At 35.4% G+C, this 72,089-nt stretch overlaps 3 protein-coding genes across 18 annotated transcripts; 1 reads left to right on the plus strand and 2 right to left on the minus strand.

Annotated features, from left to right (window-relative positions):
* Positions 1-17,717: 17,717 nt before the first annotated feature.
* On the minus strand, positions 17,718-21,533 carry LOC132630512 (uncharacterized). Its single transcript, XM_060346084.1, has 5 exons — positions 21,377-21,533; positions 21,026-21,237; positions 19,844-20,014; positions 18,965-19,200; positions 17,718-18,158 (listed from the first exon to the last, which is right to left on the minus strand). The coding sequence occupies exons 1-5, from the start codon at positions 21,444-21,446 to the stop codon at positions 17,912-17,914; spliced, it is 936 nt and encodes a 311-aa protein (XP_060202067.1). The 5' UTR covers positions 21,447-21,533; the 3' UTR covers positions 17,718-17,911.
* A 24,267-nt stretch (positions 21,534-45,800) lies between these two features.
* LOC132630517 (uncharacterized) lies at positions 45,801-54,802 on the plus strand. 16 transcript variants are annotated; one of them, XM_060346114.1, is made up of 11 exons: positions 46,011-46,234; positions 46,721-46,779; positions 49,415-49,489; positions 49,904-50,013; positions 50,226-50,294; positions 50,861-50,976; positions 51,449-51,503; positions 51,617-51,737; positions 52,434-52,481; positions 52,573-52,667; positions 54,417-54,802. In XM_060346114.1, exons 3-11 carry the CDS (start codon positions 49,468-49,470, stop codon positions 54,510-54,512), a joined length of 732 nt encoding a protein of 243 aa, XP_060202097.1. In that variant the 5' UTR covers positions 46,011-46,234; positions 46,721-46,779; positions 49,415-49,467; the 3' UTR covers positions 54,513-54,802. The 16 variants fall into 16 exon arrangements, with proteins under 16 accessions (XP_060202146.1, XP_060202097.1, XP_060202100.1 ...); XM_060346136.1 differs by having other exon boundaries at positions 46,013-46,234; positions 49,415-49,517; XM_060346163.1 differs by lacking the exons at positions 46,011-46,234; positions 46,721-46,779 and adding an exon at positions 45,801-45,960 and having other exon boundaries at positions 49,415-49,517.
* A 7,970-nt stretch (positions 54,803-62,772) lies between these two features.
* Positions 62,773-66,573, minus strand: LOC132630598 (uncharacterized). The gene is made up of 6 exons (XM_060346173.1): positions 66,155-66,573; positions 65,737-65,957; positions 64,561-64,780; positions 63,829-63,914; positions 63,453-63,544; positions 62,773-63,361 (listed from the first exon to the last, which is right to left on the minus strand). The coding sequence occupies exons 1-6, from the start codon at positions 66,242-66,244 to the stop codon at positions 63,123-63,125; spliced, it is 948 nt and encodes a 315-aa protein (XP_060202156.1). The 5' UTR covers positions 66,245-66,573; the 3' UTR covers positions 62,773-63,122.
* Between the last annotated feature and the right edge of the window lie 5,516 nt (positions 66,574-72,089).

The following is a 72,089-nucleotide window of genomic DNA, read 5'->3' on the forward strand; positions in this document are numbered from 1 at the left end:
TATGCCTAGGGAAAACAACTTTGGAGTGTGAGGAACGAAGCATTATTAAGTATATTGTTTAAATAAATGATGAATTATGATTTTATAAGTCGTAACCGGAAAGGACAACCTTGGAACTAAAGGACATGACCATTATCAAGTATTATTAGTGATAAATATCATGTATGGAGAGTTTCGAAAGATTTCGGGATCAAGAAAATCGAAAAAAATAAGTTTGACGAAAATTTGAAAAAAGTTGGCAGGATTTTGGGCAGATTTTTAGTCAACTTTGGAGGGGTGTATCTCCTAGTATATTAGGAGTTTTAAGGTATTTAAAAATCCTAAAATGAAGCTCGTCGAATCTAGTTTCCAACGCAAATCGCTGGTCGATACGATGTCGGAGTAGAGAATTATGGACGTTACAAGTTAGGCTGATAGAGCAGAAACGCACTGCTATAGTAACCGACTGTAGAATTCTTTAAAAGGGGTTTTGCCCCTTATTTTTCATCAAGAAAACCCTCTAAGCCTCCCCAAAAATCTGGAAACTTCCACCAATTTCCACACATCAAATTTTTAAGCCCAAATAAGCTATAATCCCCGAATTCTGGCCCGGACAGCATATAGTTGCGATTACAAAATCGTATGGCGACGAGTTTTGGCTCAAGTTCAAGGAGGAAAGTGAATATATAGCAATAATATTGGGAGTAAGGTATGAATCTCCTATTATTAATTTTAATTTCGGTTTACTTACGGAGATAAAGTTATTAAATAATCGTATAGCGAGTTGGCTAAATGTGGAAATTGAAAACCATCGTTTGGGATGTTTATGGAACATGACAGTGTTGGAAATGATATTGTTGATGTTGGTATTGTTGTTGTTGTTGTTGGTTGCTGGATTGTGTTTTCGGGCTAGGCATATAAACAGGGAAGATGCTGCCCGAATTTCGGCAGATTCTAAAAGGATTTTAATTAAGGGCTTGAGACAAGCATGTGACGATAAGCCTAACAATAGTGCGAATTCTCTTGAATGTAGATTTACGAGCTTAGGAGTACAAGCGCTAAGTAGTTAAGGTTAAGGCGACTGAAAAGGTATGTTAAGGCTAGCCCCTTTCTTCTAAAGGCATGATTCATTTCTTATGAATCCAATAGGTTTTTTCCGAATGTCCGATGATCCCTTTCTGTGAATCCATAAATGTTTTCCAAGAATATTCTTATTCTCAAAAGCTAGAGATTCATGATTCATATAGTTCTTATGATGCTAAATATAAACATGTTTTATGATGACGGTGATCCTATTTCTAGAAACTCCTATGTTCTAATTCCCTACATATGTTTCATAACCTCCTTACTTCCAAAAGTTAGAGTTCATGATTCAAAGGAATGACTTCTTCCTTGATAATCCATAAATGTTTTTCAAAATGTCCCTATTTTCCGAGTCAAAGATTTATGATTCCATAAGCTTTTATGACAACAACAACGGACATGTTTTTACAATGTTAATGACGATGCTAAAGATGAAAATGTTTCTATGATGATTACGACGATGATGATGATTTCATGTTTAAAAGTCCCAAGCTTATGATTTCAATGTGAATATGAGAATGTTGAGTTATTTTCGTGATTTTCTTGATTTTTACTCATTGTTGTTGATCTCGCCTTATAATAATTGTTCCTTCAAGGTAAGATAGAGCGATGATGATTATTCCATAATATAATCGGAGGTTACCGACCTTACGTCACTCCGATGTATTTATAGCTTTTACTTGGCTCTCATGCATACTTTATATATATGTATGTATTTTCTTACACCGCGCCGCGCTATAGTCAGTCGGGCATGCCCACTGCATACCACTGCAGTGGGCATGTTATGATATTTCCCCGGACGCGGGCTAATGATGATAACACCGAGCCTTAATGGCCGGGCATGATACTATATATATGACACCGAGCCTTAATGGCCGGGCATGATACTATATATATGACACCGAGCCTTAATGGCCGGGCATGGTACTATTTATATGTATAAGAATATTTTTTTTAAAAAAAGGCTAAGCATGCATGACACTGCCTTATGAGGCATCCAGATGTACAGATTATCTCTCTTATTCAATGTTACCTTTCATATCTATATTATGTTGTTATTCATGCCTTACATACTTAGTACATTATTCGTACTGACGTCCCTTCTTGTGGACGTTGCGCTCATGCCCGCAGGTAGGCAGGGAGACAGATCAGACCCGTAGGTGTTCTATCAGCGAATTCTCAGGAGCACTCCACTTACTTCGGAGCTGCAGTCTATTTGGTATTGTCCTTATGATCATTTGTATTCTATGTAGAGGCTCGTAGACGTGTGTGTACAGTTAGATGATTTATTGCTCCACCGGTTCATATTGTTGTATAATATATTAGTGGCCTTGTCGGCCTTATTTTGAGCTCTTGATACTTTACTGTTAGCCTTGCCGGCTTTATGATATACGTTATGCTGTGGCGACCTTGTCAGTCCGCATATATACATATGTGTTGAATGAGCGGATATTCCTATTTTGAGTCTTTTCTGCGTGCAGGTGTTTTTGAGTTATGGTTTATAATGTTCAAAGTAACGGATAAGTCAGGTGGTTCCCGGCCTACGGGTCAGAGCCCGTCATACTGTTAGTAGGGGTGTGATAGAGAGGTTAGAAGAAAAATTGAACTTTGCTATTGTAGTACGACGAGCCATGGGTGTTATAGCTAGAGAGGGGCTTGATCAAAGAGAAAATCTATTTTATGCCAGATGTAAGATAGTGGACAAGGTGTGTTCATTGATAATTGATGGTGGGAGTTGTACCAATGCGGTGAGCCAATCTTGGTTGAGAATATGAAGTTCCCTATAAGAAAACACCCTAGTCCCTACAAGCTCCAATGGTTCCATGAATGTGGTGAGATGAAGGTAACCAAACAATCAGTTATCAAGTTTAGTATTGGTAAGTACCAAGATGAAATTTTATGTGATGTGATACCAATGCAAGCGTGTCATTTGTTGCCTTGGGAGACTATTCAGCAGTTTTCCCATTCACAAGCATATCAAAATGCTGAAATGTCCTATACTGTCGAGTAGCACTACTTCATCCATTCACAAGCAAACAACAAACTAATAATAAAACTCTAAAAGACATAGCTTTTTAATAATATCAAAAAGAATTGAATGAGTCATGACCATTCAGTTGAGACTTGGTCCAGACAAGCGCTGCCAGTTTATGTTTTGGATTTCATTTGCGTTTTCTTTAATCTTTGAAGAGAAGTTTGAACATAAGAATTGCTTGAATCAGTCAGACAGACAATCCATATATCCCTTCATACCACCGATATTGTTGAAAACCTTCTATGATAGCCTCTTGATCATCAAAAGGATTTTTTCTAACAAATTCTTGCACATCGGGAGCTTTTACCAATTTTCCCAAGTAACGTCTTATTTGACCTCCAGTATCTATCAAGAATTACTCATGAAATGTAATAAATTAGAATCAAACTGCTGAAGCATCAAGACGATAATTGAATTGACTATAATTTAATTTCTTAACTAAACAACTATCACTATTTGAATGTTTGTATTGTTGAGGAAATATTGCAGTATGTGCCTATATTAGACAAAATAACACAAACAATAAACAATATGTTTAAGAGTTATCAGCAAAGGACTGCGAACAACACAGATCAATGTAGCAAATATACAGAGAAACCTTAGAGTTCTTGTATTTAACTTTGTCAAACCAAGAAGAAAAGCAGGACAAACAGCACCAAAGCCATAGCAGACGAAAATAATACAGAGGAAGACTATGTCTGAGGCCATAAAGGGCTTCGCAATGATAAGGCTGCAGTATCTAAACTCTCAAACTGTTAGATACCCCTCACATTCCCTCTACCTCTCCCATTATTCACAAGCCTCACACTACTCATGTTTCCACCTAACAGCTCATCAAAAGCCACCTCAGCAGTCCCAATCTCTCAATTTCCTTTCCATACCTCCACATACAAGGCAACTCAAGATGCCGAACACAATATAATGAATATATCATTGAAGAATCACCAAAAGCATATGTGAACGAATAACTCAAGCCCGTAAACTTACTGGATTGTGAAGTGCCTTATAAGGGGAATCATCGACCAACAAAGTGTTGGATTTGTTATATCTTGGGTATGTTCTCCAAACTCTTTCCAATTCCTTGAAAAAATATTTCGTCCCACATCGAGATCTCTTTGTACAAGCATTTAGATCCTACAAAATAGTTGAAAATATGAGGATCTTTAAATAGAGCTCATCACCAATATCCAATATCCAAATTACTGGTTATTTGATCATGATTTCTTTTGCAAAAAAAAAAAAAAAAAATTCAAATCCATATAAACTGAAGCATTTTAGCCATTCGGAGTTGACAAACTTAAAGAATAGAGACTTGAAGGGTACTTTTTTCTAGAAGACCAGATGGCCAATTCAAAATTTTCAAAGCAAAAGTCAAGAAATTCCTTGTAATGGGGTCTTCTGAAAACTGGTAAAAGGAAATAGTTAAGTTAGATACAGAAATTTTATCTCAAGTGCTTAAAATAAAAAATAAAAAAGAGTACAACATTACTTTTGTCTCCATTGGCCAACCGAAGGTCTTCACAAACACTTGACTGGTGGTCACGGTGACATACTTCAACCAGAATACCATTTAAATACAAAATAAGAAGTTTTTTACTTAGCCCGATCTCCAATACAGATCCATCTATAAGAAGCTTTTTACTTTCTCCAACTCATATACCAAGATGGACCGAGCTATGTGAACTTTATTCTGGAAAGATAACCACATTAATAGTTAGGAAACAATTCTCTCGGCAGAAGATAATAAGTTTACGTGAATCATAAGAAATTATTGAGAGAAGAATCCAGAGAAATATTTATTTGAAGCATATAAATGAGTTTTCATTACTAACCTGATCGAAAGGAATTTTTGCTCCCCTCGCAGAAAACTCAAAGACCTTGCACAGGAAAATTCTACAACTTACAGCATCACTCTGGATCGGGTAACCTTCAATCTTGATTATTGTGAATTGTTTAACATCAATGGTGTCCTCCAATAATTGAAGCTGAGAATATAATGTCAGTATGAATATTTCAATCAGTTAGTACTTGAATACATCACTGAATACATAGCACAACAGCCAACGGCTTATATTGTTCCAAGGAGTGCTCTATAGAATCAAAAATATAAATATTCTTCTTTTCCAGATCAGCACATACTCCAAAGAAGTGCCCCATAACTAGAACAGGCAGAAAGATCTTGTTGAAACAAAAACAACAACCGCGTTAGTTATACTCATGTTTAGCATAGTTATCTTAACCTTAGGCGTGTTCCTTACCTTTTTGTGTTTTGTCTCATGTTTACGTTTGTTTTGGAGATCTACTTGCTTTGACAAATGCTTCTCTAGAATTTGGAGCTAGAACCCAAAAAAAAATGGTAGTTATATTACATGGATGGAGTACATGTATAAGGAAATATATGAAGAATGAACATACAACATGGAAGATATGGTAGAAATAGCAATCTCCGAAACGCTGACTCAAAAGTTCAATAAAGTCTCCAACCGCCTGCAATATAGAAATATTTAAAATATGAACTCAACTAAAAATGATTTCATCTATTAAGCAAGAAAATTAACTTGTAAAGAGTACACAATTACCAGAGTACTTAGGAACATCTCTGGATTGAGAAACTTTAGCATAACATTGCTTTGATCGCCACTACGTAGTTGATCTTTTATTTTATCCACAACCTTGTCATCAGAATACATTCTGCTAATATCCTAAAAATGGTGCAACAAAGAGACAAAATGTCATTACCATGTGTACGAAACTAACTAAAGCTCAATTTGTAGTTTATCACCGTTTTTGTAGCATCAAAGTGTTTCTCCCACGACTCACGAACGATGTTAAATTCCTCCACCCCGGAAAAATAATTCAACAAGAATAAGCTAGAATGTATAAGTATTCAAAATTAAAATGGAATAAATTGCATTACCGGTTAGACTTCTTCATACTTTCTCACTTAGTTTCTACAGGCTTAGACCGACTCAAACTCTATTCAGCACCATCTAGCTTCATTTCAGAGATAATACAACAATTTGTGTCACAAGCTGGAGAGGGCCTTTCATTCACATCATGAGGAGTATGGCATCCTTACGTATCATCACCCTTATCATCCCGAAACTGCACAACAAAATTGTTTCATGTTGTATAGAGGAGTCAACAGTTATTAAATGAAAAATCATGCATCAAAGTAGCCACAAGCATATGAAAAGGAATTCTTACACCTGAAACCTTTTTGTATACTATTCACTTACATAAAAAGCAACAGTACATTACTTGTATAAAGAAAAAAAGTAGTTTACTAAAACATTATTGTTTACCCCGGATTTGGATAATTAATTGAATTTGTAAGTGGGTATAGGATATGTGCTTGGATCTCAATATATCGTAGGAAAATGAGGTATATGAACGTTATGTAGCAAAGCAGTTGATGAAGTGTATTAGTGTTGCTAAATGACATGCAATACTTGTTTGAAGAAGCACAATGGAAATGAAAATAATTGTTATGGACCGAGTCCGATATTTGAGAGAGATTGCATATATGTTTTTCTATTACAAGTGTTCTTGGAAAATGAAGAAGCCAACCCTTCCAAAGGAGGGGGATATACCCTATTTATAGTGTGACTTCCATGGGTTTCATCCAATATGAATTAATAAAATAATAATAATAAGGACAACTCTGCACGGATTTGGTGGGATTAGACTGACGGCGCCGTCTAACACACGCATGGTGGGTAGTTGACCATAACAGGACGCTACTGGCACGTGGCTCGCGTGTAACGGCCACACGGACCAACGGCTACTCGGACCAACAGCCGTACGGACCAACGGCTATACGGACCAACGGCCACGAATGCTCGGGTCACCGGGCTTGGTCGCTCCAATGACGAAGAAGGCAGATCAGTCGGTCCCCTCGCTCCACCGGTTTGCCTCGCATCCGGTTTTTACCGTATACAGATAGCCCCACACTTCCCGGATCTCCGATCTATCGGAGTAACGGGGAGTGGATAACTTCTGAAACCGGTGGCCCTGTCAGCTCGTCGTTACCTTCTTATTTCTTCGTTTTGAATGTTTGCCATTATTTTTGTCATGATCGTTGGTCCGTTTTAGGACAGGTCGACTCATAGTCGTTAATTCACCGTGCCCGTGGGACTTATCCGATGCTTCATAAGTTCAGATGTCTCCGAATTACGATAGGCATTTTCTTTAGGGTCGGTATTTTTTCAACCTTGGCAAAGTTTTTGATGTAGCAGTCCCCGTTTTGGGGGAATTTCCCGAGCTTTGGCTTAGGTCATTGTGACCTTGTCGCCTTTATCGAATTTCGGGCACAATCCTCGATATAGAGTATGTGAGTGGGGCAATGCCGGAATACGGCGGTTACCATCGGGGCGAAGTCCTTTTAACAGAAAGACACCCAAGATTTTGTTATACCAGCTTTTGATAACTTTGCGTTTGCAAAATGTTTGTACATATGAGAATTTTAATTCCTTCTGCCTTTGCTGTAGCAAATATACAACGGGACACGATTCGTTACGATCGTTTGGTCCTTACATCGAAGGTTATGGCCGGTGACCGGGCCTTAGTTTTGCCGTAGCAAATGCTAAATGGGAGACGATTCATTATGATCGTTTGGTCCTTTCATCGACACCGAATGCAGAAGGTCCGATTTTGGTTTTGCCGTAGCAAATATTGGGGGGACATGATTCATTTTGATCGTTTGGTCCTTACACCGAAACCTAATGCAGAAGGTCCGGTCTTGATTTGTTGAGCTCCTCCGTTTTCCATTAACCGGGGTAAACCTCGATATGGGTATAAGTCCCCCAGTGCTTATCCGAGCTGCAAGATCAGGCGAGCGCTATCAAGCCCCCACTCGTGGGCCGTGACCCCGAGTTCCCGGCCGTTTGTCCTTATTTTTGTTAAGTAACACGTTGTACTTGTTGCCTCATTAAAAACCTTGTCGAAAAACCCATTTTGGGATAAAACCGTACTAAGGAAAAGAGTGCAACACGCGTTTTCAGACCTAGATCCTAACTTTATCCGGTACTTGACTTCCTGCAAAAAGAAAAAGGTTAAACATGAGGTGTCCATACCTTAGCAGTAATATCCCTTCAAATGAGCCACGTTCCGGTTGTTGCACAATCGCTGCCCGTCCACGAATTCCAGCTGACACGATCCTTTGCCCGTTACCTCGGTTATCTTGTACGGTCTTTCCTAGTTCGGACCCAGTTTTCCTCCGTTGGGATTCTTGGTGCTCAAAGTATCTTTCCGAAGCACCAAGTCCCCAACTTAGAAATGTCAAAAATTGGCTCTCCGATTGTAGTACCTTTCCATTCTCTGCTTCTGGGTTGCAATACGGACCAACGCATTTTCGCGAAGTTCATCCGTGAGATCGAGTTTCACAGCTGTGGCCTCCTCGTTTGACTCCTCGGTGGTATACCTGAACCGGGGACTCGACCCGTTTATCACCCCCGCCCGGAGAAATGACTCGGGCCATCCCTTGATTTTTCCGACCTGAAGCTTGGTTTTCGAGAGTATGGCCGATACCTTTCCCTCGATGGTCCGGCCTCCGGTTCGTAATTCTTTCGTGATCTCTCCGAGCTTTCGTTCATTTTTACGGGACCCGAGGGAAGCTCGAGTTGGTCATCCTCTACACGAAATTTTGACTCGTATCGGTTATGGACATCCGCCCAGGTCACAGCCTCGTATTCCAGCAAGCTTTCCTTTAATTTGAACGAAGCCGTCGAGCTCTGAACATTGAGCCCCTTTGTGAAAGCTTGTGCGGCCCATTCCTCCGGAACCGGGGGGAGCTCCATTCGTTCCCTTTGGAACCGGTTGACAAATTTACGCAATAGCTCCTCGTCTCTTTGGGCTATACGGAAAATATCCGTCTTTCGAGCCTGCACCTTTTTGGCTCCGGCGTGTGCTTTTATGAAGGCATCGGCGAGCATTTCGAAAGAAGTGATTGAATGCTCGGGCAGATGATCGTACCAAGTCAATGCTCCTTTTGACAGAGTTTCCCCGAACTTTTTCAGCAACATGGATTCGATTTCATCATCTTCCATATCATTGCCTTTTATAGCACAGGCGTATGAGGTCACGTGTTCGTGAGGGTCCGTTGTGCCGTCATATTTTTGGATATCCGGCATTTTGAACCTCTTCGGGATCAATTTCGGAGCTGCACTCGGAGGAAAAGGCCTTTGGATGTACCTCTTTGAATCCGACCCTTTCAAAATAGGCGGAGCCCCCGGGATTTGATCCACCCGAGAGTTGTATGTCTCCACCCTTTTTTCGGTCGAGTCCACCCGCTTCGCCAACTTTTTGAGCATTCTCAGAACCTCGGTGGATGGACCAGCTCCGGAGCCATTGCTTTCAACCATCCGTGCCTCATCTCTTCTGGGAGGGCTATTGCGATTCCCTGTTCGGCAATCGCCGCTCTCTGTCCCTGCAACATTTCAAAAATTAAACGCAAGTCAATATTATCATTCGGGGTATCCGGTTCTTTCCGGACTTGTGTCCCGGACAAAGTAATGGAATTGTTAGTATTTAAAGGGTCAGTGGGGTTTGGCAATCCTCGTGGCCCGCTGCCTTCATTTTCGGCCACGATCTCGTTGTTGTTGACGTGACCAGATTGCCCACTGTTAGCCATTTGGTCCGTTTTTTCAGAGACGGACAGTAGATGTTTCTGATTTTGATGGGTAAGATAGAGATCAAGATCAAAGACCACTATTATCCTAGCCCCACGGTGGGCGCCAAACTGTTTACCCCGGATTTGGATAATTAATTGAATTTGTAAGTGGGTATAGGATATGTGCTTGGATCTCAATATATCGTAGGAAAATGAGGTATATGAACGTTATGTAGCAAAGCAGTTGATGAAGTGTATTAGTGTTGCTAAATGACATGCAATACTTGTTTGAAGAAGCACAATGGAAATGAAAATAATTGTTATGGACCGAGTCCGATATTTGAGAGAGATTGCATATATGTTTTTCTATTACAAGTGTTCTTGGAAAATGAAGAAGCCAACCCTTCCAAAGGAGGGGGATATACCCTATTTATAGTGTGACTTCCATGGGTTTCATCCAATATGAATTAATAAAATAATAATAATAAGGACAACTCTGCACAGATTTGGTGGGATTAGACTGACGGCGCCGTCTAACACACGCATGGTGGGTAGTTGACCATAACTGGCACGTGGCTCGCGTGTAACGGCCACACGGACCAACGGCTACTCGGACCAACAGCCGTACGGACCAACGGCTATACGGACCAACGGCCACGAATGCTCGGGTCACCGGGCTTGGTCGCTCCAATGACGAAGAAGGCAGATCAGTCGGTCCCCTCGCTCCACCGGTTTGCCTCGCATCCGATTTTTACCGTATACAATTATGCTGTCATTTAAAAATATATACTGATACATTATAGTATGTACAATAAAACAAAATACCTCTACAGTTGTCTTCGACGGTAGTTTACTTGTCGATTGTCCAATAGCATGAATTGTTGCAAGCTTATCATCTACATGTTTCTTGTGAGCTTAAAGCCTATCATCTACATGTGTCTTGTGATCCTTAAGCTTACTGTCTACCACCTCAAGCTTACAGTCTACCACCTTAATAACAAAAATCCAAAGTTAAAATACTACTGTATAATGTATAAAAGTTTAAAGCAATATGTAAATAACCATACCGCATAAATCTCCTTCTTTAACAGCTGTATTTGAGTAGTCCAGCCATTGCTAAATTGTGGATCAAGGTTTGCTTGTTTACTCATTTTCTCCCAGTTGCCCAGGATTCGACGGTAGTTTACTTGTCGATTGTCCAATAGCATGAACTGTTGCAAGCTTATCATCTACATGTTTCTTGTGAGCCTCAAGCCTATCATCTACATGTGTCTTGTGAGCCTCAAGCTTACTGTCTACCACTTTAATAACAAAAATCCAAAGTTAAAATACTACTATATAATGTATAAAAGTTTAAAGCAGTATGTAAATAACCATACCGCACAAATCTCCTTCTTTAACAGCTGTATTTGAGTAGTCCAGCCATTGCTTAATTGTGGATCAAGGTTTTGCCTGTTCTGCTCGTTTTCTCCCAGTAGCCCAGGACTATCGGACATAAGCAGTGCACTTTTATTTGTCAAATGTCCTTTTTTTTATTTTTTTTACCTTTCAAATGTCCACTATCTTGAACAGTTGTTGGAAGCTTAGCATACAAATGTCGGTTGACAGCCTCAAACTTACTGTCTACCACCTTCATAACAAAAATCCAAAGTTAAAATACTATAGAATCTAGAGAATTCAAAAGCAATATGTAGATCACCATACAGAATGAATCTCCTCCTTTGACTGTTGAGTCTGAGTAGTCCGATCACCATCATGTTTCGAATTCTCCTTCTCGACAGTGGAGTGAAATAGGTTCCTTAAGTGCAACTATAAAACAAAAAATTAAGTTAGTAAATAGTTAAAAATATAAAAAATTAACTAAACTATATAAGACATCTGCAAGACACTACTAAGAATACCTCTTGATGTGACTATTATTGAATAAGTTCAAAACTTTATAATAAATTCCTTAAGAACTTTCATCTTTTTTAGTTCTCCAATTTAGAATTGGACGATTATTGGTTCCAATGAAAGAAGCAATACAATCCTTCACAAGTGGACAACATTCATAAAATCATATCTGAAGCGCCAATGGGAAACCGTTTTGCACATAAAATGTTGGGAAAGTGGCAAGCTTGTCATTTAAGGAAGTTACAGTTTTTTTAAACACCTCTTTCCCCCAGGGGTAACTATTATAGTTACCGTGTTCCACCAAATTAAGGTACTTAAGATCCACTACACCCTCAGGACTAGAAAACAGGAACATTTTCACAAAGTAGAGGACTGCAATCTTCACGGCATCTTCGTCCGAACAGAAGTCCTTACGAAAAAGACAAGCTCTTATGTCGCTCGCGGTCACACTTTCAGACCCTTCAAAGTATTTAACAGCCAACTCATTCGATGAAGCAGCCGTCTCTCCAACCCCAGTACATTTTAAACCAGTAACAGCTTCAAACTCCTCGATACCAAAGCGCAATCGATACCCACCAACATTAAACCATAACACATCCACCTCTTCATGATATACCTCTCTAGTCAGTAACATGTGCAAAGCCCATTTCTGCACTTCAATATCAGGCATATCCAAGAAATAACCAAAACATGTCTCCCTAAATTTTTTAAGTTGCGTGAGTGACAATTTTTCCTTGATATCTCTAATGGCATTAACATTAGTTTTACAGGTGATGCCTCTTGGTTTGTAGATGTCTTTCGGTTGATGATAGAAATCCCAACACTGCACAAAAAAAGAATCTTCAAATGAATGTTCCACAGATTTGCTGTTAATTTGCAATACATAAACAAGTGAGCAAATCTGAAAACCTCTTCTCTATAAGTTATCACGAGTTAAGCATGCCTCTTTAATCACCAACCAGACAAAACATGAGTTAAGCATGTTTCCATGGAGTTACATTGATTTAAATTGGCAGGTAGAATTGCCATTTGATGATAAATATATAACAGTTGTTTCACATAAATAAGAAACTAGGCTACATGGATATGAGAATTTAATATCAACTGGAATCGCATCTTACAATATTTAGAACTTTCTTATGGTACTAAACAGGTTTTGGTAAAGTTCAGGTACAACGTCTTCATCAAAATTATTCAGAAACTACTAGAAACTTAGAGGAACAAATAGGAAGGAAAATTACCTATAACCCTCGTCTGTTTTTTTGTTTGAACACTTCCGTTCAATTTTCTTCTTCTTCTTCTTCTTCTTCTCCTTCCTACTATCAGATTTGCACTTAAATGCTCATGGTGTTCAACATCGCTACTCAATTGTGGCCCTTCTACATGCTTCTGGTGTTCAGGAACAACATCTTCGTCAAATTTTTTCATAAACTACTAAAAACTTAGAGGAACAAACATGAAGGAAAATTACATTGAACTCTTTTTCGCCGCTAGGCCCTTCAGTATCTACTGTTTTTTTTCTCTTTGGACACCGTCGACCAATTTCATCGCTTAAATCTTCCTGGTATTCAGGAACAACATCTTCGTCAATTTTTTTCATAAACTACTAAAAACATAGAGGAACAAACAGGAAGGAAAATTACATTGAACTCTTTTTTGCTGCTAGGCCCTTCAGTATCTACTGTTTTCTTTCTCTTTGGACACCGTCGATCAATTTCATCACTTAAATCCTCCTGATGTTCCGGAACAACATTTTCGTCAATTTTTTTCATAAACTACTAAAACCTTAGAGGAACAAATAGGAAGGAAAATATAATTTGTTATATTTTCATATTTGAAAAATCCGATTACGAACTGTTATTGATAGGCTCCTAATAGGAAACTCTAACCCCCTTTTTGGATGGTGGTTTCCCGTGGTTCATTAATGTATGATTTTTTATGAAACCATGTTTGTTTCCATTGTTCTTAAAATTATGTGGTATGGTGTTGTAAACCCGTGGTTCGTCCCATGGTTATATAACCATGAAAAGTCTCAATTTTTGTAACCACGGATTTGATGGTTTTTCCGTGGTTACGTATTTCATTTCTCCATTATACCTCACTCTCCACCTTTCACCCCACCCCACCCCCACCCTACCACTCACCCTCACCCCCGCCCCACCCTTCACCATCCACCCCACCCCTACGCTCACCCTACCACTCACCCCACCCCACCTCACCCCCGCCACTCACCCCCGCACTACCACCCACCTCACCCCCAACTACCCCACTCCTCTGCCACCCACCCCAACCACCACCCACTACCTCTAACCACCACCCAAGCCCACTCCACAACCACTCACCCCCACCCTACCACCCACTACCCCCACCCTCATCCCACAACCACCCACCTCACACTACCCACCCCTCCACCACCCAACCCCACCCCCACCCTACCACCCACGCACCCTGACCCTACCACCCACTACCTACTTATTTTTTTAAAGTTACCATTTTATTTTTTACCTGAGTTTTATTAATATATATAAACTAATTTCTAATTAAGAGATAAGAGTATTTTAGTAAACTTACAAGTTATTGTACAGTACCATACAGTCAAACCAAACAATACAAATGTTATTAAACCAAAACAAACGATACAGTCTATCCAAACATTGTGTTCATTAATACAGTACAATACAATACAACACTATACTGTACCATACCATACTGTACATTAATGAACCACAGGAAACAACCATCCAAACAGAGGATAAGAAAACCTAATAACTAAATTCGAAAATTAAATAATCAAAAGGGAAATTGGGGATGAAAAGGATATAGATAGAGTAAGACCCAATTGATGAAGGAATTATAGGCAAATCTAGGTATATGAAACTTAAACCCTCCTAATTGATTCCTATCAATGAACCATTACCATTTGAATTCAAATGAAGGAGACACGAGTTTGAATCCACAAAGATGCAACTCCAAGATGAAATTCAATGGAAAAAGTTCAACAATTCCAATAAAGGATTAACACAACTATAGCCACAATTGCACTTTTAGCCTTTTTGCGCTCCTTGCCACTTTGTGTAGGAGCCTCCTCAATTTCCTCAATCTTCTCCCATGCTATCATCCAAACGTCATATGCTCTCTCATGTGGGTCCATAAGAGGATCCAACGTCCTTCCTAGGGTCCTTGAGACATTTGGGCCATCTGTGCCAGTTACAATCATATCATCCTCACCTTGTTGAAAAGGATTCTTCCTCGAATCTGTACCTTGTAAAATCATGGGAAGACAAACAACGAAATGGGCCTCATAGCACGAGGGTTAGCACACAAGATAACAATCATATAGTTATGCCAAGGATACACAAACTTGTGGTACAACCAAGTGCCAATAAGAGTCACCAATAGAATTTCCTCATATGGGACACCAAGAAGTTGGCCCCTCCAAAGCTCATGAAACGAGGACAGAGTATCCTCAATCACAAATGTTTTCAATACCAAGTCTTGACAAGGGAAGACTACACCGGGATCAAAGACTAAAATATTCCCCAAGTCATTTAGCATGCAATCACTATCCATCATTAGTTCAAGTAGTGACACAAAGCAAGACTCATATGCAAAAATATGGTAAAGAAATGTATCACACAAAATGACTTCCTCATCCATGGTGTTATAATTCTTCACAAGGAGGTTTCTATCACAAGGAAAAGGGTCATCTTCCCATAGCGGGTATCCATAGACTTTGTGGTTTCCACAAGTGACTACATTTTCCACAACATAAGGCATATAGTCGTGCACATCATTATCAACAATTGTGTCACTATTAACCAAAACATTATCCTTAAAGAGATGAATTTTAACTAAAAGATTATAATCAAGACAAGCAATCTCACTCTCAAAAGGAATAGAATCACAAGTGCTAACACTAGGTGGACGCAATCGATCTTGCAAGAAGAGTTAATTCGGTCATCATAAGGATCAACTAGTGTGTAAGCACTCCCAACAAGGACATTTTCCTTACTCAATTGGCTATTGATCACACTATGTTCACCTTAAAAGATTCTCATTATTATTGTAAAAATATAATTATTTTTTCAAATTTTTATAAAATTTCAGTTTTTTCACATTTTGACAAGGAAAAAACACTTTTTTCCAAATTATTTTTAAAAATAATCCAGATTTTATTTGAAAAATAAAAGTTTCCTCAAAAAATGAAGTCATGAAAATCTAGATTTTTAAGACATTTAAAAAAAACCCGGTTTTTCATATTTAAAAAAAAAATCCATGTTTTTAGATTTTTTTTTTAAGAAAAAACGGGTTTTTAAAAAAAAATCAAATTTTTTGTTTTTTTTTTAAATATCCATTTTTCATTTTTTGAAAAAGAAAATTCAGTTTTTCATTTTTTTTTTAAATTGTCACGTAAGTGAAAAGAATTAAAAAAATTAGAAAATAAATAAATATACATGTGGTAAGGAGAGCGTATGTCACTCTCCCATAATAGAGTAGATCGGGTGGTAACTATTCTGTTTTAAAAAAGTTCAGGGGGATAATAGCACCCGGTAAGGTGTGTCGTAGCAACTGCGACCAAAGTTCAAGCGGGTAATAATGTCTTATCCCTATTAAAAAAATGCAGTTTACTAACTACTAACTCTCAAATTGCTAAGTGAACACTCTTTTTATCCGGAAGGAGTAATAGAAAAAAAAATTATTTTATTTTTGGTGAATGAGTGTCCAGTTTACTCGTGTATGTTGCAATGTCACATCATGTAATTGAATGGGATGGATGAGCCAATTTTAGTTCAATGGCATATTGAGCTTTTTCCCTTATTTAAATACTAATCGCTTATCTATCATACGTAGTTGCTGAAGTAAGTTGTTCCAGCGTAGGAATAGAGCTAAATTTTTGGTTGAAATATTTGTGGTCATCACTTAGATCTGATTTACTAACATACAAAAGTCACTTGACTAAGAATCTGGGACATAAACAATGGCGGTTTCAAACATCTCAGTATGTTTGAAATGTCTAGCAGGATTTGCCAAGCATTTCGTTAGATGTTTGATATCAACCTTATTATTATAAGAATAATAATTCCTAAAACCACTCGGGAATAATAAATCAACGGATTAATGTTTAATCATTCCATAGAGATTATAAAACAATGTTTAATTTCTTTTTATGTATGTGCATGCAATTTCCAAATGTGTTAGTACTTTTATATTTGTTTTTATCCTTTTTGTCTTATGGAATGATGTTATTTGTTGGACTGAATATTCCTTTCCTCTCACTTTCTTCTTTTTAAACTTTAAATTAAGGATAAAAGTATAACTTTCTATGTTATCTACTGTATATAATTTTTAACACAATAAACCAAACATTGTAAAAAAAACATCTGCATTAAAGAACTCAGTAATATTAATTTATTTATTACAATCTCATTATTAATAATTTTTATATAATCTTGTCTACAAACCAAACATGGTTCATGCTATATAACTCAATAATTCTTTTTTTTTTCCTAGCAAAAAAAGTTCTTTTTTCCAAAAAAAAAAAAAAAACAAATGTTAAGAAGAATGAATGTGAGTCTTGATTAGCCAAAATGGGTGCAAATGATTATAATCTGCAAAAAAATTGGCTATAAATTAGGCGGTGTTTTAGCAACTTGGCTGGTTATGGAAACCAAGAATATATATTTATTTATTTTGAAAAAGGAAACCAAGGATATTTTTTCTCCATTTCTCCAAATTTTTCTTCCTCTTTTCTCCATCACTTGTACTTGAATCAACAGTTTAATGAAGAACATGAATTTACCTTTATCTATTCCATAAAAAGGTACATAACATACCCTTTTTTATTTATGCTACAAAGGTGCAAACTTTATGTCTTTTTTGGGTTCAAAATTACCCAAAACTATTGATTCAAAAACACAAATTTCTCGCACATGTATAGAGAACTCACTTCTGTGACATGCACCAAAATCTCTTCTATGACATTTGCTTTATATCCCGTTTCCCCTGCAAATGAGTTTTGACATTTTCTTGTGCTAATGCAACTATGATCCTTCTTGCCTGTTAGATTACTTTGACTAAGCTCAGATTTAAAATGGTTCAATGAAGAATAACAGAAAATGTTGCTGTAAAGTCTCTGGAAACATGTTGAAGAACCGAGGCATGCAAAACCTATGCCTCGTTTATTGATCAACATACAAGTAGAGAGATGCCGAAAATGTGATCAGCGTTCAACTGTGATAAATTATCTGAGTTTACTTCAGAGATTTCAGAGAAATACAAAGTGGAAAGAATGTTGCTTCGATTCATTTTCATCATATGAGCTTGTTGAGGAAGGTGATGATCAACTGATTGACCTGTTCAGGAAACTGTTCTTGGACAAAATGGCTTCCTTCTGGTAAGAATGTGGTTTCTAGATTAGGTACATATTCTTTAACCATTCCACTTGAAATGAAGTGCTCTAATCCACCAAACTTAAGGGCGTAATCCTTCTCCCCCATTAGAAGCAGACAAGGAACTTTGATTTTGAGATCTTCAACTCCATATTCTTCTAGCCAAGCCCTGTCAAAAATCCCCAGCTTAATATTTTACCAGATCACAACTGCTAAAAGAAAAAATGTGCTAAATGAAATGAAGAAATGTCTATTGGACGAGCTACATCATATTTTCAGTCACAGAGTTGAATTCAAGATCTAGTGAGTATAAAGTAAGGGAACGAATTCAAGATTTAGAGCCAATGTGGGTGAAGTAACGGTTCGCGTACTAGTTATACGAGATTATAATGTATGAATTTATGCGTGATGAGTAATGAAGATATCGTTAGATATGAATCACATACTTTAAAAGGGAATATTTTGTGTTTGAATAGTTTCGGCATTATTAATACGCGTATTCTTACTTCATTTTCGTTCTCGAATAAAATAACACGTATATTACCGCACAACTCAAAGGAGGTGTCATTAATATCGCCAACCAAATGGTGCATTAGTTATGTGGCAACCATTTTCTCTTAGTGTGGCCAATCAAACACTATATTATCTTATGTAGAATTTTATGCTGGAATTAGTTGTCCCAACACCTTTAATCAAACCCTAAGCGTAATGTTATTATGCATATACACACTACAAAAGTTCTCTTGTAATGCATAGTTTCAGAGTGAAAAATAATGGGTTTGTAGGAGCATTAATTCCTTTCCTATGGGCTTTTGAGTGGAAAAATTGTTGAAATTTCATGAAAGAGTCTCGAAAACCAAGATCATACATGCTAGTTTCACACGACCAGATGGAGTGACACAAGATCTGCCTATTAAACCTACGGAACTCGCCATAAATCTGACCACCATTAGCATTTAATTTGAAGTGACTGACCTATAAGGCACCTGCAGTGCAGTTTGGAAGCCTGATTTTTCATAAAGAGATGCATAGTTTGCAAGATCTTCTTCAGTGAACCAGGCAGGCAATGGAGTAGAAGGATCAACCAAGTCCATTATTTCCTCATCATCCTTTGCTATTGGCAGTTCACTTCCAGAGAATAGAATATATATGTTCTTAACTACTGTTTTTGTATCAAATCGGCCAAAGTCCGCTTCAGCTCGCCCTGGTTCCTGCAAAAATTGAGTGCGTATTTGGTATAGAAAGTCATTTTTCATGCTATATTTGCATACTGAATATTAATAATAATGTGTAAGTCGAAGCTAGCAATATGAAGCTTAATGTGAAGGAAAATCACTTCCGTCCATAAGTGAGGCTAAGCTTTCTAGCTCATTTTAAAGCGTTGAAGAGAGAAGTAGGGCATTCTAAAGATAGTTATTGAGGAAGCATCTGATTTTCAACTATGAAAAAGTTTTCAAGCTAACTGAATGCCTGTATGTTGTTAGTTCTGTTCTATTATCTGTTGTTAGTGCTCTCGTTGTCGGGGTGGCTGAGTAGATGCTGTTATCTTTCTTCTTGTTTTTGCGTTCATAACCGGCGCTAGTGAATCTGCAGTTAAAGGAGTATCACCCGTTCTTGAAATAAGAGTGACTTCGTGGAGGGAATTAGCTTAGGCCTAAGCCTTTTCAGAATAGAATGCTTCTGTAACTTGACGTTTTCTCGTTTGATGAAAGATAGATGTTCGGAAAAGTATATTCTCAACTGTACACTAGAAAATGACTTACTCATGAAAACTATTTTCCAAAAAGTGAATTACGCCATATAAACACGCTCTTATATTCGAGTAATTTTTGTATATAAAAGACATGAAATTACCTGCCATCTCAACACATAGAAACCTCTGGGAATGAGATCTCGAGGAAATGTGACTGGACCAGTGGGAAGGAATGGAACTCCAAGTGTTGCAACTGCTGAAACTCTATCAGGGTGTAGTAGTGCAAAATGGTAAGCTACTCGACCTCCAAAATCCTTCCCCACAAGAATAACCTGCATAAAATAGCAAAATTGTGTCAGTAAATTTGATGGACTAATTAAGCAGAGACAGAAAAAAAAATCTAAGTAGGCGTTTGGCCATGAAAACCAAATATTTTTCACTTTATTTGGAATTTTAAAGTTGGAGTTGAAGATGAAGTTGTGTTCGGTTATAGTTTTTGCAAAAGATATTTGGTTGTTTGAATGTATTAAAGTGAAAAAAGTGAGAACAACATTTTTTGTGTTTTTCAAATTTCAAATACAACTTCAACCTGTATTTGGAATTTTCATAGCTAAACATTGATTTCCAAATAAAGTGAAATAATTTTAAAAAAAAAAGTGAAAAATTCTCATGGCCAAACTGGTCGCGACAATAGATTTGATGGTCCAATAGAATCTATCATTTTCATCACAAGTACCTAGCTAAGTATATATGCAAAAAATCATTAAAATGTCAACTTGTAGTAAAATTTAAACCAAAATCTCAGAAGTAAAATGAGCTTAATAGTAAGAATCTTATAGGGTGAACTCATTAACTCAATTCATGAATCCTTTTCTGCCTACTTTTTTACTAATAAGAGGTAACAAGTATCTAATGAAATAATCGAGGTGTCTCTAAGCTAACTCAAAGTCTCGACTGCCACGTTTACAAAAAAAAGAAAAAAAAAAGAAAAAGAAAAGTGAGATGTACTTGTGTGTTAGATAAATTTACAACTTGTACATACTTTGACACGACTTGGTGGTAATTAATGAATTTTTTTTACTTTTTAAAAAGAGAGAAGACAGCTGATGTAAGTAGTAGAATAAACTTTCTCCACAATTACGATGTGGTGGGATGGTAAGTACCTATTTATCCTTAATGAAATCTCATATTCAGAGTTCTAATAATGCAATTGCCTCTAACAAAGAGAGTTTTACCTCAAAGTGGGACTTTCCAATGTGAATTTAAATTAGTCAATCCCCAAACGAACACCGGATACTGTCTGAAAAACAAAAACAAAAAATTCTCTACAAAGGGTTCTGTACCTGGTGGATGCCTAATGAATCAAGCATGTCAAGCAGATCATCAACAAGGTCCTTGAATTTAGTTTTCTCAGGTTCTTTAGGCATATCAGACAAACCATAGCCTCTGTAATCCGGGGCTATGGCTCGAAATCCTGCCTCCGTCACTGCTATCATCTGATGCCTCCACGAGTACCATATCTCAGGAAATCCATGAAGAAACACTACAAAAGGACCTGTATACATGTAGTTAATTATAACTTTACTTCAGTACCAATTATTCAGAAAGAAAACAAAAAGATGATGAAGAAAATTATATTTACACAAAAAAAAAAAAAAAAAAACACAGATCAGACGTGGAGTATTAATTAGGACCTGTTCCAATCTCTGCAAAGTGAAGCTTGAGTCCTCGTACATTCACATAATTGTGCTGAATCTTCTCCATTTTTGTAAGGTGTGATGGGAGTGCAAACAAAGAGAATCAATAGTAAGTCAATGTGTTATATTTTTCAACTCATACATAAATGGACTTTTAAACAAGGGAAAATGGTGAAATATACCCCCTTTCTACTTTATTTTATTAGTCAAGTTTATGTTCCGGTAGTAAAAGTGAACAAATATACTCCTGCCGTCAACAAAATTTACACATGTACTCCTATTTGGATGAAAAACCCCAAGTCAAATTAAATTATCCGATTTTAAAAATATTACCCAATTCTTTTCCTGACCCGAGCCCACCCGATTTCATCTTCTTCTCCAAGAAGAATGCCCAAAAAAATTGAGCCAATCTCCTTCAATTCTCAATCAAATGAGCTTAAATTTGAGATACAACTTCCTTAAAATTTAGTGAACAAATCCCAATCACTAATTTCTTAATCAACAATGAAAAAAAATTATATCTGAGCCTTTTCCCTTTAAACAATGTAAGCCATGTGGTTCATTTAAATATTTACATATACTCTTTATGTTGTCATCTAATATCCCTTTTTTAAAATAATCATCTAATTCTTTTTTATACAATGTAATCGATGTGGTTTATTTAAATAAAACATCAAAATAATCTTAATGTTCACTTCCTTCTTTTTAAACTTTAAATTAAGGATAAAATTATGATTATTTATGTTATCTACTGTATATCCAATTTTTCTGCATTAAAGAACTCAGTAATATTAATTTATTTATTGCAATCTCATTATAAATAATTTTTATATAATCTTGTCTACAAACCAAACATGGTTCATGCTATATAACTTAATAATTCTTTTTTTTTTTTAAAAAACAAAAAAAAATCTTTTTTCCCAAAAAAAAACAAAAAAAAAGGAAGAAGAATGAATGCAACTCTTGATTAGCTAAAATGGGGGCGGTGTAGTGATAATAATCGGGTTACTTGAACAAAACAAGATTATAATGCGGAAGCGAAAATATGAAGATTAAAGACAAGAATATAAAGATAGGCGAAATTCAAGAATAAAATTCCCAAATTTCAAGATTAAGTGATAAGAACCCTAATTGGTCTTAGTATTCAAAATTAGCGGATTAAGACTAATTAAGATACTAATAGAGTCAATTCAAGAACTTATATCAAAAGGTGATCTAGACCCCTATTTCAAAGAAATTAGAGACAATAATTAGTATAAGACTAATTACCTTCTTTAATTTACGAATAAGAACCAAAGATATCAAATACGAATTAATCTTACCTCTTAAAAAAAATCGTTCTTATAAGGTTGCAAGATAAATCCAAAGTAGCCACACAAAGGTGTAAAATAGAGAAACTCTCAATAATAATAATATTTGTCTTATGAAAATAACAAAATCCAACCCTATATAAAGGGAAACCTATCCCAAATAGAATGGGATTCGAATTCTACTCTTATGGAAATAATAAATAATAAAACCTAACTAGGATTAAACTAGGACAATAAGTAAAACCTTTCCAAGAATTGCCTAACCAAAGTAAGGAAAGAAGTGCCAAATCCTGGCACCAAATCCCACGGCCAGAATGTGATGACCAAGGAATCACTTTTCAGCCCATTATTTGGGCGTGAGAAGCAGCCCACTTTGGGGCAGAATTTTAAGCTCATTGGGCCTCCTTTGGGGTTCCATGTGGGCCTAATTTTCCTCCTTTTGGGTTTGGACTTGGATCATGAAATATGTGTAGCACTTAGTACATTCTTTGTCATTATTCTTGGGCACTTCTTCTACGATAAACAACTTCTTGATTTTTCATTGAAGCTCGTCAACCTTTGATGGAGGTATGCCACCGTGAATGCTATCATTCCCCTCTTCTTGAAAGCAATTCGTCCTCGAATTTGAATCTCGCAAAATAAGAAGATACGTAGTAGTAAACAACATCTATTAATCGAAAGCAACAACGGTAGGAACAAAACAAGATAGTGACCATGTGTCCACTTAACCCAATTAAGCCTAGCATGTATAAATACACCCTTGTAAATCATGTAGACATCATCATCCCAATAGAAAATTTTCCTACATATATAAGCACAACAAGATTCAAGCCTTGATGCCATAAAGAATGATATGTGTCTCTCCAGTTTATTTCTATCAATAAAGTATTTCAGTGGGCATGATAAAGAAGACACAAAATTCCTAAAATATGTATCAAATTGAATGCTTTTATGATATAGCCAAGCATCCTCAATTACACCTCCCACAAAATTTTCCACATAAATGCTATTCACACAAGCACTAGAGTTTTCAAGAAAGTTAGAAGAACCCTTAAATTCCAAAACAAAATCACCATTAAATTCAAGCTCATCATAAGGATCATCACAAATAATATTTTCAAACTCATTAAATTCTAAGCAATTGTTCAAATTCTCAAACAAGAAATCATGTATAGGTTCACCAAAGAGTATTTGATTACTAGTATCATAACAATCATATATCTCTTCATCAGTGGTAGCAAACACCTTTTTAAGCACACAATTATCAATACTTGAAAAATTATGTCTCATCACACGGAAAGAATCATATTCCAACAAGTTATCACATGAAAACTCATTCACAAGCCTCCTCCCACAAACATCGTGCCTCTTTTCAACAAGTGGGAATCCACAATCAACAATGTCATGCTCAATTTTAAAATGGAACAAATTACTCTTATGCTTGAACCTAGAGGTTATAGCGAATGACTTATTATATAGAAAAATAGCATCATCCTCAAAATTAATAAAATCACCAACATAAGAATTAAGAGTGTAGTTCATTACCTCTAAAAATAGCTGAGGTGTTCTACGAACTCCAAGAATGTGAATAAACCAATTATGCATACCGTACTTGGTCCTATGTAGCAAAGGATTAATATTGTTGACACTCAATTTTGTCCCTCCTTATTCCAATTTATCTCCTTGGGCTTTTAAATTTATTAACGAGCTAAATACTTTGCTTTCACTACTATTTTTTATTATTATTAACATCGTTATTTTCATTACTTTATCACAAATTTTAAATGGTTCGTCATCGTTTCATTTTAGGATTTTGTACTCGTTAAATTAATTATACTTTATTAAATCCTTTACGTTCTATATACTAATTATTATTTATCTTCATAGTATATATTGTACTAGTCATTAAATTAGAAGCCCAATGGAATTTACATGGAGGAGGAAAGTCAGCCAATTAATGGCCCAAACAACAAACACAATATGCCAAATAAATGGCCCAGCCCACTTATTTAAATTTGGACCCGACCAGCCCATCACCCTTTAACAACCCAACCTTTCCCGACCCGACCAGCCCAACATTACTACCCGACCAGCCCAACGCCTACCCGACCCGATCCGGCCTAACCTTTCCTTCATCATCTAACCTAACTAAACAAAAGAACAGGAGCCACATAGCTTAGCCCTCTTTTCTCTCATCGTTCTCCTCCCTTTCTCCTCTCCCTTTCTAGCAAAACCCTAAGCCTCTTTCACCCTCACAGACTTGTCACTCCATTTTTGTGCAAGTTTCCCCACCTATCCATGCGAAGCCAAACAGAGCAAACCCAATTCGAACCAAATCTCACCATTTTGAGAAAACTCTGACCAAATCACGTGAAGGTCTACAAGTCCGTCCAAAAATCTTCCAACGGGCATTCTTAATTCAAGATTTGAACCCTTGATTCATTATCCCGCCCAAAACTAAAACCCTAGCCTTTACCCCTATAAATACGATCTTAAGTCCTCAGCTGGAAAAAAAAAAGGAGAAAAAAAAAAGAATCCCTACTCTCTGTTTTGTTAGTATCTGATTCGATTCATAAAAAAAACACTTTTTTTTATCTTTCCATTACTACTTTAAAGTTGGGAGTTGTTCGAATTCCGTTCTGTTCAGTTCGTTTCACTCTACGGTTACTTTAAGATCGAGCATAAATCCGAGACCTCGAAACCCCGTTCACTGCACCTACAAAAGGTCGGTAAACTTGAAGCTTCATTTTTTGGTATTGTTAGTATAATGAATCTGTCGTTTGAATAAAATCATGAATTAGAGTTCTTCTCGTGTAAATCACTTCTCGTTTCTCCTCGATTTAATTTTACTGTTATTAGCCTAAAAATATTACTCTTCGTCAATTTTATTTTTGTTGTTTTATGTGGTTGAAATTCCGACTGAAATATGAGTTATTTATTAGTTTGGTTGAAATCGCGATTGAAAATGTGATTGAGTGGCTGTTATGACATCTTTACTATGGCATGTTGGCTGGGCTGATTTTCGACTTTAGCTTTAAAACTTTTGATTCATTAATCTAAGTTAGCCTTAATCTAAGTTGTTTAGCTACGCGTCTCTGGTTTTGATTTAGAAATGCTCGATTAAGGTTGATAACTATCAAGAGTTTAGAGAATTATAAGTTGAATATCAATGTGGTCCTTTTTGTTTTGAGATCCTGTTTGAGGAAGAGGCAGAGTTTTCAGTTATAGAGTGAGTTTGTTAATTGATATTACGAGTGCGATTTCGAATTTAGAATAGACAGTAGTCTCCTTTCACGTACTTTGATCAAGTTTTGGTTTATTTGTTTGCCACATGTTTTCCAAAGTTAGTGCTATATCTATTTTAACTACATGAACTTGGCTTTGTGTTACTTCTTTAGTTTGGTTTGTTACTGGTTTTATTCTTTGTCCAGTTAAAGAATGAGCAAACGTGTTTTAGTTTTCCTTGAATCTGTAGTTACTAAATGTTGGTTTAAAATGAAGTTTGCCAACGATTTATGCTCAGTGTAACATCTTACAAATTCCCTGATGAACATTCTGCTCTGCCCTGCTTTGTGTTTGAAGCTTCTCTTTTGAACAAAATGATGATAATCTATCGTCCCTCAGTTGCTGCCTCTTTAGATATATTCACTGTTACCTTGAATTTTCACAATGTCCTGTATACATGAAATGACTTCCGCTGCATTTGTTGAAAGTCTCCTTCCTCTTCTTGTTTGTTCGGGAAGCTCTCATTACGTTAACTGAAGTAGTCCCCTGTTATTTGCAAATTATTAAACGGCTAACAGATCGTTATACTTGATAAATATGTCATGGAGTATTGAATCACCGTCTTCTGTCCCCCAAACTGTCCCATGAAAGACTTAGGAGTATAAGATCAAATCCGTAAGGCCTACTGTTAATTTTATGTATTTGATGTGTTTTGATAATAAACAAAAAAGATCAATGCTGTGACCATTTATGCCTACCTTTATATACGATATGGATCCTGTTAGCTTTGCATACTATCTAAATGTGATTAGTGAAAGCCACTGTTATGAGCTGATCTAGGTATGTACTAGTATGATGTGTATACTTGTCTTGTATGCCTTTCTTGTGGTACCGTTTATATGTGGTTTCCAGGTGTCAATTCCCTCTTAGCATAATTCATTTAGTTGTTTCTGCCCTTTACTGTTCGATGTTCTCTAAAGATTGTCCGATGATATACGGGGTTTACGCATTTTTGTACAGTCATAAGTATATAGGAAATAGGTATACTCAGTATGAGATAGATATACCATTTTTGTGTCACGTGAATTAACTGAAAATAAATCAGTAACTGTGTGTTCATTCATGTTATGCGTGAATTTAAAACCATGAACATCCTCGGGTAAATTTCCTCGTCACTAATCTTTATCTTTTCTTTGCATGTACACCGGAGTCGAAGAGTTTTACTTTAAGACTCGACGTCATCCCGCAAAGGCTTGGAATGCGCATTTACTCCATAATTCACACCTCCCGCTTTCGGTGTTGGGCTAAAAGCCCAACGCAATTTCTCTTCTTGTGTTAGCCAACCCGCGACAGCATATTGATTATGTTGGGCCGAAGCCCAACAGCAGCGGACAACAGCTATTCCGAAGTGGGCTGAGCCCATTTAAATTAAATTTATTCTTCTATTTTATTTATGCCCTTTAATTTATATTGTGCAACTAGTACTCTATTTGTTTTGTTTGCTTCTATTTGCTTGTGTGACATTGGTTGAACAAAAGGTTAATGATTGTTTCATTTTAGTCACACTAAGTTCATCTATAACTAATAATTCAGGAGATTAGGTTGTAATGGGCGTATAAGTAAAAGATGAAAAAAGGGGTCAATTAAACACTGCCAATGTTAAAGCAAAAGAAGATGAGATTAAAAAGAAAGAAAGAGAAATTGAGATTAAAGAAAGTTCAAGTTCAGTTAGGTCATAGTTGTTACACCTCGGAAATTTTCCGCGAGCCTACAATGAATAGACCAAGGAAGGGTATGAGTGTGCGATGTTTTACTAAGTAGGGAATGACTAATTATGAATTTTTGGAAATAAGGAAGTTGCGGAATTTTATTTCAGCCCAGTGGTCGTAAAGTGATTTACGGCCCGTAAAGTGATTTACGGACCGTAAAGTACCATCGTCCTTCAATATTTCAAAAATTTCGACTTTCTGTTAAATGTTGAAATGGTAAAATACGACCCAGAATACGGACCGTAAATCGAAATACAGCCCGTAAACTGAGTCGTAAACTGCCATGATCTCCAGCCAACCTTCCTGTTTTTGATATGCTTAAATACGACCACGTTATACGGCCCGTAAACTAGTATACGGTCCGTAAACTGTGGTTTACGACCACTGTACACCCCGACTGCTGTTCATTAAAAATCAGATTTTGAGTATTAAAAAGGGATCCTAACCTCATTTTATTTCATTTCTCATCTCCACAACTCAAGAACGTTCTAGAAAATTCTCCAAACACTTCATCCATAAGAATTCAAGAGAATCAAAGGAAAACCAAAATCAACAACATCAAATCCATGAAACAAAGTGTATGAAATGCAAGTAAAAGTCATCTACCTCAAGAAAACCCAAGAAAGGTGAAGTAGGGTTTTCGTGCAAAGAAGGCATTACTACTCAAGACTTATTCAACCATCATCTAAGGTAAGTTTCATGACTTTATCACGTTGATTAAGGTATTGGAAAGCTAAGATGCTTGAATTGTAGAAAGACATGGAAAATGAGTCTTGAATGAGTGAATAGTGTCACGATTGAATGATCGTTAAATGGAATCATGAATGTTGATATACTATGATCATGAATACGTTGTAAATGATGTTTAGACCATGAAATGAGTATTATATATGAGAAAATGCGATAACGAGCTATAACCATAAATGTGGAGAAATTGGAGGAAAACGGTGGAATGTGGCAAATATAGATAAATGAAGATTGTTGATACGATATTGTGAGTATTGTTGTGAATGTTTGGTAGTTGAAATGAAACATGGGAAAAGTAGTAGAAACAAAGGAAATGCTGCCCAATTTTTCCCTAGAAATAGTAGCGCGTTCTTCTCGTCGATCGACTAACGATGGTATAAATTCTCTCGTGAAGGTAGCGACATGACATTAAAGGAGAGCAAGTGAACGATAGCCTAGCTAAACGACAAGGTATGTGAGGCCAGTCCTTTCCTTCTAAAGGCATGAATCCTATAGCATAAATTCCTTTCCTCTTCATGAGTTCATGTATTCCGAAGAAAGCTAAAAAGCCTATATCTATAAATGTGTATATAAGATAAGAGATATAATACGATGATGCCATAATGATAGAGATGTCATTGATTACTTACACTCACCTTATGTGCTAATTCCTTCAAGGTGAGGCAGAATGTCAATAATTGCTCCATAATGAAATCGGGGTATCACGACCTTACGTCACCCCGATAAAAGTATAGTCGATCTTGAGCTTTACGCATGTACTATAATAATATGAGCATGTCATGATAATATTACACCGCGCCTAGTTGGCCGGGCAGTCACCGCTAAGGCGGGCAGCTATACGGATACACCATGACCATTTGGCATGGGCAGACACCACTAGTGGGCGGCATGAGATGGTACCCCGGACGCGGGAGGCCTGGACGCGGGCTATTGTTATTGATTATCACACCGTTCCAATATGGACGGGAAGCTTACATATTATGCATATATGATATGATGATGAGTATGAGTAAGACAGTATGCATATTTTGGGCACGACGGAGTCTTGTTCCGTCTATATATATACAGTCTGTCAGTAGAGGCTCGTAGATACGCAGTGTGGGTTAGATGGTCTCACAAGATGTTATTATATGTATATATTATTTTGATGGCCGAGAGGCAAATGTATATAAAGCAATTATATTTCTATCTAAAATATGTTTTTCCTATAATTCGTGTATGAAGTTGATAAAAGGGCCTTAAGTGAGTAAGATAAGTGGTAGAGTGAGCGGTGCTCGGTGGCTAGCCCCGGGTACTCGTCGCGGCCCCTAGCTGGGTCGTTACAATAGTGAAGAAGTAATTTAACATTGGAAGGAATTCGAAAGTTATTAGATCCAATAAAGAAAGAGTTTTTTTTTAAATCCCACAACATTCTTTTTTAAGTGTCAATTGGTTTCAAATACAAAGTTAGTCACTACCTTTCACTTTTAAATGCTAATTCTCACTCCTCTTAGTTTAACTACCTTATAGGTTAATACATAATTTTTACAACTTACACTTAGCCTAATTAACTTTAAGTCCGGTCGGTTAACCATTATTAATGGAATTTAGAGGATGCCTAATACCTTCCCTCTAGGTTAGTTGAACCAGTACCTAGAATCTTTTTGGTTTCGTAGACTTAAAACGGAGTTAACTTTAAAAATAACTTTAATAAACTTTAGGTGTCCTAATTCACCGTAAATAATTAGGTGGCGACTCCAGTACTTTAATTAACCCCTGAATTACCCGGATGTTGTAAACTATTTTGACTCCGGTTAAAATAGGGTATAACAGCTTGGCGACTCCACTGGGGACTCACTTAGGTTCTAACCATAACGGACTTAGTTTAAATAGGCTTTGTGTGTTTGTTTATTACTTTATTTGTTGACTAACTGTGTTTTACATGCTATTAATTGTTTGTCTGATATAAACTGTTTATGTGTTACTTGCTTTTATAAAACTGTCATTCCGTATCACTTTCCTCCACTTCTGGAAAATTCACACAAATTCACACACTTAAAGCGGTTTCGCGGTTCGCGGCCGTACACTACTAAATTACCCTTTAGTTGGATCGATCTTGTAGATTTAGTCGATCGGCGGTGCAGTCGACAGCCACGGACTTTCCACTCCCAAGTTGTCCACTTGGGGGAACCTTGTGTCATAGGAAGCCAACTCTTAGTCAGCCTAAGATAGAGCTAAACCAACACCCTCTATTAGGAGCATACATTTCATGACCTAGGAGGTTTAATACCCTTGGTGTATTAAGCCCATTAGATGACTTTACCCAAACGTCCAAGTGGGTTCACGACCCCGAGCGACAATAATGATACTTTATGTGCATGTTTGAGGGGTAATTGTGCCTAAATATTGACTATTTGCTTTAATTAATTAAACTTTAGGAGAAAGGGATTGACTAACGTTTCTATGAAAGGTATGGATTTGCATTGGAGTACAACAAATGACGAAGATCAAGGACATCACAAACTGGAGCTAGAAGTTAGACATAGGAAATTATATTTACTTTACTTAAATTAGGAAACATTTTATGTTGTACTCGTTTGACATGTAATAAATACTACATTACTTTTGTACTTTATTTTGGGAAATAGAATTTGTTTAATTAATCAAAGCAATGGGATGACATATTACGACACATTTTTACCCTTCAAACAAACGTTAGGCCTACCTCTGGCACAAAGAGGTCACATGCATATTAGGACGCGTTATTGTTTGATATACTCGTTTACATTTGTTTGACAACTTGTTTGACTTTATGAATTATTTGCTACATGGCTTACTTGACTTTACGTGATCATGACTTTGCCTAAATGTGCTAATGAAACTAATATCATTTGCATTTTTTTATGTTTCCTTTTTCTTTTATTTTTATTCCCAAAAGAGTTGATTCGTGTTGACATTCGAGCTGGCCGATCACCCTTACCTCACAAGGTCAAAGACGTCATCATTACCTCGACGCAGTTGGGATGTTCAAGGAAAGGAAATCATTATGTCTGATCCAGCCGCACCTATTTCCACTGGTTTGAAAACATCGTTGTTATATCCCGTATTTTTTAACCTCGGAGCATCTGCTGGGGTGGGGCCCACATACCGAGATTTTTTTTGGAAAATCTGAAAAGTCATATGAATCACATATGTAAAGTTAAACACAACTCATGAAGTACCTTTGGACCAAATCAAAGTGGAAACCCTCCAAACGAATATTTTTAAGAAAACGTTTTCGGGTGACCTGACTTTGGGGGGCAAAAACTGTATTGTAAGTCTGGAATTTCGAAAATACCTTGAAATAGAAGTTGTAGATAATTGAATTAGCTTTCCATCCATAGGTCGTGGGTTCCCAGGTGACGTCGGTACAAGGAGATATGAACGTTTTAAGGTCGAAAGGTCAGTGGGCTAGGCCCAACTCGGGACCAACCGAGTTGGCCCAAAAAAAATGAAAAAAATAATTCAGGCCCAAGTGAGGAGCCATTCGGCCATGGTCCATAAAAAGGATCCAAGCCCATGGAATTAAGTCATGTGGTCAATGAATAAAAGACCACTTAATCATCCAAATTCCATAGAACTTTCAAGAGAAAGAATAGGAGGAAAAACAAGAGAAAAACAAGAACAAAAAGAGGGCATTTCGGGTTTGGCCATAGAAAAATCACCCCTCAAAATCTTGCCTCTAAAATTATTTTCTTGTTGAATTCCTACTAAATTAATTGTCCTCTACAACTTGGTGTAATTGTTTTGGAAGAAGGAGCACTTATTTCTTCAAGTTGACAACTTGTTCAAGTGAAGAAGTTTGTAGAAAAAGGTAAGAATCAATTCCTTTTTCTTATGTTATGAAGGTTTGTTTATGTTGTGGTATGTGGAAATGAGTAGAAATTATGGAAATAAGGAAGTTTGCAAAGTGGGTATGTATATATATATGTAGCCATGGGTGTATATATGTTGTATACATATATGAGTTGAATTTTATGTTGCATTCTAGTTGTGGTTATGATGGAAATTATATTGGGAATGAAAGTTGAATGAATTTTGGTTGAAGTTGGAATGCAGATGATTATGTCACTTTAGAATAATTTTGTGATATTATGGAAATGAAGTTGTTAAGATGTGAATTATGATTATGGTTGATGAATTTGGAAGTTGGAAACTTGTTATGAAGTTGTATGCCAAAGATTTGATGTTTTGCATAAGCTATGATTTTGGCGGAAGATTGTATATCATGTATATCGAGTGTATATCTTAAGGAAAACGATATGAAATGTTTCTAGAACTATATGGTGATGATCATGATGGTTGTTGAATATGAAATTATTGATCTTAGTTGAAAGTTGGGTTGAATTGAAGATTATGTCAACTTGTGAGAAAAATGACTAGTTGAAGGATATTTGTGTTTTTAATGTTTATTGTTGATATTGTTGTTGTCGTTTGGGTTGTTGTTGATGATTTATAGCCGAGTTGAATTCTCGGGGTGTCATATGTATAGGGGAAGTGCTGCCGAAATTTCGGTAGCCAAATATGCTTAAAGTTGAAATAATGGCATTAATAATTCACAATTGGTAAACTTGACCAATTGCAGTTTTTCGACGAAACGGGAAGTGAGTTTGGAAAGGCTTAAGGAGCGCGAAAGGTATGTAAAGCAACCCCAATTCTTCCCTTGGCATGCCCCTAGTGTGTTAGGGTCGGATCCGGGCCTCGAAGGACCTCTTGGCCCTCGGAATCCGCAAGACAAAATTTCAGTTTTTCCTTCAGTAGAATTGAACCATTTTGATACGCTTTTTCTGAAATTATGCAATTTTGCTCTAAATTATTCAGAAAATCATAGAATGTTTGTATAACCTTTTTAGGTGATACTATATGCTTAGAGGGCACAATTTGAGCCCGCCGCCTTGTTTGTCCCAAGGCGGGCCCGCTATTTACGGTTTTGCCCCTAATGTGTTAAAGCTTCCTTTTTAAGCGATTTTTGAAAGAAATGTTTTAATTACCCTACTAATCGCTTAACGAATATTATTTTAAATATTCTGTTAAATATTATAAATTATTTTGACACTCGGAATGACTTCGGGAAAGTTATACTTCTGTAATTTATTATGATATCCGAAATACATTTATTATGATTCCGTCCGACCCCATTGGATTTGTTTGTCTTTGATACGCTTCATCGAGTCTTTGAAAACATTTATTATATTTTTAAATTGCATTAGTCTCTCACTACTCCATTCGTGGATGTCCCAATGTTTCCCACACTGAGCCCGGGCCAGGATATGTTGTCAAGCGAAATTCTCTGCATTGTTCGCCGCGTCCCGATGTGAGGGGGCAGGTATATGCGTACATGGGTCTGTGGAGTATGATGTGCCATGTCCGCCTATTCTGATCTGATCTGTATGGCCATTTTGATATGACATTATATGATACGGGGCCACGCCCCTTTTTCTGATTCCTCTGTATAGTGGCACCAGCGTCGGGAGGGTGGCCACATTCTGTCTGCCGAGTCCCGTGTCAGGGACCGGATATGATATGATATGACATATGTTTCTGTACGCATTCTGTCTGTTTTGGAAATATGCATTTGACACTCTGGATTCTGTACTCATTTTCTGTAACCATTATGATTTGACTTCTGTGATTCCGCTTTACATATTCAGTACATATTTCGTACTGACCCCCTTTCTTCGGGGGCTGCGTTTTCATGCCGCGCAGGTACTGACGACAGGTTCGCTGATCCACACGTTTAGGATCCTATTTCTGCTATTTGGGGCGCTCTCTTCTACAGAGCCCATCTTTTGGTACAGTCTGTCACTGCTATCTGGATATGTACTTTGTTCAGGGTATGACGGGGCCCTGTCCCGTCTTATGATTATGATATGTTCTGTAGAGGTCTGTGGATACATCTGTGTGGGTTATGTACATATGTTTGGGATATTCTGTTCTGTGATGGCCTTATCGGCCTATGTGTGCCAAGTCTGCTTTTCTGCTAAATTCTGTAGCGACCACTAATATTATTATTCTGTTAATATGCTAATTTGGGGTATCGGGTACGTATAGGTGCCCAGCTCGGGCGCTGGTCGCGGCCCACGGGGTTGGGTCGTGACAATCGTAATCTCTAGTGATCCCCCCGAGACTTCCGAACATAGAACCACTATTCAACATGACAAACATATCGCCCGCCTGACTCAAGAGATTGAGGACCTACGTGGCGAACTAAATCGGGTTAGGGACCTGACCAACTTATCCGTTACACTCCAAAGTCCACCTCCTGAACCCAGAACTGTCGCACCAAATCCACCTCGTTTTCCATCACTCGAATCCCCAGTCCCTGAACATTTTCCTCCACAAAATAATGCACGTACCAATAACAACTTTCCTTCAATCACCCTCGCAAATCCGCCAAATCCATCATACGTCTATACTCCTCCACAGAGTCAACCACCAACTTACACCGCCTACACTACCTATAATCCACCACCCGTCAATCCACCAAATCAACCGTTAGCTCACACTCCTTATATCCCTTTAACCACCAACATTAATCCACCACCTACAACTGCTCCCCTAAACCCACCAAACCTACTACCTACCACTTACAACACACCACCTCCAGTCCATAACACTCCCACCGTCCAAACTTATCCAACCCAGCATATACAAAGGGCACATTTTGTCACTCCAAATACATAATATGTTCCTCCGGTATATGCAGCGGAAACACAAGCCTTTACCAACCCCGTAACGGCCAGGTTCCAACCCGAGGTGGATCAATACGAGGAAATGGAAAAGAAGGCAAAAGCAAGGGCAGATGATACATTGTTGAAAGAGATCTACAGTCTCAAAGAAGCAATGAGAAACCTTAAAGTTGCTAGGGGAAGTAAGAGTGTAGAATACGAAGATCTCTGTGTGCAGCCTGACGTCGATTTGCCCGTAGGCTACAAGCCGCCAAAATTTGATATATTCAATGGGAAAGGCGACCCTCATACACACTTAAGGGCTTATTGCGACAAACTGGTTGGAGTAGGTAGAGACCAGAATATCAGGATGAAGCTATTCATAAGAAGCTTATCTGGTGAAGCTCTCACTTGCTATACACAACAGGACGTCCGTAAATGGCGTGGTTGGAGCGATATGGCACAAGACTTTATGGACAGATTCAGTTTCAACACCGATATCACACCAGACAGGGTCTACATGACCAAGTTAACCAAGAAGTCAACTGAGTCGTTCCGTGAGTATGCGCTGCGTTGGAGGTCAGAAGCAGCCAGGGTTCAACCCCCGATGAATGACAGAGAAATGACTGCTACCTTCATTGAATGCCAAGCTGGCATATTTTACGAGAAAATGATAGGCATGATGGGGCAGAAATTCACAGAAGTTGTCCAAATGGGAGAAGCCTTAGAAGAAGGCATCAAATCAGGAAAAATTCAGGATCTTACTGCTTTGCAAGCAGTAAACAAGGCTATTCAACCTGGTTCTATCAGTGGGACCAAAAAGAAGAAAGAAGACGTCGCTGCGGTCATGAATGTCCAAGGACATAAGCCAAGCCAGGCCATTACATACTTTAACCATCCACAACAGCCTTTCTACCCTTACCACTACACTGAACCCTACCAAACTCCACTATCTCCTTACCCTGTCTACAACGCCCAAGCAAACTACTACCAACCCCGAGCATCTCACCATCAAAACCCACGTCCATACCAATCTGTTCAAGCTCCCACTTACCAAAATCGACCACATACTACACCCAAAACCCGTCCAAACCCTGACATAAAAAACACCCGTAATTACACTCGGTTCGCTGAACCTTTGGCTCAATTGTTTGAAAGAATGAAAGCAGCCGGCGTGATACAGCCTATTGAAGGGAAAATTCCCGATCCTATTCCAAGATGGTTTGATGATTCCAAGCGATGTGCTTACCATTCTGGAGTTGCTGGGCACGACACTGAAGATTGTTATGGGCTTAAAAACAAAATCGAAGCCTTGATTAAGGAAGGAGCGATCCAGCTCACTGGAGCTCGGCCCAATGTGGACAACAACCCTCTACCTACTCACGAAAATGCCAACGTGAACATGGTAACTGTTGAAGAGGATAGGGATTCGAAAAGAGCCAATATGCCAATTATAAAGGGCATGTCATCAACTTTTGCTGCTCCCGTGGGAACAATCCAAAAACAAGAACCAATAGAGATTGCTGCTACAACTACTCACAACACCGAGACACCGACCATCTGGGGCGCCGAACCAGGAGAAACTTTGAAGAATTGGACTTGTACTCCATCCTTGGTTCGCCGGGAGTCTTGGTAGATTTGAACATGTAGTGAACTTTTTGTGATAGCACGATTTTAAAATTGAGGCTTAAATCGTGCCCCAAAACTTTTGTTGCTTTGCCTCAACTTTTGGAAGCTTAAGTTGCAAAAACTATGAATGCATTTCTGATTTTCCTTAATCATCTATTATTGTTATTTTCTACTTTATTTACCAAATCTACCAGCTCTATGATTGTGACATAAAATGAACGAATGAAGACACATACATCTCGAAAGAACAACAAAGAAATTATAGGACAAGACTCCATTTGGTAGAAATTGAAACAGCCAATAGATAATGACATAAGCATAAAGGCTGTCAGTCAAGAAGAAATCCAAGGACGACAGCCTAATCTGCAACCTTTCCTTAATACAGTACGAACTACGCTGACTTGATTCCCGTGGTGGGATACGTAGGCAGCCCACATAGGGTTCGGTTGCATTGTAACAGAAAATCCAAAAATCCTTATGTAAGGAGAACTACGCATAGCCTGATTCCCTTTGCGGGATTCGTAGACTATCAACATACAGCTCAGTCATATTTAGATAAAATCTAACAAACCTTTAGCCATTTACACAACAGAACTACGCTGACCTGATTCCCTTGGTGGGATACGTAGGCAATCCACATCGGGTTCGGTCCCTTTATTAAAATTTCAAACCATTTTTATGAACCTACGAACTACGTCCAGACCTGATTCCCTTGGCGGGATACGTAGGCAACCTATATAAGGTTCGGTCACACCATAACATAAGTTTAGTACACCCTTTTGAATCAAAACTGGGGCATATCTTGAAAGATTAGACAAGAGCAGAGTTAGACATCGACAAGATTAAGGCTATCAGACAGGAAGTATTTTAGACAAATGACCTTTCAATTGTTTCAGAAGTGTCACAATCTGAAGTTGGCAGAAATATTTTACAACTTAGATACATATATTTATATATATATATATATATATATATATATATCTTTCCTTATATACATATACTTACATATACGTTTTTCAAATGACACACTTTCTTTCAATTGTTTCACTACTATTCATCTACTGAGGCTTGAACGGAGATCACAAGATCCAAATAAACTAGACGAATGGAGCGCCAACAACGTCAAGCTTCGAGTCAACACGAATCAACCTCCCCCTCCCAAACTAAGAATTTTTCTTTGAGTGCAGGAACAAAAGACCGCGAGACTAACAGTCAAGTCTATCAATCATGGCCGAAAAGCATCATTTGGCTCATTATGGCATCGCCTCAAAAGCCAAATGGCTTTATTTACAACTTTATCTTTAATTTTATTTTTTATCACAATAGTTTTATGACTTTATTAACAAATATACCTGTTTTGTAGGTTCACGAGATTCAAGACGAATTAAATCAGGATTACGTGTCATTAGTTTGGCCTGTCACGATACCGTCAACATCATCAGCCAAACGGCTATGCTATCACTTTACTCCATAATTTATCAATTATTTTATCATTCACTTTACCTACTTTAACCACTTTACCCTGAACTTTACAGGAATCAGCATTAAATCTCCGAAGACAACCGGAGGCATCATTTGGCTATTCAGCCTCTTCCGCATTAGCCAAACGGCTACACCATCACTTTACTTTACCAATTACTTTATCATTTACTTTACCAACTTTAACGACTTTATCCTGAACTTTACATGGATTATCATTAAGTCTCTGAAGACAACCGGGGGCATCATTCGGCTATACAGCCTCATATGCATAAGTCAGACGGCTACACTATGACTTTACTCTCTACTTTATCATTCACTTTACCAACTTTAACGACTTTACCCTGAACTTTACAGGAATTATCATTAAGCCTCCGAAGACAACCGGAGACATCATCCACTTTACGACTTTACCCCGGACTTTATGGGAATTTTCATCAAATCTCCGAAAACAACCGGAGACGTCACATGGCTACACAGCCTCACCTGCATAATCCAAACGGCTATAAACTTACTTTACTCTTTACTTTATCACTTTACTTCATCATCTACTTTACCTACTTTACCTTAAATTCCGCAGACATCATTTATCATCGAGTCCCGGAAGTTAGCCGGAGGCCTTATTACTATCATTAAAATCTTCAAATACAACTGGAGATATTATTACGTCCTCGGCATACACGTCATATATTCATTCAAATCCCTGAAGACAATCAGAGGCAACGTTTGGACACACGGCCTCATTATAAGCCACACGGCTTCATCCTCACTCTCACACTCATATTTACTATCATTTTACACTTTTTATAAATTTTACACTTTCAACTTTACCTCGGACTTTATTACTAATTTTGACATTAATTTCATTTTTGACAGAAAGTACAATCCACAGAGACATAGCGCAACATGAAACTTTATCTTATGCAGTGAACTGGGGAAAATTTGCTGAAGAGGAATATCAAACTCATAAGCAAGGGTCACGGATCTACTCTCGAACTCAACTCCGCCTGCGTCCACAAACACGTGATACGTAGGTTAATTTTTCTTTCATATCCACCGCTAAAACTCTACTCAATCAACTCCTTTTACCATCCTGTAGCCTTTTTTATATCCCAGTCTTACTATAATTCGACACTGGGGCAAAAAGCGTAGCGTCAGTATCGACCCGCTTCTTTCAAACTTCATACAGCTTGATTCTCACGAAACCCGAGATATGTAGGCAACTCAAACCGTGGTTCGGCCATAATTCTTCCCATCTCATAGTATTTTCCATCAATTCTCCCAAACCGTATTTTTTCAAGTTCTTCCAAGTCATACTTGTTGGTCGGAACAAAATTGGCTAATACGTCAATTTCTTCGCCCGAAAACTCTTACATCGTCTCTGGTCGAAGAGGGGCATCTGTTGACACCCAATTTTGTCCCTCCTTATTCCAATTTATCTCCTTGGGCTTTTAAATTTATTAACGAGCTAAATACTTTGCTTTCACTACTATTTTTTATTATTATTAACATCGTTATTTTCATTACTTTATCACAAATTTTAAATGGTTCGTCATCGTTTCATTTTAGGATTTTGTACTCGTTAAATTAATTATACTTTATTAAATCCTTTACGTTCTATATACTAATTATTATTTATCTTCATAGTATATATTGTACTAGTCATTAAATTAGAAGCCCAATGGAATTTCATTGGAGGAGGAAAGTCAAACAATTAATGGCCCAAACAACAAACACAATATGCCAAATAAATGGCCCAGCCCACTTATTTAAATTTGGACCCGACCAGCCCATCACCCTTTAACAACCCAACCTTTCCCGACCCGACCAGCCCAACATTACTACCCGACCAGCCCAACGCCTACCCGACCCGATCCGGCCCAACCTTTCCTTCATCATCTAACCTAACTAAACAAAAGAACAGGAGCCGCACAACTTAGCCCTCTTCTCTCTCATCGTTCTTCTCCCTTTCTCCTCTCCCTTTCTAGCAAAACCCTAAGCCTCTTTCACCCTCACAGACTTGTCACTCCATTTTTGTGCAAGTTTCCCTACCTATCCATGCGAAGCCAAACAGAGCAGACCCAATTCGAACCAAATCTCACCATTTTGAGAAAAATCTGACCAAATCACGTGAAGGTCTACAAGTCCGTCCAAAAATCTTCCAACGGGCATTCTTAATTCAAGATTTGAACCCTTGATTCATTATCCCGCCCAAAACTAAAACCCTAGCCTTTACCCCTATAAATACGATCTTAAGTCCTCAGCCGAAAAAAAAAAAAGGAGAAAAAAAAATCCCTACTCTCTGTTTTGTTAGTATCTGATTCGATTCATAAAAAAAACACTTTTTTTTATCTTTCCATTACTACTTTAAAGTTGGGAGTTGTTCGAATTCCGTTCTGTTCAGTTCGTTTCACTCTACGGTTACTTTAAGATCGAGCGTAAATCCGAGACCTCGAAACCCCGTTCACTGCACCTACAAAAGGTCGGTAAACTTGAAGTTTCATTTTTTGGTACTGTTAGTATAATGAATCTGTCGTTTGAATAAAATCATGAATTAGAGTTCTTCTCGTGTAAATCACTTCTCGTTTCTCCTCGATTTAATTTTACTGTTATTAGCCTAAAAATATTACTCTTCGTCAATTTTATTTTTGTTGTTTTATGTGGTTGAAATTTCGACTGAAATATGAGTTATTTATTAGTTTGGTTGAAATCGCGACTGAAAATGTGATTGAGTGGCTGTTCTGACATCTTTACTATGGCATGTTGGCTGGGCTGATTTTCGACTTTAGCTTTAAAACTTTTGATTCATTAATCTAAGTTAGCCTTAATCTAAGTTGTTTAGCTACGCGTCTCTGGTTTTGATTTAGAAATGCTCGATTAAGGTTGATAACTATCAAGAGTTTAGAGAATTATAAGTTGAATATCAATTTGGTCCTTTTTGTTTTGAGATCCTGTTTGAGGAAGAGGCAGAGTTTTCAGTTATAGAGTGAGTTTGTTAATTGATATTACGAGTGCGATTTCGAATTTAGAATAGACAGTAGTCTCCTTTCACGTACTTTGATCAAGTTTTGGTTTATATGTTTGCCACATGTTTTCCAAAGTTAGTCCTATATCTATTTTAACTACATGAACTTGGCTTTGTGTTACTTCTTTAGTTTGGTTTGTTACTGGTTTTATTCTTTGTCCAGTTAAAGAATGAGCAAACGTGTTTTAGTTTTCCTTGAATCTGTAGTTACTAAATGTTGGTTTAAAATGAAGTTTGCCAACGATTTATGCTCAGTGTAACATCTTACAAATTCCCTGATGAACATTCTGCTCTGCCCTGCTTTGTGTTTGAAGCTTCTCTTTTGAACAAAATGATGATAATCTATCGTCCCTCAGTTGCTGCCTCTTTAGATATATTCACTGTTACCTTGAATTTTCACAATGTCCTGTATACATGAAATGACTTCCGCTGCATTTGTTGAAAGTCTCCTTCCTCTTCTTGTTTGTTCGAGAAGCTCTCATTACGTTAACTGAAGTAGTCCCCTGTTATTTGCAAATTATTAAACGGCTAACAGATCGTTATACTTGATAAATATGTCATGGAGTATTGAATCACCGTCTTCTGTCCCCCAAACTGTCCCGTGAAAGACTTAGGAGTATAAGATCAAATCCGTAAGGCCTACTGTTAATTTTATGTATTTGATGTGTTTTGATAATAAACAAAAAAGATCAATGCTACGACCATTTATGCCTACCTCTATATACGATATGGATCCTGTTAGCTTTGCATACTATCTAAATGTGATTAGTGAAAGCCACTGTTATGAGCTGATCTAGGTATGTACTAGTATGCTGTGTATACTTGTCTTGTATGCCTTGCTTGTGGTATCGTTTATATGTGGTTTCCAGGTGTCAATTCCCTCTTAGCATGATTCATTTAGTTGTTTCTGCCCTTTACTGTTCGATGTTCTCTAAAGACTGTCCGATGATATACGGGGTTTACGCATTTCTGTACAGTCATAAGTATATAGGAAATAGGTATACTCAGTATGAGATAGATATACCATTTTTGTGTCACGTGAATTAACTGAAAATAAATCAGTAACTGTGTGTTCATTCATGTTATGCGTGAATTTAAAACCATGAACATCCTCGGGTAAATTTCCTCGTCACTAATCTTTATCTTTTCTTTGCATGTACACCGGAGTCGAAGAGTTTTACTTTAAGACTCGACGTCATCCCGCAAAGGCTTGGAATGCGCATCTACTCCATCATTCACACCTCCCGCTTTCGGTGTTGGGCTAAAAGCCCAACGCAATTTCTCTTCTTGTGTTAGCCAACCCGCGACAGCATATTGATTCTGTTTGGCCGAAGCCCAACAGCAGCGGACAACAGCTATTCCGAAGTGGGCTGAGCCCATTTAAATTAAATTTATTCTTCTATTTTATTTATGCCCTTTAATTTATATTGTGCAACTAGTACTCTATTTGTTTTGTTTGCTTCTATTTGCTTGTGTAACATTGGTTGAACAAAAGGTTAATGATTGTTTCATTTTAGTCACACTAAGTTCATCTATAACTAATAATTCAGGAGATTAGGTTGTAATGGGCGTATAAGTAAAAGATGAAAAAAGGGGTCAATTAAACACTGCCAATGTTAAAGCAAAAGAAGACGAGATTAAAAAGAAAGAAAGAGAAATTGAGATTAAAGAAAGTTCAAGTTCAGTTAGGTCATAGTGAAGAAGTAATTTCACATTGGAAGGAATTAGAAAGTTATTAGATCCAATAAAGAAAGAGTTTTTTTTTAAATCCCACAACATTCTTTTTAAAGTGTCAATTGGTTTCAAATACAAAGTTAGTCACTACCTTTCACTTTTAAATGCTAATTCTCACTCCTCTTAGTTTAACTACCTTATAGGTTAATACATAATTTTTACAACTTACACTTAGCCTAATTAACTTTAAGTCCGGTCGGTTAACCATTATTAATGGAATTTAGAGGATGCCTAATACCTTCCCTCTAGGTTAGTTGAACTCGTACCTAGAATCTTTTTGGTTTCGTAGACTTAAAACGGAGTTAACTTTAAAAATAACTTTAATAAACTTTAGGTGTCCTAATTCACCGTAAATAATTAGGTCGCGACTCCCGTACTTTAATTAACCCCGGAATTACCCGGATGTTGTAAACTATTTTGACTCCGGTTAAAATAGGGTATAACAAATATCACCTCGTTTTTCCTTGTTCATTGGTGTTAGATTCACAACTTTATCCTTCTCATCAACATGCACTCGCCCTATGAGATGTGTAGTTTCGACCACTTTAGGATTAATTTCATCCAATGATGGTTCTACAATGCAATCTTTCCCATGAGTACCTACAAGAGAGTCAAAACTAGGAGAAGAAGTAGGAATGTTAGAGTTAGAATAAGAAATAACCTCACTCAAACTCTCTTGTTTTTCTCTCTCAACCTTACGACTATCCCTCTCCTTTTCTATTTCATTGTCATCTCTCTTTTCTTTTCTCTCAAGCGCACTTTTTTTTCTCACTTGACATCCCACTCTCTTCACATAACACAACCTCTCCTTTTTCCTCTTTGGAGATGTCAACATGCACTCCCTTATTTCTCTCATTCTTTTCTCTCTCAAAAAAATTCATTGCTTCGCTCACACGTTTCTGATCTTCATAAACTTGGGATGGAGTTAAAGGTGCAAGAATATATTTTCTTCTATTTAGCTCAAGAGAAATTCTATTCTTTCTCCTATCATGAATTGCATTCCTATTAAATAGCCATGGACATCCAAGCTTGATATGAGAATCTTGCATTGGAATTACATCACAAAGAACATTATCGGAATAATTTCCAATGACGAAAGAAACCATACATTGCTTTGTCACTTTAAGCTCACCAAAATCATTCAACCATTGTCGCTTATAAGGAGTAGTGTGTTTGATGCATGTAAGTTCCAAATTCTCCACCACGTATGAACTCACCACGTTAGCACCACTTGCACTATCAATAATCATAGAGCAAATTCTACCCTTTATCCCCCACCTTGTATGAAAAGTATTTTTCCTCCTTAAATCAGCTATAATGACATTCATACCCTCCAATGGTGTGGTCATCATACGAAGTACTTCAGCTAAGTTGGTGTCGTTTTGAGTTCCAGCTTCAAATTCCTTACATGTTTGAGACATCTCAAGAAAATATCAAAGAAAACAGTATCTATCAATTTGGCTCTTTTTTTCTCTCTATTGATCTCACACTCTCTTGCCTTTTTCCACTCAAATTACTACCTTTGGCTGGATCCTTTTGAATTTATATATAAACCCTACTAGTAACAATCTTTTAGAAATAAGATGTAGAAAGAAAAAGAATTTACCAACTCCCAGACCAATTGGGAATGATGAGACAAGAAAAAAGATCAATTTGTGTAAAAAGAAGACCTCCAAATTTCCCCTCTTCTTGATTTTCCTTCTTGATGTTGGAAACCAAGAACACAATAAAACACGGAGTTTATGAAAGTAGCTTAATTTGCAAACACGTTTTTTTTTTTTTTTTTTTTTTGCTATAGAGCTTACCTTTTAAGATACTATAATAAAAACAAGAATTTTCATTTTTTTTTTAACGAAACTCCCAAGATTATCAAGAACGGAACCTTGATTGAACCGCTCTGATACCACTTGATAATAATCGGGTTACTTGAACAAAACAAGATTATAATGCGGAAGCGAAAATATGAAGATTAAAGACAAGAATATAAAGATAGGCGAAATTCAAGAATAAAATCCCCAAATTTCAAGATTAAGTGATAAGAACCCTAATTGGTCTTAGTATTCAAAATTAGCGGATTAAGACTAATTAAGATACTAATAGAGTCAATTCAAGAACTTATATCAAAAGGTGATCTAGACCCCTATTTCGAAGAAATTAGAGACAATAATTAGTATAAGACTAATTACCTTCTTTAATTTACGAATAAGAACCAAAGATATCAAATACGAATTAATCTTACCTCTTAAAAAAAATCGTTCTTATAAGGTTGCAAGATAAATCCAAAGTAGCCACACAAAGGTGTAAAATAGAGAAACTCTCAATAATAATAATATTTGTCTTATGAAAATAACAAAATCCAACCATATATAAAGGGAAACCTATCCCAAATAGAATGGGATTCGAATTCTACTCTTATGGAAATAATAAATAATAAAACCTAACTAGGATTAAACTAGGACAATAAGTAAAACCTTTCCAAGAATTGCCTAACCAAAGTAAGGAAAGAAGTGCCAAATCCTGGCACCAAATCCCATGGCCAGAATGTGATGACCAAGGAATCACTTTTCAGCCCATTATTTGGGCGTGAGAAGCAGCCCATTTTAGGGCAGAATTTTAAGCTCATTGGGCCTCCTTTGGGGTTCCATGTGGGCCTAATTTTCCTCCTTTTGGGTTTGGACTTGGATCATGAAATATGTGTAGCACTTAGTACATTCTTTGTCATTATTCTTGGGCTCTTCTTCTACGATAAATAACTTGTTGATTTTTCATTGAAGCTCGTCAACCTTTAATGGAGGTATGCCACCGTGGATGCTATCATGTAGTGATTGGTACTAGTCCATTCTTAATCAAGAAATCTCGAGTTCAAGTCCTCTTGGGTACGGAGTCACCCTATTAGGGAGTGCTTTGTCCCCCAATGTGGAGCTACCTAGGACGAATCTGGATTTAATCGGGCACCAATGAGGCTACCGGACACCGGGTGGGAAACCATTTTTTTTTTTTTTTTTTTTTTTTAGCTAAAATGGGTGCAAATGATTATAATCTGCAAAAAATTGGCTACAAATTAGGCAGTGTTTTAGCAACATGGCTGGTTATAGAAACCAAGAATTTATATTTATTTATTTTTGAAAAAGGAAACCAAGAATGTTTTTTCTCCATTTCCCCAAATTTTCTTCCTCTTTTCTCCATCACTTGTACTTGAATCAACAGTTTAATCAAGAACATGAATTTACCTTTATCTCTTCCATAAAAAGGTACATACCCTTTTTTATTTATGCTGTAAAGATGCAAAATTTATGTCTTTTTCTTTGGGTTCAAAATTACCCAAAACAGTTGAATCAAGAACACAAATTTCTCTTATTATATAAAGGGTGGTAACCCTTTTTTTTTCTTTCTTTTTTTCTTTTTTTTTAAATATATGCTGCAAAGGTGCAAACTTTATGTTGTTTTTTTTGGGTTGAATCAAGAACACAAATTTATCTTATTATATATAGGGTGATGACATTTTTTATGCATGTTGTAAATGTGCAAACTTTATGTTTCTTGGGGTTGAATTAAGAACACAAATTTATCTTATTATATATAGTGTGATGACCTTTTTTTATGTATGCTGCAAAGGTGCAAACTTTATGTTTTTTTGGGGTTGAATCAAGAACATAAATTTATCTTAATATTGTATATAGGGTGGTACCCTTTTTTTTAAGTATGTTGTAAATGTGCAAACTTTATGTCTTGTTTAGGTTACACCATTAGCCAGAACTGTTGAATCAAGAGCACAAATTTATCTTACTATACAAAGGTGATGACCTTTTTTTTATGTATGCTGCAAAGGTGCAAACTTTATGTTTTTTTGGGTTGAATCAAGAACATAAATTTTATCTTATCATATATAGGGTGGTACCCTTTTTTTTTAAGTATGTTGTAAATGTGCAAACTTTATGTCTTTTTTAGGTTTCACCATTATCAGAACTGTTGAATCAAGAACAGAAATTTCTCTTATTATATAAAAGGTGGTACTTTTTGTTAATATATGCTGCAAAGGTGCAAATTTTATGTCTTTTTTGGGTTCACCGTTGCCCAGAACAGTTGAATCAAGAACACAAATTTCTCTTATTATATAAAGGGCGATACCCTCCCCTTTTTTTTTTTTTTTTAATTATGTGAGCTGTAAAGGTGCAAACTTTATGTCTTTTTTTGGGTTTCACCATTACCCACAGCAGTTGAATCAAGAATACAAATTTCTCTTGTTATATAAAAGGTACAAACTTTATGTCTTTTACCTAGAACAGTTTAATCAAGAACAGAAATTTCTCTTATTATATGCCAATAAAAGGTGGTAACCCCTTTGGCCCCTTTTTCTTTTTATGTGTGTGCATGCAATTTCCAAATGTGTAAAGTACCTTTATGTTTGTTTTTATCCTTTTTGTCTTATGTAATGATGTTATTTGTTGGATGTAAACAAGAGCAAGCATCTCAATTACCTTTTAGAAGAACTTTTTTCCAAAATACTGCACCTTTAATGAAGGCAATTAAACAAAAGTTCCCTTTGATTGAGGTGTTAATCTCCAATTTGTTTGTGATTATCTCAGATTTATCCTTCTTTTTGCCCTTTTTGGGGTTACATAATTTTGGTGGTTGGAAGTAAGAGTGAGGATTGAAATGATGATAGTTTGAAAATGTAAGAAGGAAGCATGCGTTGGTGTAATCATTTGAATAACTGTTTATTATAATTCTGCTTTGCCCTTTCCATTTCTGTATGAAACTTGTGGGAAAAAATTGATCTCCCTACAAATTTTTCTTTCTAATGAGATTAAGGCGTCGCCAATGCATTCTTTCTTGTGCTTCCTACTACAAAGTAAGCTTCTTTCTTCCTTTTAATCTTCTCAAAAGTTTGGTTGTTAGCTTGGTTTAATGCGAGCATAGTTGAATGGAATGGATGCTGATGATTGGTGTTAGCAGACCCCAACTAGTTTGGGATTGAGGTGTAGTAGTTTCCGTCAATGAATGCAAGCATAGTTGGACAGAACGGGTCAAGTTGAGGAAAATGGATGTTGATGATCTGTATTAGCACACCCCAATTAGTTTGGGATTGAGGTGTAGTAGTTTCCATTAGGGAATGCGAACATAGTTGAACAGAACAGGTCAAATTGAGCAAAATTGATGTTGATAATTTGTGTTTGCGAACTCCAACTAGTTTAGGATTGAGGTGTAGTAGTTTCTGTTAATGAATGCAAGCATAGTTAAACAGAATTGGTCAAATTGAGCAAAATGGATGTTGATTATCTGTGTTAGCGAACCCCAACTAATTTGGGTTGAGGTTTTGTAGTTTCTGTTAATGAACAAGCATAGATGATGGGAATGAATAATAGGTTTCATTAGTTCACGCTGCCATTCTTGAATCCTTCAGCAATGTGGGTTGCTTTGGTTATCCCAGGCAAGATATGATCTTGATATCCGCAATGACTCCTCCTATGCTGAATGCACGCATAGTTGAACTATGCTTGTTGCTTCCTTGTTCTTCTTGTTTTTTTCCTTAGCAATATTTTAGTTGTCTGAAAGTATGGTTGTTTATAGCTTGGTTGAATGCAAACATAGTGGAGTCAAACGGCTCAAATTGAACGAAATGGATGTTAGTGATTTCTAATAGCGGACCCCAACTAGTTTGGGATTGAGGTGTAGTAGTTCCCGCTAATTAACAAGCATAGATTTGATCTTGATATCTGCCATGGTTCCTCCTATGGTTAAAGCTTTTGAACTAATTCGACGGTGGGACAACTTCGTTCATTCTATTAGATTGTATAATACGTAGATCTGAGGCTAGATGGTAGGACGATTGAAATGTCGTCACTGATTGTAGGTGTTGACTTGAAAAGCATTAACTTGCAACTTTCTTGAAATCACTGTTTGAATTTCTCTGCTGCACTCTGCTATGATCTATATTATGCAACTTGATACATTTGTTGTTTTTTAGTGCATTCGGTGCTGGGATAGAGTAGCTTCCTTCTTGCCTATGATATTTAAGTCAAAATCATTTGCACTGAGTGAACTCTACCAAAGGAGTAGAGTTAGAGCCCTAACACAGTAGTTTCATTTCGATTTGACTAACTTTTAGAAATAAAATAAAAAATTTGTAGTGGATTTAGCTTGTGTCTATGTTTCATTCCATATTGTGATCAGTTTACTTAATTTTCTTTAACCAAACCCTTTTCACGCGCAGCAGCTGAAAATAATCTTGAATCTGGAAGTCATACTATAAGCCTCTTAGATTGTGTTTATCTTTCTTTATTTTGGTATATCTTTCATGCATTTCTTCTTCAAACTTCAAAGCTTGAATTCGTCACATTTCATTGTGTAACTTACTTCCATTAGCAATTTATAATAAAGCCAAGTACACTTCTATTCCTAATTTTACCTCACAGAACTTATGAATTCAGGCTGATGAAGATGAAAGTAATTGGCACAGAAAGAAGCTAGATGAGGAGCCAGCATGGTCATGCAATTCTCCTCACGTAATTTCACAGTTTGCTCAATGCTTTAGTGAGTGCAATTTTTTTTTCTCTAAGTTACCACCTAAATGTCTCTGCATCTGTACTATTTTTATCTACAGTTCGAAAAGTTTCTCCTAGGTAGTGCACTGGAGTGTATTTTAATATTTCAAATCTTTCTTTTTTGTTAAATTCATAGTACAACAAATATGTGTTTTTGTGATGTCTCTGTTTCTTATACATTGCAATTTTTGTGGTTGTCTAAACAGAAACTGTTTTTCTTAATAACCATGGTCTAATTAGAATAACGCAAAGCATACTGAAACAAACGACTTTAAATATAAACTTCAAGAAGCACCTATTAGTTTTTTTTGTTGGGGCTGTTGTTACCTTTACTTAATATGTTCGTTTCATTTATCTATATTCTGATGGCTGTAGCTAATGCTATGGTTGGACCACGAGCATGGATAGGAGGAATCTTCAACCGCTCGAGCAATAAACGGTTCGGAAGCGATAAATATCTTAACTACCCTTTAACTCCTCTTCAGGTAAATCAGAGTACCCTATTTGGCCTTTGCGTTTATCTAACCTTTACCTTTATTTCGTGTCCTATCTGGTAGAATCAGTTCCTTTGTTAAGTGGTTCTTTCTGTTGGTAGAAATTTGTTGAGACTATTATGGAAGTTTTTTCTTTTTACTTCCCTTTGTAATATTTACCTTCTTAACATATTAAATTTGGATATATATTTAATTTCTGCCAGGAACAAAGCTTACACAGGCTTCAAGAACGGCTAGGAGTACCTTTTGATGAAACACGCCTAGATCATCAAGTATTTCCAAAATGCCTGTTCTATTTTTATTTCATTCTAGTTTTGTTTCATTGTTACCATGAAGCATTAATCCCTTAGAGATAGCAAAATTGCAACTTGCTACCGTCATTTAGAGGCAATTTTTTATAAGGGACTTGGAATGCTATATTTATTGATCCAAGTTATCTACCTTTTGTTTTACAATTTATCAACAACATATTGTTTTAAAATCTTTTATACTCGATAGACGTATTTATCAGAATAATAATGAAAGAATTATATTATACTAGTAATATTCCCAGAACAGTTTTGCCCCAGGCATTATGGGAATATTACAAATATTCCGTCTCTCTGACACCGACATCACTATTTTGTTACATTTAATCGCAATGATAAATTAGTTTTTATTATGATATGAGAGCAGTAACTTACTTTATAAAAGTTGGAAAATTTGTACCTCTGCTTCCTTTATTTTTTCCGGATTTTGTGTCTAACAACTGTACCTGCATCTCTTTTGAATTATAATCTCATTTATGTTTTTCTGGTTACAACCTGTATTTTAGAATATAACTAACTCCAATTTTCAGGAAGCTCTTCAAGCTTTATGGAATGCAGCATTTCCAAATGTTAAGCTTAAAAGTTTGATCTCCGAGCAATGGAAAGAAATGGGCTGGCAAGGAGCAAATCCATCAACTGACTTCAGGTCAAGTTCAGCCCTTTGAGAGGCTAGATGTTTTGTCAAGACACGTCGATATTTTTGTCACTTTACGTAGGATGAAATGTGTAAGACCTCTTGGAAAGAGGTGATCCATTTCTGTATTTCAACTGTAATACTCCTTCCCTCCTAATTTATGTGACACTCTTTCATTTTTTGTCGGTCCCAAAAAAGAATGACACCTTTCTCTATTTAGTACTCACAATTTAACTTTAAACTTCTCATTTTACCCTTAATGAGATGATTTACAGTCACATAGATATCCATGGCTTATTTTAGAGCCACTAGTTTCAAAAGTCTCTCCTTCACTGTTAAACTCCGTGCACAGTCAAACGCAGTCACATAAATTGGGACGGAGGGACTACTAAGATATGTGCTTGAATGCATATCTCAAATATCTCCCCACTTCTAGCTCTTAGTCTAAGCTGTTTATCTCATTTGAAAAATCTTATTGTTGTAGGGGTTGTGGATTTATTTCGCTCGAGAATTTGCTATATTTTGCAACAAGATATCCGGTATGATTGTTCGGCTGTTCTGCAAAGAGATTAAATTGCTCAGTAGGATAAGTGTTCATAGTATGATTGTCATAATTAATAATCATAACTAATTGTGGATATTCAAAATCAAGGGTTGTTTTCATAGGTTGCTTTGCAAGCAAAGTGGATCGAGAGCAACGTGGGAGTACCCATTTGCAGTTGCTGGGATTAATGTTACATTCATGTTGATTCAGATGCTGGACTTATACTCAGGTAGACAGCATGCTGCAAATTTGTGTAACTGCTTATCGTTGAATCTTTGGATGCGTTTCAAAAAACAGAAACGCAAAACATTGACAATACTTCTGAGGATACTTTTAATGTTCTAACTAATTCGTACTGTTAAAAACCATCTCCACTGCATTCAAATATCAATATAATATTTCATCTTATCTATTATTCCTTCTGTGCCAATTTATGTGAAGGTGTTTCACTAGTCATAGAATTTAAGAAATAACGGAAGAATTTTGATACTTGTAGTCTAATAAAATAAGTCAGAGAGATTTATGTGGCTAGAAATCATCTCATTAGGGGTAAAACGGGTATTTGAAATTTAAATTGTAACTAAATATAGAAAGATGTCTTTCGTTTTGGGACTGACCAAAAAGGAAAGTATCCATAAATTTGGACAGAGGGAGTATTTTGCTAAGATTTTCCTGGCCACATTTTGTCCTCCTTTTGTCCTCCTTTTACTATAGTCTAATGTATTTTCTTCTTTTTTTTGCACTAATTTGTGGACTGGATATAGTCATGGCTGGTTATTCTCTGATTTTTTGTTTTCTCTGTTAGTATCTATAGATGGCCTTTCAGCTAGAAAACATTATGTTATTGCTTAGAATAAAAAACCTTCAACATTTTAGAGTAACTGAAAAATATGAACCAGCATTAATACTTCTTTTTCTGTTGCAGAAAAGCCAAGGTGTCTTCCAGGATTGAATTTTGTTAAGTTAATAGGAGGTAAGCCAGTAAGGTTCATAGAAAATAAATTTTAAGTATTTGTGAATCACTGTTCTATTTAGATGAACTTGCTTTTTGAAAAAAACTGCAGAAGATGATGAGGCATTTGATGTTCTATACTGTATAGCATTTGCGATGATGGATGCGCAGTGGCTGGCTATGCATGCTTCATATATGGATTTTAACGTATATACTCTCTCTCTCGCTCTCTCTCTCTCTCTCTCTCAGTAAGTAACACATAAGCTATGTCTCTCGTACATTCGCCCTTCCTCACAGACGTGCAGGGGGTGGAGCTAGAAGTTGACTTACGGGTTTATGTAAACTCAGTAGCTTTAGTTCAAACCCTGTATGTGAACAAAAATTAAATTCTGAACCAATTAGTAACACTTGATGTCGTTATCCTAGAAATTTGAACCCAGGACGTTCAAATCCTGGCTCTGCCTCTGCACATATGTTGACCAAATGTGGAATATGTCATGAGCTTATCACTTAAGATTAATCTCAATGCACTTGTTTATTAATGCTGAGTTTTTGTGATTGAAGACTAACACTTAGGAGAAAGCATTAAAATATAGGTCCTCTAGTTCAAACGCAACTTTCATGTCTGTCCGACTTCATCTCTTAAGCATGGTACAGGTATAGAAATTTGATCTGCATCCACATTAGATTGGCCACGCCCTTATGAGATGAAGGGCTTTGAAGTTTTATAATTTGGCAAAACTGAAGCTCAATATTTACATGTTTGTCTGGAGAACAGTCACATAAAGGGCAGCCGGGTGCACTAAGCATCCCGCGTTCACTCAGGGTCCAGGGAAGAACCGAACCCCAAGGGAGTGTAGTGTAGGCATCCTGCCCTGACGCAAGCATTAGTGACTGATTCCACAGCTCGAACCCGTGACTTATAGGCCGCATGAAGACAACTTTACCATTGCCACAAGTCTAATTAATATACCTACAGCCTATGTTACTCGGACTCTTCACTTTCGGTGCCGCACCCGTGTCGACACGACATGGGTGTGGGTGTGGGATCCGTACCCGATCTAGTCAACTGATTTTGGATACTTTGACCAAAATCGACAGAGAAATTGGGGACGAATTCAATGATTTCTTTAATCAAAACAAAAGCTAAGGCGAAATTGAAGAAAATGGATACCTTGTATCTAGAAATTTCTATGTCACTCCTTTTCCTTTTTTCTCCTTCCTGGATTCTCCCCTTGATCAATATTTTTTCCTCAAGTGTTCCACATAATATCTCATAATTTAGGTTTTATAACTCTATTTTTAGATATTTGAATTTGTTTTAGCCGAATCCCCGCACCCGTATCCATAACTGGATCCGTATCCCCGAATCTTAAAATTTAGATCACGAAGGATCCGACCTCTAGATCCTCACCCGTATCGGACACCCGCACCTGAGTCCGAGCAACTTAGCCTACATCACATCTGCTTTGCGTGCTTTCTTTTCCCTTAAGGTGCTATCCCATTAATTAAATTTATGCAAATTACTCTAGATGAAAGTTCACTCACCGGAATACTACCCGAGGCATGTATCTCGTGAAGTTTTTTCCGCTTCCAGAAGAAAAAAGAGAAGGGCTCCAAACAATGTCTTAGACGAAAAAGCCATGTGAAAATGAAATGAGCATGCAGTTTGATCTGTTGTTATCAATATGACAAAGTGGTGAAGATATATTGTCACTACCAGAAAAGCGTTAATTTCCAGCAGAATCCATCGGTATTTGGCTCATTCGGTAATGTTTCAGACGACTTTCTGTTGGAAATTCCTTAGCAACGAGCCAAATTCCGATGGGACGTCCGTAAAAGATTAGCGATTTTCTAGTAGGGTGTTATATCTAAAACAGAAAGGAATGTTTCACTTTTGTAGCTTACGTTCTCTTCTATATATTCTACTAAATGGTTTTTGTGTTATTCCATCAGGACGTTTTGCAAGCGACGAGGACACAGTTAGAGAGGGAATTATCATTAGAAGATATACAAAGAATAGAAGAACTGCCAGCATTTAACCTGATATAACACACACACTTCTTGTTCTCCCTCTATAATAGCTTGGAAGTTCTTCTGCAGAAAGAACTTTGATGGTCATAATATCTGCAGATTGGCTACTGGTTTAGAAAATTGCTGCTATTAAAAATAGGCAGAATGTTATGAAAGGATTTAGATATATCCAATAGCCAGACCTGAAATTTTTTTGTACAAAAGGGGGAGGTTCTGGCAACTCAATGTTACGTAATGGGTCCAAAATTTTCTAGGAGTCTATTACTCCTATCTGAGATTTAAATGCTAATAGTAGGAAATATAGAGAACATCTAATGCTCTTTATTTTTAATTTTAATTTTCTTCTATATAAATATCGGATTGACATGAGTGTAAATGAAGTGACACAGACAATGAAGATTCATATAGTTGATTTTAACTTGCTTGTGATTGAAGTGTAGTTGTTGAATGTTACTGAATAGGCTAAGGAAATCTTGTCGGGAGTTGATTAACAATGTTTGCCGGTAGAAAATATAGGAAACTTCTAGTGCTTCTTTTACTTTTATTTTTTATTTTGTTTTTCTATAATATTGGATAGAGACGAGTTTAAATGGAGCGACATAGCTAGTGAAATTCATTTCGCTGAACCTAACTTGCTTGGAATTGATGCATAGTCAGAAGAAGTGTTACTGGATTAGTGACATGTATTAAGTGCAACTCATAAGGTTAAATAAGTTTTAAAGATTGAATAAGCATAACATAGAACCAATCATTTGTATCTATCCAACTTAGTTTTGATCCATAAATTTCTTTCTATTTTGTTTTTGTCAAGGAAAAGGAAGACAACACTATCTGTGTGATAGAATGAGCAAAGAATAAGTTATTAGAATAATCATATTTGTGGTTGATGATGATAGCAACCACATCTACAGTGTGTTTTTTAGGTTTGGAAATATTTTGAAAAACTTATCTATAAAGAAGCGTTATTGAAACCCAAAAATGTTCAACTTCAACTTTCAGAAAAGTGTTTCAATTTTTTCTTAACCAAACACCTTAGAGATGCGATAACAAGAGGCAGTGGCGTACGCAAAAATTTGCATAAATAGAATTATCAATCTATAGTCAGAATTTGGCTTGTAAACTTGTTTGGATTTGGGACTGTGATGGTTTGAAAGCTTTACTTTTCGTAACAAATTGGTATTTAGCATAAGTAATGTTATCGGCTTCTTTGTTTTTAATCAGGGTTATCGAGTTCGAGCTGCGCAAGTGGAATTGTCTTTGATAGAAATAGCTTTACCCTCCAAAGTGGAATTTTTCAGTGCCAATCCAAATTTGTCGGGCCACAGAAGGGGTACCTTCATCGAGCGGGAAACCAAAAAAAAAAATGATAGGCGAATCAAAAGCTCACAATTTAACTAGTTTATAGATATTTAAATGTTCTTTGATATTGCACTTATTTGTCATTTAAATGTACTATTTGGGATTTTAATCTTCTAATTATATGATTAGTTTCATACATTTACCCTTCTCCAAAGACCGTTTTGCAAATCCAACCAAGTTTCTGCATTTGTAATTCTCTTTCTTCGAACCCTTTATAAGTTCCTTCCACAAATTTAGTAAATTATTAAAATTTGGGAAAGATGACGCATGCGCCCTAAAACTAAAATAATTATCAGCCAATACCTCTATTATTTTCGTACCTCCAGAAAAAATAAAAAATATTTACCCGAGATACCCTCCAGTTATGATACTAGCATGACATATAAATATAATGAGATGCTATCATGGAAGATGCTTCAGTCTTTCTCTTAGTCCTCCATGATACCATCATGATATATAAATAAACTAAGATGGTATCATGAAAGATGTTTAAGTCCTTCTCTTAGTCTTCCATGATACCATCATGATATATAAATATACCGAGACGGTATTATGAATGATCATGTTCATTTATTAAAAATGACACACCTTTCTTGAAAAAACCTCTATGACACCATCGTGTCTTATATACATATAACATAATGGTATCATGAGCACTGCTACAGTCCTTAAATGAGACACCCTTCAAGACCATGATACCATCATGATATATAGATATATTGAGATGGTATCATGGAGGACTGTTTCAGTCTTTCTCTTAGTCCTCCATGATACCATCGTGATATATAAATATACTGCGATGATATCATAGAGGAAAGAGTTTTTGGCCGAAGAGTATGTCAGATAAATATTTCCAGCCGGCGGAGATAAAAGCAAAAATAATTTGAAAAAGGGCATGAGAAGATAAATATTTTAAAATTTAAAATATTTAAGGGTATTCAGTGATGTTTTTCCCAATGTCATAAAGCCTAGCAGTCTAGCACATCCAAAAAGTCACCCTTTGTGGAAAATCAGCAATTAGTGATGGATCAAGTACCAAACTATAATGTCGTTATGTCATTGGACCACAAGCCTAAGTGACATTTAAAATAATTATTTTCTAAAGAAATATTAATCTCCAATATTGATCATGTCCAATCATCGAGTACTAAATCATGTAACTCCCCGCTCCACCTTTTGAATCACCATAGTTACGTTTTGAAAAGATTTAACTGATACACACTACAGGCAGAGTGGATTATTAATTTGTGGTTCTAAATTACAATCCATTTTATTTATCGGATTCTGAATAAATTATATACATATTAAATAAAATATATATTAAATAAAATTTTCACTATAAATACAAAGTTTGAAGTAAAATTAGTGGGTTCTGCCGAACATGTAATTTGCACTATGGCTCCGCCCCTGCACCATTTAGCATAAATAGATGCGAATTCAGGATCTAAACTTAATGGGTTTGATTTCTTAAAGTTTTCCATATTGAACTTTTTATACTTTTAAAATTATGGATTTGACTTTAATATTTGTTGAAATTTTAGTTTTTACGTATAACTATATATTTTGTGTCGAAAATATTGGGTACAGATGAATTCGTAAGTGCTACAACCACCGATGAGTGTTAAGAACTTTTATATTATTATAGTGTATTTTTAAAATGTTGTACTAGAAAACTTAAATTTATTTTAGGTTACTAATCACACTTATTATGAATGATTATCGATAGTTATATATATCTTTTAAGTGACCGGATGATATAGAAATTATTTTACACTATTGGTGTTTAGAAATTAAATTCTACTAGAAAAGGTAAAATATTCATCATGCACTCATTTTTTTTTATTCCCAAAAAGTGGAGTGCATAATTCATTTCCTAGTTGAACTATACAAAAGCCACACAACAAATTGCATCCTTTACTAATTGACTAGGAAAAGAAGCAACATGCCCCATGGGTAGCTAGGAGTTGTTTGTTGGGGGTTGCCTAAAGTTTCTCCAATTGCCGTATGGTTATTGGTTGTGCTTTTAAGATAACATGATGTTCTTTGTCTCAAAAATGAAATCCAATCAGTTAATTCTCCTCAATTACACGATTAGATTGTTCAAATGATATGTGCAAGTAAACTTCCGTAAAATGGAAGATTTGTAATTTTAAAAATAAAATAAGTTATCTTGTACAAAAGTATACACAATCTAATGATGTAAAAATTTCTTATACCAAAGAGGACAGTGTATATAAAATTATACAATCTTATCCTATCCATTCTCCATATTGTGACTCATTTCCTTTCCACTAATAATTAATATTGTATATCTTTTACTATAAACTAGAAATTTGTAAGTGGATAATATGTTACTGCAATATCAACTCACCCCTAAAATGATGATATGGATAGGATTTCTTTATTTTTAACTACAGATTTCAGATTTGAACTCTAAGAATTAATAAAGATCTTGATAGGAAATGATTCACCCTTTAATAGGCCTTTCACGACACGAATCGAGTTAGTTGGATCCTCGAATCCAATATCGAATATCGAATACCGGATGAATAACTAAAAGAAAGGGACCAAAAAACTCTCCCCAGTATGGTTGATAGGAAGGAGAAGGGAAGAAAAAGGGAATAATAAGAATTGAATACATATTTACTGTGTTGAAAACTCTCACCTTAGTGGCTTATTCTGAATTCATATTTCGTTACTAGAGTTTTCCATGAGGGGACTTTTCTTATGCCCAAGAAGTCAAGATTATCTAAAACGTTAAATCAAATTAGACGACATATTTACTGTGTTGAAAACTCTAACCTTAGTGGCTTATTCTGAATTCATATTTCGTTACTAGAGTTTTCCATGAGGGGACTTTTCTTATGCCCAAGAAGTCAAGATTATCTAAAACGTTAAATCAAATTAGACGACAATTAACTAATTGATTAATACTTCGTAGATTATCCTAAGTACAAAAAATTAGGTAAAAGTCCAAGATAATGAATCACAAGTACTTCCAATGGAGTAATGGACGCCAAAAGTCGAAACCTTTCAAGGCGTTGAATGACTTAATGATGGCATATTGGCATGTATTACCCCATTCATTTTATTTTAAGCGTTTTAGTTTAATTGAGTACCGAATGCCGGAATTTAAAAAGTAAAGATTTTTTTTGAATTTATGATTTCCAATTATATATATATATATATATATATATATATATATATATATATATATATATATATATATATATATATATATATATATATATATATTGAGTACCGAATGTCGGAATTTAAAAAGTAAAGAAGTTTTTTGAATTTTATGATTTCAAATTATATATATATATATATGCTACAAATTTAAAGATATTAATCATACTATTTGAGATGTTGGAACTGAAAAATAAGTACCAATAATTTAAAAGAATTTTTTTTGTGCTTTCAGCCCCTCAAACATTGACAAATTCTGAATTTGATCTTTTGTTTTTTTTTGTTAAGCATATTTAATCTTCAGTTAATTGGTACGCACACTTTTGATCCCTTGTGAATCTTCATAAAATTAAGTACTAAATTATTTCATTATCGACGTGTTGTGTTAAAATTGATTTGCTACACCATATTTGAGGGTAAAAGAGTTCTACAAATAGTCTAAGTATCACATATATTTCCTATATAAAAGGAGCAAAAATACTCATTTTAGTTAATTCAAGATTAAATGCGCTTAATCAAATAATACAAAAATCAAAATTAGAATTTATCAATAATCGAAGTACTATATATGCAATTGTCCTATAAAAATGACTTTCTTAAAGAAATTAAAACGAAAAATAAGACGCGTCACTTGTTGGAAAACTTTGAAATGTCCATTCTGTTTTTATTGTCGCTAATCACGTCGGACATTTTGTAACTTTTTCCACAATAATTTATTTCTTCCAATCATGACTCATGTAGTGAGATAATAAGAATTTAAGTGCATACATATATTAAGAGAAAATTACGCTGTATGTTAATTGGGCAACAATGCTATCAAAATTGACCCATTTTTTAAATTTTTACAAAAATTGACTCAATTTTTTCTCTCTGTCACTCTCTCTCTCTGCCTTTGTATATGTTGATATATATTGGTATAAGTGTCTGTATATGCTTGTATATTTTTGTATGTTTTGGGCTATATTTTGTAATGTAAGTTTTGGACCTTTTTTTTGCAATGTAAGTGACCAACTTGTATATTTCTGAAATTTTTTCTTATTAATGTATTCATTCTATTATTTTATGATAATAGATAAGAATTTAGTACAAGCACATAGTTTAGAATAGTACTATTAAACAATATGTTACCTCCTGTCTATTTTAAATGTCGTTTAAGATTCTGAAAAAAGAGAAATAACTGTTGAGAAGATATCTACAAAATTGTAGAAAGTATTGAGAAAAAAATTATCAATGCTTGCTTCATTTTCTAAAGTGATATTTTCTTTTGGACCGAATTTATTTGACTAAAAGCAGACTTACAATAGACCAGATATAGTATATTGATTTTTCTACTTTATATAATAAATCATTGAAGTGACAGTTTGGTTGACAATGTGCATCTGCGTTTGCCCCACTAGTTGTATGAGAGCAAGGTTATTTGGTAGAATGTATAAGAATAATGCAGGATAAGAGCTATTAATAATGCTGGTATTAGTAGTGCTGATTTTAGTTACGTTGAGATAATTTTTTATCCACTGATTAGTTTGGTGTATTAAAAATAATATGCATTGTATAATGTTTTTTTTAAAAAATTGATTGTTTACAAAAATACCCTCCAACTTAATAATTGTAAAAAGTTTTGAGAGATTTCAGGGGCAATTGTGTCTTTAGCCATGCTTATGCATGTAGGAGTATTAAAAATTCTTGCATTGCTAATACCACGATTTGCTATGTATTATGTATACATAAGATAATACAAAATGAGATTGAAAAAGTTTACCAAACAAGATATTAGTAATACACAAGATTAATGCAAGCATTATTTTTTCTAATACCTCCTACCAAATGATAATCTCAAGTGAACCCAAGAAAATGTCCAACAAAGATATTTTGTATTAATTTATAAGATCTCTTACGTTAACTTTCACTGATCTCTTGTGAAAAAAGTCAATTATCTAATATAACATTTATGATGAATTACAAAATTAAATCTTTCGAGTAATTTTGATAAGGAGCGTTTTACCCCTTTAGTAAGCTTTTGACGAGAATTTAAATTAATCATACCAGTAAAATTCAAATATGTAACTATTAAAGTGCGAAAAGGACTACAATTACCACCCCACCCCCTTCTTTCGTAGCAAAATTATCTCTAGATTTTTATTTCAGTTCATACATATAACACTGTATTTTAGCATTAAAATTTTCTCATTGGGAGTAAGCAAATATGTCATTTATATTAATAGATTGATTCACTTGGAGTAAAGATACTTTGTTTAACTCTACGGAATACATAACGTGTGTTATATTACTTCATTCAATAAAAGAATAAAACCATACCTTTAGCCAGAAAAACTTGAATTGTGTTTGCAATTTGTAAAAAGAGGCCAACAGAATTTAGACAAACAAAAGGAGCCCACGTCAGGTTTTACACCTTTTTAGGGAGCTTAATGAAATTATCATACTCATTCAATGTAAGGACCAATATTTCTTGCCTTTTTCTTTAAAATATATTTGCAATCGTGGTGTTCCAACCAATTTGCAGAGGCTGACCCATCCTATTAGGAGGGGGTCACGTGCCACCGCTAACCTCGGAAAAACATAGTGTATATATGGTGTATACACCGTAGAGAACGTATGTATATCTAACAGGATCCTAACATATATCCACTACTTTTGTGCAATTGGTTGTTGGGCCCCTTTTGTCCTAACATGAAACCTGGGTTATCGCAGTTTAGTTTATATTTTTTTTGTTGAGCTTGTTTTTTAGATTCTCTACAAATAAATTAATAAGCCCACAACTTCTTCTTGTTATTCTCTAGTCCTCCCTTAACCACACCCTGCCCCCCACCACACAAAAAAAAGAAGAAGAAGAAGAAGAAGAAGAAGAAGAAGGAGGAGAAGCCCCAAATAAAAAAAAATCTCATTCTAAACATATTCTCCTTCTTCCAATGTTGAAAAGTTTATACTTTATAGTATTTTACTAATATCTTATCATAATAATTAAGTTTTCAAAGATTTGCACGCCAAATTTTGACAGTAACAATTGACATGTCAATATTACGCTATTTGGTCATTAGTGTCCCCTCTACGTCAAAATCCTGAGTCCGCCTCAGCCAACTTGCATATGTCTCAACTATTCTACCGGAATATGCTGCATATCACCAACACATGTACCGAGTATTGCCTAACAAGGCTTAGGCATACGGAAAAAGCAACTAATGTTTGTTTTGTCCCTATTAGGAATTGAACCTGGGTTTTTCTTTTTCCTTTTTTTTTTCCTCACTCGATATCCGATACTCACATTGGGGCCCGACTAAGTCCAAATTCGCATCGAGAAGCCTTACGACTAAGTCCAAATTCGCATCGAGAAGCCTTACATTGGTGGTGAAGCATCCTAAAGGGGGCTCTATATCCGGAGCTCGAACCCAAGACTTTTGGTTAAGGATGAAAGGATACTTACCATTCCACCACAACTATGGCCAGAAACCATAATATTCGCACTGACGGCCCAACAAAGAGGCTAAGTAGTAGTAGCTAAAAGAGGCTAAGTAGTGGTAGCTATCTTTCTTTCCATTACGAACGACTAGAGATCCTGTCAATGGACCCTGATTTTCATAGTAGTATCTTTTCTTGCCATTTATCTTCTTTGCAATTACTAATAGATTAGTTCTTTCTCTGTATAAAGATCACATATTGATAAATATTTACAAAGCACAAGAACAACTAAACAAATGAAGGGTCTATGAGAATCATAGAAAAGTGCAAGAACTGCATTCAAGATAAAGGGATTCATTAACATTCTAATGATCATGTACCCAATTACTCAACAGTTACAAAGAGCCACAACAGCTCGTCTCTCTCTTCATCTCAAGTTTTATCGCTTAAAAGCTAGGCTCGTTCCTATACAAAAAGTAGTCACATAAGTCACAAGCTTAAAAGACTGAATTACTGCGATCCTCAGCTTTATGAAAAGGAGAGGAGACTGCGTAAAAAGCCAAATGCCTTTACATAGATGCATCGACGATTCTCAGTTCAAAGGCCAATTCCATTGTTAGTGTGCAAAGATGATTTCATCGTTGTCAAGTTTTTTTTTTTTTATCAACCACGACGAATACTCATGTAGTTAAAGTCATGATGCTGGACACCCAATTGCTTTAGCCAAGAATCGGCCACACTAAAAAGTGACATGAGCCTCTCTTGGTCCTTTCCGCTCCTATCAGAAACCCATACGTCACCTTGCATCTTGTAAGTGGCCAAACCAAAAGGCGGGAGAGAAATGCTTTCTCCTTCCTTTCTTTTCCTACTACCATTCTCCATGTCATCTCCAAGGTCCATATCTGGACAAGACATGAAGAATAAAGCTTGAAATTTAAAGGGAATATAAGCAAAGGTGATTTCAAGTTGTTCAAAGGACAAATGGAATAATACCTTGAAAAGAAGAAGAAAGGGTATGGAAAGTGAGAAAGCACGTCGACAAGTCCTTAATGGTTCTTCCCATGGGAATGTGATATATCGGGTACCTACATATTTTCACCTCAATAAAGTTAGTGACCTGATCATTCCTTTATTCCCTTTTCCATATTTGATGGTTGCAAAGAAAGAAGCATCAATGTCATGGTATCATGTAGGCTATGCTACAGAGAAAACAAGATCTCCTGATTCTCCTTGACCACTAATGGAAGGTAAATATAAAATTTTAATTCACCTTATATAAGTACTTGGAAGGAAACACAGTTTAATGCATCTAAATTACTTGAATTTGATATAAGTTGCAAACAGAGACTGAGACTAAAGGCTGATATACCAAGCAACTGCCATCCAACTAGCAGGCGAAAGATCGACACTTCTCAATGACATTAATCCAGGGTATCTTTCAGCCAAGCTATTAATCTGAAAGGCGACATGAGCTGGTGTTAGATTCACATAAATCAAAAGAAAAAAGACTTAAAAATCCAAACCACATGTAGTCAAACCTCTCTATAACAACGTTGATTGTTCCTATATTTTTTAGCTGCTATAGCGAAATGTTGTTACAGAGAACATATAATGTACCATAACATGAAAGATCGGTTCCACAGGAAGCATGGTTGTCATAGTGAAATGCTATTATAGAGGATGGTTGTTATAGAGAGGTCTGACTGAATTTCACATGGAATCAATACTGTATCATCATAAGGTGGCATTACATAAATCTAACTGCATAAAGAAAGAACATAGGCTTCTAATTATATCATATGATATGATATTATGCTACTGATGGTTTCTGAATAAAACTGTATAATATGGTGTATATGAGTATATTATACCAATTAAAACAAATACTCCATTTTACTCCTATGAATTATAGGCCTACAACTAAACCTATCTAATTCTACACCTAATTTCCCAAAGTGCTTGTCATTAGCATAACTTATGGGTTATAAGAAGATTGTAAGAAACAGGAAAAAGCAACTAAACTAACATGGTAACACTACATAATTCTATCTAGATTTTTTTAGTGCACAAAAATGAGATGATTTGGTAAAGATGATGATACCTTATCCATCAGAGGAACTCTTCCATATGGAGTACATCTCTCGAAATACTGAAAATAAAGGTATCCCAATCTATCGTTCGTTCTGCTTAAGCTATCTTGTTCAACTACACCTTCCTCAGAGGAACATCCATCCCACCTCGATAGTTTTTCGCTCTCACTCTCATCACTTAAAGAATCGCTGAAAGAATCCCTCGTCTCGCAAACAGATTCGGCCTCCTCCCTAAAGAACAAACATTTTACATTTTACACAATCATTGTAGTTTAACATGTTATAACGGGTCACTTGTTCATCCTTCTGCATAACCATTATTGACCCTAGTTGGTTTACTGAGTAATTAACAAACTTATGAAGGACTAAACTTCAGGAAACACATGATCACCAAAATAAGCAATAATTCTAAAACTAGAGTAACTTCAACAGAAAGCAAGAAACCACCCTTACAAGTTTTGACCAGTTCAACATAGTGGAGAAAATGATTAAAAAATAAAGGTCTCTTATGTTTGACGGTAGAATTGAAATAGTCTCTTAAGTATGCACTTCAGAGTTTTGATCCTTTAAGTTTTCCAAGTGATAACATTTTTAGTCTCCATAAAATCTTTACCGAACACCTATTTGTTAGATGTGATGGAAATAATGGGAAAAAAGGACTTTAACTATAAAAAACCAAGAAAGTTCCATCAATTCCTAAAATATGCAACAAAAAACTACACTAGATACTAAAAAGTAGCAAAAATTATACCTCAAAAAGCAACACCAGACTCTAGAAATAATTAAAAATAGCAAAAACTACGAAAATTGTACCTCTAAATGTGAGTTCCTGCTAATTTGTTTTTCCATAGTTCCCATCAAATCTACCGAACCGAGTTCGGTAAATATGTTACGGAGACTAGAAGTGATAACTTTTAGCAAACTTAAAGGACCAAAACTGTTAAGTGCATACTTAAGGGACTATTTTTAACCTACCCTCAAACATAATAAACCATTTTTGTCATTTTCTCCAACATAGTGCATAAGCATTCAGCTTTCCAATTTTCACAAATGCATTTAAAAAGCAAGAACTCCCCAACACCCCCCCCCCCCGGCCCCAAACCCCACCCCCAAGGCCCCAAACAATAACCAAACTCTAGTGCTATGATCAAATTGAGATAAACAAGAATGTATACAAAAGGGAATACCTTAAAATATTTGCAGGTGAAGTGCTGGTAAAGATTTGAATAGCTGAAAGATAAGGGACATAATATTGGACCAAAGTTTCTCCTGTATCCAATCTAATTGGTATTCCAGCCCCATAAGCACTCCATTCATCATAACAATTCCAAAGATCAGCCAACTTGAAATATTCCACCTTCTCCCTTTCCCATGGATGCCATAGCTTATTCAAATTTTTAATCTCACTCTACGCAACAAACAAAAACAAAAAAAGAATCATATAACACAAATTACAACAATAACAACAACAACATACACAGTGTAATCTCACAAGTGCAGTCTGGGGAGGGTAGAATGTACGCAAACGTTACCCTAGAGAGGCTTTATAACACAAATTATAGACACAAATCAAGAAATGAAATTTGGCAAACAAAATTTACAAACCTTGGCTAAACACTGAGATTGGACAAATGGGGTTGTGCAGTTAAGGAAACAATCAAGATTTGATTGCATTGATCCCTTGTCCATGTTCATTAATTATATGCAAAATATAAACAAAAAAAAAAAAACAAAGATTGAGAGAAATAGAGAGAGATAAAAGAAGAGGAAAAAAATGATTCTCTCTCTCTAAACTCTGTGAATAATGGACAACCAAAGAAGGAGAAGAGAGGAAAAAAACAAGAAATATAAAACAGGGTAAGGAGAAGAGAAGATGAGAGATAAAAACGGGATTCTATATTCCTTCTTTATAGCATGTGTGTTGAGGTAAGAATATAAACTGGTCGGTCCGCATACATGAACTCCATTTTTTGACGTTTTGAACTAGTTTATTTAAAAAATTTACTTCTTCCGTTTCATAATAATTGATGTTTTTAGCGTAATATAAGAAAACTACTCACTTATATAAAATAAATGTTGTTTTCAGCTAACTTATCCTTAATCAAATATCTTAAAAAAGAAAAGAATTTATGTGTTTAATAATAAGTGATTCTTTTAGCTTATTCACAACCCTTAAAAAATTGTTCACTCCTGAAAAATTAAAAGTGTTTTTAATAAGTTACCACTAATTAAATGTCTAGAAAAAAAAATTTACTTAATGATTTATGTAAATAAGGGTAATTTTAAAAGAACAAGATCAATTAGTTTATTTATTTATTTCTTTCGTTTCATAATAAGTTGTATTTTTACCTTGGCATAAAAAAAAATGCTCTCGCGTAGAAACTAAGAATTGTTTTCACCTATCTTACTCTTAATCAAATGTCTTGAAAAAGAAAAGAGCTCTTCTGTTTCATGATAAATAATTTTTTAGCTTATACACACCTCTTAAGAAATTATTCACTCTTAAAAAATTAAAAGTGTTTTTACTAACTTACTTCTAATTAAATATCTAGAAAAAAAAACTACTTAATGATTCTTGATTATGTAAATAAGGATAGTTTTGAAAGAATAAGATCGATTTCTTAAGCCTAAAACACCATTTATTCATAAACACTGGGAGTAGCTCTTTAACAAGATGACGAATAACTCCCTTTATTTAAATAAGGATAAATTTGAAAGAAAATAATTGATATTTTTTTCATTTTGTAAAAGACCACTTATTTTAAAATAAAATGAAAGGACAAGAATACCACGTGTTTTAAAACGACAGTAGTATTATTTATGGAAAATTTAAACAAGAGTTAAAAGATAAACATAAAGTTTCCGGCAAGATTTTCTGCCAGTCAAAACCCACAAGATAAAGAGAATACAACTTTCAGCTAAACTTCAAGATTACTTAAAACCAAGAAAAATTAGAGACTTTTCTTTGATTTTTGATTGAAATTAAAACTGACCCACAAAGGAAAAAAAAAAAAAAACAAGAAAATATTACCCGCGAGTTTCGGGTAATCTGTGTGTGAGAGAAAAAGAAAGAGATATTTTAAGAGAAGAAAATGAGAAAAAGCTTGGACTTTGGGAAGAAATTTGTGTGACGCGAAGAAAGTAGCGGAAATGAGGGTGTTGAGATAATTCTTTTTTTTTTTTACTCATTCTCAAATGGAATTCAATGGTTTCTAATATATGGGAGAGTTTGTCCTATATATTTTTTTAAAATTTAATTCACGTGGCGCGTAGGACTCAATTGGAAGGGAAGCATCCATGCTTATGGGTTCGTCCCAATTTGGAAGGTAGATTAGTTTAGGGAGTCAAACAATTTTTTTACTTAATTTTAAACGTAGGTTCTTTCAATATTTTATAATAAAATTTCTATTTTTGAAAAATACAGAAATTTTTTGAAAAGTGTTGGAGAAAATCATAGTCAAAGAAAGAGTTGTTTAACTTCCCAAATTGGTCAACCTTCAAATAAATTGGGACAAAGGGAGTACTTTTTTATTTTCAGTCAGATATTTGGATTCGGAGTCCGAAAATGAATTGTCTTTGTTAGGGGGTGTTTTATCTCTTAATGTGTGATTTCTCGACGCGATTATGAATTCAGTCGATCCTAATGAGAATATCAAATAGGAAACCTTAAAAAAAAAAATTGAAAGGAAGGAAATTTCGCATACTACAACTTTATATTTCTTAAATAATCAACCATATTTCATTATATTCCAGTGTATATTTTTCTGTATTTGGAAGTATTTCTAAAAGTTTGGAATGGAGTAATTTGGAGAGAGAAACGTGGGTTGTTATGGAACTTCAGTCGTTATGCGTGATACATGGTTGATTTAATTTGACTTATCATTTAAAATGAAAGAAGAGAATATGTTCCATAAATACAGCCTGTTTTTACTTTGCCAAATTTTGTATTTTCGTGTATTTCAAAAACGCGAAATACAACAAAACCAGCAAAAAACTTTTGAATTAACTGATTTTGATAGAGAGATGTTAGCTGTAATGGAACCTCATGAGGTTTGCGTGAATTATGGAACCATTATTCCAAATTACCATATAATTTGAAAAAGATTTTTATTGCCATAAATATAGCCTTTTTTTAATTCAACAGCCACGCTGTATTTCACTGTTTTTTAAAAACGCGAGATACAACTGAAATATAACCAAAAGCAGCTACGAATTGTAAATCTTCAACTTATAGCTATAACTTGTTAGAAGTTGTTAAAAGGTAGTTATTTGTGTAAGTTTTACTTTTTTTTTTGTTCCTAGGGCAATATTTGATTGCACATTTAACCTTCAATTATTTGAAATGTGCGTTTTTTAATCATTTTAATGAATATTCATAAATTGCTAGAAATATCAATTTTTTAATGCATACGTATTATGTACAACTTGAACTTTTACTCCATATATTTGGGAGTAATATACTTTTCAAAATAGTTCAAATATAACATTACATAAAGATATCAAAGACACTTATAAAGATTAGATGTGTTACATCACATATCATAATGATCAAAGTTAGATTTATTACTCCCTCTATCTCACTTTATGTGATACAGTTCAAATTTCGAGAGTCAAACAAGAAAATTTTGACCGTGATTTATTCGTATGCCCTTTAAATATTATAAATTGTTAATTATTGTGACTTATAATACTTATGTAATTTCTAAATATATAAACTATTTTTCAAAAACCTTAAAGATTATAGGTCCAAATCCACGATCAAAATAAAAAAGTTTGATTCTCGAAATTTAAACGGTATCACATAAATTGGGACAAATCAAAAGTGCTATTATCATTTGTTAGTTTGTTGAATTAAATGTGCTTGCCCACAAGATTTTTTGTTTACTATGTGTGCATGTGTGTGTGAGAGAGAGAAAGGAGAGTGGTGGTGTGTAAATATGACATGGGTTTGGAAGATTTTATCATTAATGAGTGCATGTCTGTTTCAAACACATTTACCATTGAAAGTTTTGTTTTGTACTTTTCGTTGGTACACTTTTTTCTTCAATTATGGTTAATTTCGTTTGCTTTTGATAACTTTTAAGATTTAACAGAAAAGAAGTCTCTTTAACATAAAGTAGATAATATTTTTTTCTTTTTACGAATATTTCGTAATTGACATCATTCTTCTTTCAATATCTTCGAACACCATATATATATTCTTCCCCCCTGCAATGATAATTAGAGGTTAATTTAATGTAGTATATTGATGATGGTCCTGTTAAACTATACTAAGACTAAGTCAATTGTTTAATTGATTTTGGCGGTCTGGCCACTACATTACTTCTTTTAGACTTTTAATAAAGGGCTTATAGTCACTTTAGTCATAAGGACTAAATAAATATTAATTTTAGCTCCATCTGTCTATTTTTACTTGTCATGTATTGACTTAACACACTTATTAAGGAGTCAAAAATAGAATGCAAATTTTATTATGTTATTCTTAATTATTGTTAAGTAGCATAATGATTAAAATCAATAAAATATGCTTTAAAAGTGCAGCCACTAAGAATTTCTTGAACTTTCTAACCCAATAAATTACTAATAAGGGTAAAATAGGTATGAAATGGTAAATTATCTCTTGGTTTTTCAAACTAAACAAGTAAAAATGAACACTTATTTTTAGTATACATGACAAATAAAAATGAACGGAAGGAGTAATATTTAATTAAATATAATTAAATTTTAATTAATTGAAACGTGTATTTTTTATCTTTTTATTTTTAGAATACCATAAATTAAAAACTCATGGTGCTTATCCGTATACAACACATTAATTTCACGTTCACCCTTTAAAAAACATTTTTCATCTTAATTAAAAATGTTTTCCTTTTCTCAATTTAGTATTAATATTACTTTTAAAATTGGTTAACTCGATAATCAAGGCTGATTCAACACTTAACACGAGACAAGAAAACGTGTAGCATGTAACAAATACACTCTTTTATTTTCTTCGAAACAAATACGATCTTCCTCTTCTTTTTTCTCTATTTGTAACAAAAACACTACTCATTGAAGAATTGTAATTTCTTTGTAACTTTTTGCTACAGTAATTCGTTAGTTTCCTGCCAAGGCAAAATAAGAAGTCAACAATAGCTTGTCATCTGGTAAACCGCGTTGATGTAACACTGAAAAAAAAAATGCTGAAAAACTATGCTAAAGATTACTTTGAACGACTCCTAAGACTTTGTGTAGGTATATAAATTAATCGGTAGAAATATCTTTTTTGTGATTTTTCTTTTAATATGCCCAAGCAATGGTTAAATTTATATGTGGATATTTGGTCTATGAATATTGCACCAATGGATTCATTGAGGCATTTTGCTATTTTGTTGTTCAATGGCGGTAATTTCATTATTCTCATTTTTCCGACACGTGTTTAGTCTTTGTATTTTTGTGGGACATTTAGCATTGGTGATCCGACGGTGATAAGTGTCGTTCAGATGAAAGTTACTCCGAGGAGAATAAATTAATCTTCTTACGCCTAAAATTGGGATCCAAGACTTTTATAACTCAAAAATAAATTTTTTGAATTAAAATAATTCATTTAAAAAAAAAACCAAAATAGGCTTTACGCACAGAATCTGTGCGTAAAAGCTCTTAAATATACGGGCTTCTTCTTTCCCATCACTGGTCCCCCGCGATCAAAAGGAAAAAAATAAATCAGCCATTAAAGGTGCATTTCCGAGATCCACGCGATCAAAAACATCGTTTTCTTGTTGATTTCCACCCAAAAGTCAATATTTTTGGTACATTGAAGTCTAGAAACAAGTTTCTTCGCAATAAAACGGCGAATAATTCAATTCAAAAACTCAAAATCAAAGCTTCAATCTAGGTATTTTACTACGATTTTTCTATTACATTATTAACCTAAGAATTACTATTATGTATTATTTGCGGATATGGACAAAAAAAAACTTTTACGCACTTTTTTGTGCGCAAAATGGGCTGTTTCTGCCCGTTTTTTCGTTTTTTTTTAATTTTTTTAATTTGTTTATTTGTTGTTAATTTGTTAATTGTTTATTTAGTATTTGTTAATTCTTAGATTAGTTATTTCAATTTTTAGTCTAGCTAATTATTTATTTAGTTTTTGTTAAGCCAATTGTTTATTTGTTAATAATTTGTTAATTATTTGATTAGTTAGTTAATTGTTTATTTATTAATTATATGCTAATAATTTGTTAATTATTTGATTAGTTAGTTAATTATTTATTTATTAATTATATGTTAATAGTTTATTAATTGTTTGATTGGTTAGTTAATTGTTTATTTATTAATTATATGCTAATTGTTTGCTAGCTAATTGTTAATTTTTTGATTTGTTAATTATTAATCTTTATATCTTTAATTTTTAATTTATTTATTTGCTAATTAGAAATTGAAAATCCTTAGTTTAGGATTCAATCCTTTGTATAATTTCTCAGTAAAAGATTACATAACTAATACTACGTATTAGAAATTAATTAAAAAAATAATGATTCATTTAGAATGCGTAAAAAAT

Source organism: Lycium barbarum, chromosome 1, assembly GCF_019175385.1.
Source record: "Lycium barbarum isolate Lr01 chromosome 1, ASM1917538v2, whole genome shotgun sequence".
NCBI lineage: Eukaryota > Viridiplantae > Streptophyta > Magnoliopsida > Solanales > Solanaceae > Lycium > Lycium barbarum.

Excerpts from the sequence above, each read along its gene's own strand:
- LOC132630598 (XM_060346173.1), bottom strand. The coding sequence starts at position 66,244 with ATGAACATGGACAAGGGATCAATGCAATCAAATCTTGATTGTTTCCTT. Across the intron at positions 64,781-65,736 it reads TCACCTGCAAATATTTTAAG|GGAGGAGGCCGAATCTGTTT; the intron begins GTATTCCCTTTT and ends TTTGTTCTTTAG. Across the intron at positions 63,362-63,452 it reads CCTTTCTTCTTCTTTTCAAG|ATATGGACCTTGGAGATGAC; the intron begins GTATTATTCCAT and ends TGTCTTGTCCAG.
- LOC132630517 (XM_060346096.1), top strand. The coding sequence starts at position 47,785 with ATGAGATTAAGGCGTCGCCAATGCATTCTTTCTTGTGCTTCCTACTAC. Across the intron at positions 47,836-49,414 it reads CTTGTGCTTCCTACTACAAA|GCTGATGAAGATGAAAGTAA; the intron begins GTAAGCTTCTTT and ends TTATGAATTCAG. Across the intron at positions 50,295-50,860 it reads AAACACGCCTAGATCATCAA|GAAGCTCTTCAAGCTTTATG; the intron begins GTATTTCCAAAA and ends TCCAATTTTCAG.
- LOC132630512 (XM_060346084.1), bottom strand. The coding sequence starts at position 21,446 with ATGGAGAAGATTCAGCACAATTATGTGAATGTACGAGGACTCAAGCTT. Across the intron at positions 21,238-21,376 it reads CTTTGCAGAGATTGGAACAG|GTCCTTTTGTAGTGTTTCTT; the intron begins GTCCTAATTAAT and ends ACATGTATACAG. Across the intron at positions 20,015-21,025 it reads ATTCATTAGGCATCCACCAG|GTTATTCTTGTGGGGAAGGA; the intron begins GTACAGAACCCT and ends TATTTTATGCAG.